General features: G+C 39.5%; 1 protein-coding gene across 1 annotated transcript; it reads right to left on the reverse strand.

Annotated features, from left to right (window-relative positions):
- Positions 1-29,060: 29,060 nt before the first annotated feature.
- Positions 29,061-36,403, reverse strand: LOC131246994 (pentatricopeptide repeat-containing protein At3g29230-like). The gene is made up of 3 exons (XM_058247443.1): positions 34,823-36,403; positions 30,434-30,580; positions 29,061-29,186 (listed from the first exon to the last, which is right to left on the reverse strand). Exons 1-3 carry the CDS (start codon positions 36,401-36,403, stop codon positions 29,061-29,063), a joined length of 1,854 nt encoding a protein of 617 aa, XP_058103426.1.
- Between the last annotated feature and the right edge of the window lie 35,686 nt (positions 36,404-72,089).

Genomic DNA, 72,089 nt, shown 5'->3' on the forward strand with positions numbered 1-72,089 from the left:
AGAAAACGCAACAAAGATTAAGGATGTTAGGATCCATCCCAGACCCTAAACCGGCAATCTCGGATGGACGGTGAGACTTCCTAGGAATTGGGATTTGGTAGCAAGAGGAGGTAGCAACGCTAGAGAATGGGTCCAGGAGTCGTACTAGATCTCAACCCATCAATAGAAACGAGCCAGAGACTGAATGATTGGATAGTCGGAGCTAACTTCCACGTACGAATGAGTTAGTTTCAGGTTGAATTTGATAGTTCCGGCCCGTTCGAGGATAGGGATTTAGGGTGAACGAGATTTTACCGAACATAGTGGAATAGGAGAAAAATAGGTTTTTGGCCCTTAACCGGGAAGAATCTCCTAAAAATGATAAGCCCATTGCGTAGATCAGGTCATTCTACCCCAAAATCATATATATTACTTTCCCGGGGGCCTTACCGGAGCCCGAGAAATCGAAAACCTAGGAGTCCCAAGCAGGACTCCGGCGTGCCCACGCCCAAAATACACAGTGGGCCGGCGTGCCCACACCCACCGAGCATCCCCACGCCCAAAATATATAGTGAGCCGGCGTGGCCATGCCCACCGGGCGTCCCCACGCCCAAATCTCCAGGGGCCCGGCGTGCCCACGCCGGAATTTCCTGCAAAATTCGATCGACTTCAAAAATGCATATTTCCTTCGTTACAACTCCAATTTAGGTGATTCAAAAGCCAGATTTAAGCTTGATGAGTCTAGTTTTGTATAAAAAATAAAAATAAAATAAAATTATAATATAGTTAAAATTAGAATGATTTACCAACTGTCCAAATATTATGAATTTCAGATGGCTGTTGCTCCTAGAATTTTAATAATTTATCTATAACTTCAAATGAGATGAAATTTTGTGGTATAACTTTAAACTTAATAATAAAATATTATAAAAATTTTAAAAATAATTCAGTTACCAAATGTATAAGAAACATTACAAGATAGGTCCTCTCCTCCCTTTCAATGTACACACGAGTGGGGTACCCTCTCCTTGCAAATAGGATTCAAACCACTTCATTTCCTTCCATTTCCTTCCTCTCCATTGCTCCCAAACACTTGGAAAACAAACCCTCTCCCCTCCCTCATCTCCAAAGTCCATTCCCAAAACCCATTTCTCCAAACCATTTTCTTCTCTTTCACAAAACTCATTCCTTCTTGTTCCACCCATTCAACATCAAACCCACCTTCATCTCTTGCACATTTCCCATCCTCTCTCACCACCCATATTTCTTTCAATACTCATTCACCAAAGCCCCAATCCTTTCACTCTCTTCTTCCCCATTTCAAAATTTCATTTCCCAAAACCCACCTCAAAACCCTTCTAAGCCATTTCTTCAAACCCACATCTCAACTCCCATTCTCCAACTCCATTTCTCATAAAACCCATCTCAAAACCCATCTCAAATCCCATACCTTCAACCCATCTTCAAGTTCATTTCTTCAAACCCACACTCAACCCATTTCCGCCAAACATCCTTCTCCCATTTTCACTTCCATCTCCCTAACCCATCTCCACTCTCTCATTTCCAAAAATCCCCTCTAACACCCAATATCCATTACCACCTAAATCCCTCATTCACAAACCCAACCTCAATCATCCACATTCAACCCATTACTCCCCATTCCAAGACCATCCTCAACTTCATTTTCCAACCCCCATTCCAATCTCTCTTTCAAAACCCATTCCTAAAACAAACTCCCAAAACCCATTACATTCTCATTTCTCAAAACCCCTTCAACAAAACCCATTCAAAACTATCCACTCATTCACTCCCATAAGCTCATTCACAAAACCCAATAATTTGTAAAAATTAATTTTATATACTTTAGCATACATTGATCATTAGATTGTTGCAATTGAAAATTTTTATATAAGGTTTGATAATAATTAAGAAGCAACAATTTACTGTCCATTTTCAACTTAATTTTAGCCCAATTATTAATCTTTTCTATTCCCTTTCTTTCATAGGTCAATTGGTGTTGTTGCCACCAAACGAGCACACCCTTTGAGTTTTGCGGCCACAGACCTTAATTTCTTTCCATTCTTCCAAGCTTTCCAGGTAAAGAAAGCTGCTAGGGATTCTACATAGTCCACATAATCAATGAGATTAAGTTGCCTCTAGGATCCAAAACATCGACCTGGATGGTGTGATCTGATCCTTTAATAGCTTGGGCTAGGTATTCCATCCGATAAGTTGCCTTTGTTGTCCTGTTGGAGCTGTAGCAGAAGTTGAGTCTTGATTGACTCCATTAGCTCTCTCCAAACCACCCTCATTTTCTACACCTTCTCTCCAAACCTCCTCACCTTCAACACTCCTTCATTCTCTTCATCTTTCCTCTCCCAAAACCCACTCCCAACATTTATTTCCATCCCATTCTCAACGTTCTTTTCTAAACTCATTCATGAAAACTGACCTCAAACCCATTTTCAAGAGACCCATCCAAGAGCATCCAGCCTCTACCCTTTCCTCTTCATCTTCTCCAAACCCATCATCAAAAACACATTACTTCAATCCTTTCTTCTTCTTTTCTTTCTTCCAAAGGCAACCATTGAACTAGAATATGATCATCTGAAACTCAAATGGGCCATCTCATGGAATAGTTGAGAAGGAACATCCACTGTTAGTTATATACGGGGCCTATCATGGTCTTTATCTGCCACCCAATCCATTAATCTAATGTGCTTCATCACAGATAAGTGAGGTTGCTCTAAATGAAAATAAATAAACTGTGATTCCATATACACATCCCCATCTGAATATTGTGTTGTCCACAATTAAAGATACTTTGTAGCCATGGATATTTAATACTAGATTTTGGTACCAATGTTGTGTGTGGAAGTGGATAGGTAACAGATCAGTCATAAAGACAGATGGTTGACTGGTGAAGACTCTGCTAAAATAGGAGCCGATAAGCAAGTTTCAGGACAGGCTATGGGTGTTGGAAACAGTTATAGAAGTAGAAACTAAACAACAAGCTAAATCTATTAATGGGTTTTGTTGCAAACGCAAAATAGGCTGTAATGGATTGAATTTAAACAAGTCTGCAGTAGAAACCAAATATGCAGTGAAAGATAAGAATGTTTATTTCTAATAATACTAGGAATCATCCTATGATTAAACTAATTTTTATATATGTTTTTCTATTTTAAGTAGTTTTTAACGCAATCGAATTAGGACCTTTGAGTAGGATTGAGTTTCATAGTTTAAGGCTCCGAAAGTTCGTATTAAAGGCGGATTATGGTAAAATATATCAAGTTTTCCTATTCTGTTAAAGAGTTAAGGTTCGTACCACGTTGAGAAGACAACATTCTTCATCTTTCCTTTTCTGCATCCGTCTTTAACAGAATACCTTATAAATTTTCGATTCTTTCTTCCCTCTCGAAGTTTAGGAAACTGAAGTGTAGTCTGCTCCTAACCCACTAGACATGAGATCGAAATGGTGATATACATATAAGTTTTTATACTATTAGGAACATTTTTAGGATAATCATTTGACCATAAGCACCGTGGGAGATTTAAATTACTAAGTTAGACAAGAATTAAAATGAGAACTCTCTCGAACTAAGACCTAAAGGACAACCTTATAAATAGGAGATTTAAACTTTCCAATAATGGTCGTTCCCTAAACATTTATATTGATCGGACTACGGAATTACGGAAGTATACACTTGCGAAGCATTCGCGGCTTGACTCAATTCTCAATCTTGGACGACTACCAATGGACTCACTACTTTGATCGAGCAGAAGACCAGGATCCACTGGGATGAAGAAGAGATACGATGAGTCTTCTACCATGGTCAGGTAGATGATCAACGTATCGGGTTAAAGCCCACTACAACCGTCTCTCCGTATTGGTCTACCATTGAAAATAAATATTTTTACTCTAGATAGAGAAAAACCGTCGCCATGAATCTAAATCTTTATAAATAAATTTTAGTAAACCATCAGGGTGAAAACGTTTTAAGGGGGGTAGATTAAAAAGAGCCAGCCTAGCATAGATAGTATATACCCTACCATGCATATAAACTTGAAATCAACAAATCTAGGCAAATGAAATAATGAAACTTTTACTTACTACCCTTAGACAATTTCAGGGACGAAATTATTTTTAAAGGGGGTAGATTGTAACATCCTGGATTTTCACTATTTTAGATTTTTAAAAATCCATCATTTTTTTAAAAATTTAATTAACTTAAATATTACTTAATAACCATTAGCACTCAATGTTAGTGTATACAGGGGTGGTACCAGTAAAGAACCGCACCAGTCCGATTAATCAGCCGTAGGAAGCCAATGAATTCACCCGATCACTTGAACATCAGGTGTAGTGTAACGTCCCGTCCAACCAGAACAGTGTACTGAGGCGTCCACGTATGATTTGCCACAGGATCGTTCGTTTAAACTACTCATGGTTTGGTGCCACAACTAAATTAAGTTAGGATTAGCCCATTAGAGTAGACCAGTCGAGTTGTGATTGAGCCAAGTGCAGGCCGTCAAGCCAAATGGCCATTTACACTTGGCAGCAGCTCGTGCGGGCTATACCGCGACATGGGAATGTCAGAAAATTATAAAAATTTAGGGAACCATAAATCTCACTGGGCTTGTGGTCCATCGCGGGCCACGAACCCAGTGCGATGGACCACAAGCCCAGTGGACACCCAGAACTGAATTATTCAAGCTGTTCTCGCGGCACTTGCCAAATGCAACTCACCCAAGGCCATTATGAAAATCTGGCACTTGTCAATGGAGCGGGGATTCCGGGTGTATCAGCCGTCGGATTCCTTCTAAATTTATGGTAGAGGTCTAATGTGATTGCCTGGGCCTGCCCACAAAGTCTGGGTCCCGATCGTGGCACGGTGACCGTTGATCGCAAATCAGAACCGTGCGACCAAACCCCATATCCGATCGTCCCCAAATTTTGCATGGCCCTTCAACGGGCCATGAAGCACCTATCCTATAAGTTTCATGGCCAGAGGGCCACAAAAAATGCCTCAATTTTTCAAACGAGATCTAAACTGCTCGTTGGTGGGCCACTAGTTCCAAAACTATATAATAATGCCCGTCTCACTGGGCTTGACGTCCATCGTGGAAATCGGACCTGGGTACTGTCCAGAACCTCTTAACTTGAGCCAAAGGATGAGTGCATGAGAAGAGCAAATACCCTAAGGAAAGAAGCTGAAACTTATGTGAATTGGAACATCCACTCTTATGCAAAGTTGAGGATTTCGAACCATCGGTTTGTGACCAAACTTTACCCGTGGAGTAAGAATATTTTTCTGCTCATATCCGTCTAGCCGCGACCCCAATCGACTATTAGTGACCATTGAATAGACTTCTAATCATATCTGTCGATTGGCACATCCAAATGGCGGGCCGATCATATCCATACGTAGATCATCATTAGGGCTAGCTATCCTATGGTGTATATTGACTTGTACACCCTATAGTGAGCCCTAGTGGCTAGAAAAATCCTCCTATAGGGTTAGTATAGTAAAAACCCAACACTTGAGGCTATTTGTACCAAATCTGGCATTATAAAAGGGGCTTCTTTGGGGCACCCCTCTCTCCATACGAATTTACCCTAGAGAGGAAAGAGAGAAGAGAGAAAAGGGAGAGGAAGAAAGGAAGAAGAGAGGAAGGGAGAGTGAAGAAGGGAGAGGAAGTGGGTCATAGTTAAAGTGGGGCCCAAGGGAGTTCAATCTTGCAACTCCCTACCTCTTCCTCAAGAAAACCTCCACCAAACCCACCCATGCCAAGAAGCAGAGGTAAGAATGGTATATTTTCCCTTCAATAGAGCAATATAGTGTAGATTTCTAGGCATTAATGTTGTCTTTCTTGATTTTAATTTAGGAAATGGTGGTTTTACCCAAATCCCCAAACCTTAAGATCTCAAAGAATGGAAATCTCCTCTTAAGGTGCAGACTATTATTCTTAGGTGGCCTAGCACCAATTTTAGTATGAGTTTAATGATTTTACTTGCTTGGATGATGCATTTGAAGAATCTAGACAAACCTAGGGAAGACCCTACCCTTGATCCTATCGATTCACATGAAATGGTTATGGAATGTTGTTGCCTTTCGTATGATTTGATTTGAATGGATGATTGCATGTACTTGTCTTGTTTAGTTCTCACATGAGGTTGCCTCATAGCATGTATGATCCATTAACTCTTATGTAATTTGGTTCTATTAAGTATAAGAAGTGCTTAGCTTCCTCACTAACCCACACAAAACACATGCACTCTTGATTCATGATATTAGTAGCTTGCTTGATAGGAAAATCTAAATTGTATGTTGAGAAAATATGAAATATGATATTATTTTATGCTAGATGATAACCCTGCTAGTTGGCATGCTATAGATTATCATCGAATCCTTGGGTTAGTCAGGAATATGAGGAGAGTGAAGGTGGTCTCGTTGGTAGGACTGCCCTGAGGGTAAACCCATGGATTTGGGCGGGTGCGTGTGGGCGACAGAAGTTAGGCTACACAGGTCGCTCATACCCGATGTCGTCTGTCCCATATTCGCCTAAACTCATGCAGTCTAGCCTACTTACTGACCAACCCTATTTGTTAACCATGTTTTCCCACACCTGTATAGAACCTGGAACACCCTGCAACCGTTGTAGCCTATCGATAACCAAATTGAAATTAATCCACAGTCTCGTGAGGCGGGCATGGTGGAATGGGACACTGTGTCCGAGCTGTTGGCCTACACTGGTGTGACGCGCCTCCCCGTAGTGACCGCGAGCGATCCCACATTTCAGCACCCCCCATGTGTTTAAGTCGGGGATGGGAAAAACCGGACGGGATCAAGGATCGCAGGGTCTCGGCCTCACACGTTGGGGGGCCTTGGCCTCGCAACCAGTTTAGGGCATTGATACGTGGGGTGTATTAGATTCCCCAATCTGCTGGATGGATGAAATTAACTAAGAACTTGGCTAACATAATCATTACATCGCACTAGCTAGGTTGGCGACTTGGCAGTCGAGGTCGCTCTGAGGGAGTGTTGGTCATACGCGATCGTTAGACGGAGTCGCTGAGGGGGTGTTGTGGCGAAGGCATGCATCATATCATCTATCATACATATGCATTAACAAGATTAGTTAGGTGTTTCTGAATGTTTGCCTTTCATTAAATTCATAATATAAATGATGTTTGTTACGACTTAAGACTAATAACACCCACTGAGTTGACCACTCACTCCCACTCTGGGACGGTGTTTTAAAACACCAACCAGACTTTTCAGTAGTTGCAGGTGATGCCGAGTACGAGGATCCTTGCACCGCGAGCTTGGATGAGGAGGACGAGTTGTCCTATTTCTAGTTGATGGGCGGTTCCCCGCAGAGTTCGCGAGTGGACTTAGATCGCTGAGTGTTGGACTCAGTTCATCATTCCTTTTGGATATATTTTTGTGATTTTGTTGGGCAACGCCTTGTGCGACCCGTTTATATTAATTTGGACTTATATATATTTAGACTCATTCATCTCAGTAGACTAGTTGTGAATTGTGATTCATGTTTCCAGTAATTCCCAGTTGCGCAACTAAATTTGATTAACCGTAAAACCATAAAGTTTATGATAATTGACACTCGGGAACTCGGGAGTCGAGTGTATGTGCGACCCCCGATTTCCAAGGCGTTACAAGGCACAACAACTATACTAAATGAATGTTATATGTGTATTACAATGGTTCCATAAACCTTTTGTTACACATGCTCCCTAACAAGATATACTAAAATGTAGTTCAAAAAAGAGGAGACATGATAGAAAAGTAGTTACATGAAAAGTTATAAAGGACCAAACTTCCTTAAAATGAAGGGCCACACTCAACACACATGAAAAAGTAAAAATTACATCCCTTAATATGATTAATTGCAAGAGTAAAATTAACCAAATGTTATTTGCCTTATATATAATAGAGATTTGTTGATTAGATTTAGACTATTGACTTCCTTTATTTCGACTGAATTGAACATTAAATGTTCGTCAACTAATTACTATAAATTTTCATTTCCACTGCCTAAGTTAAGGCCCACAATTGAAAAGTTTAAATTTTGTTACTTGATTTCTATGTCAATAGTTAATTTACTACATACTTAACAATCATCCTTGTTAGAATACTATCAAAACTTTTGTCATCATACAATAAGATTTAACTACCCAATTCCACACAAGTGTGGAGCCTTACCATCTGTTACATATTTTCAAAATATAAAAAAATTAAAAATTTATTTTAAAAATATGAAAAATTATATTTTCATTTTTCCATTAAAAGATTTTCTTCTATAATTTGAAAGTATTATATATATAAGGTTCAGAGAATTAGTTGTTAGAGAGTTGAATTTTGCTACATCAAGAGTTCAAAATACAACTAACACATGAACTATTTAGGCACCTTTTGACACATTTTTTGGTGTACTTAATGCATTCGCTTGAGATAGTAATTAAGCCATGTGATGTGAAAGGGTGTTAACCAATTTAGCTATAGTTGATCGTCATAATGAAATTACAATATTAATGTTGATTAAAATGAAAAATGTGTCTTCTGCCAACAAAAATAATTCTTTAATGAACATTCTCAGGGCCCTTTTAGGAAGAAACAACAAGATACAATGCTCTTGATTTAAGTGAAGTTTGGTTATAGTTGACTCACTAGTAAACACGAATTTAATTATTATTGATCACTGTAATTAAATTATGACAATGCCTTAATTTAAATAAAAATATAGAAATGTCTTTTACTAACAAACAAGTGCCTCTTTAAGGCACAATCGCACACTCTTGTTTAAAGTGAGCCTAATTGAAATATAATAAGTCATGTTTAAAGTGGTGCAAAACTGTTATAAAAATTCCAACCCAAAATAGCATATTTCGAGTGAAGATCGATCTCATTGACAGACCATCGATGTCTCTCGATCAAACTATCGATTGATCGAAGATCAAGGCTCTTTGATCGATCAAAGGTAGCAAAAAACATCCAGTAACCAAAATGCCTATATTTTGGATTTTCTCAATACCATCAAGGTACATTCAATCCCATTGAAGGGTCCTTTGATTGATCGAAAGCTCTTGGTCGATCGATCGAGGCTAGCCATTAGAGATCCGTTGGAGCATTTTCTTTATAAATAATGCATTTAAATTTTTGTGTTAGGTATGGATTTTTACATTTTAGAGACCCTAGTGTATCATAAGCTCTACCAAACCTCATAGGCTCTATTCCAATGAAATTTATGCTCTATTTTTAATGATTCTTCACTCTATTGCGTGTTCCAAGCTCCCTTACAATAAGAAACCTCGAGTCGTCTCTAAGTTTAGACATAAATCGCATAGGTAAATTCTAATGTCTATCAACTTCTAGAATATCCATATAGGTGAATCCTTACTAGGAACTTATTCACACCATTAGGTGTATGAGATTCAACCCAACTCTCATTAATTTGGAAGCCTCATTAGAGCATCAAGTACAAGGTAGTCAATACAAGAAAGTGAAAGAAGATCGCCTTTAAAGATCTGAGGAACATAAGAGAAGTCGATTGAAGCACATGAATGTATTGATCAAGCATCTCAAGAAGGCATTACAAAAAGAACTTAATCCGATAAATAAGTTGTCAATTGTAAGAGTCTATATACTCTCTCATTATTGTTCACACCCCAAGTATAGGGTTGTGATGTAGTAATAATCTCGGTAAGACCGAGGTCGAATCCATAGGGACTGAACCTTGTACGTAATCTGAAAGTAACTTGAACTAGAACTAGGAAAAGATGTAATCTAAATCAGGGAGAATTAAGAGAATAATGATAAAATACTTTAACTAAAATTTGTAAATTCAAAGGTGGGAAACTAGGGTGCCAAGGATCCACTTGTAGAGATCAGGGATATCTATGCTTGATATAAGAACACAACTGGATTTAGAGTCTTATCTTCATCTAGTTGGAAGATAATTCATTAAAAACACAAATATGAACTTCCTTTTGATCTAGTTTTCAAGAGATGAGAAGAATGTGAATTGGACTTGATTCCATCACAAAACAATGCCCATGAGACAAAGCAAACAATAGAAGTTTAGCCACTCCATAATTAATCCAAGGGAATTATGAATGTTAGGAAGGATTTCATTATCCAACCATGCCCAGGAGACGATAGTGAACAACAGGGACTCCTAAATTCACAATCCCTATAATGCTAAGAACATACTCAAAGCTATCGCAGACCCATTGTAATTTAAGTCATAACAAACCATTAAAAACTGAAAGCATTCCTTAATATCAAACTATAATAAAAAGAAAGTTCAACTAAAGTATGAATCAAAGCATACAAAACCATCCATCACACTACAAGCTTCACCTCTTAGCCCTAGCTAAGAGGTTTAGCTAATCATGACCATGATTAAACTAAGTCTCTTAAAAAAAAACATAAATCAATAAAAACAGGGGAGAAAGAAAAAACTTTGTTTAGAAAATCTGCTCCACGTGACTTCTCTCTCTCTCTCTGCTCCACATCCCCAAGAGGCCTCCATAGCTGATATGATTCCCCCCTCACGTCCTTCTCTCCCTCTCTTTCATAGGAGTTGCAAGGTTAGGTCAACTGGAGTGGAGAATCGACTCCACTTTCGCAGCTCTCTCTTGCGTAGTGAAACACAAAGAACAACTTGCGTTTGGATGAGATTTTGGGACGATACACGGCTAAGAAATCTATTTTGACTTCATGGTTAAGGTAAAGAACCCCCTCTGAAGGTTCTGAATGGTTTGAATCAATCATTCGATCACAGACAGTTGCCCACAACTCCCCGCAACGTCCGAAAAAATCGAACGTGCGTATGGTATAAAATTTCCTGCGCTGAGATGCTCAGTGGGCCCCATAGTGATGTTTTCGACAAAATCCACTCCGTTCATTGGATTCCTGGCGAAATTTCAGTTGGAAAGAAGTGATTTTGGTCGAGTTTTGGTGCGATCCACTGTATCAAATCAACTCACCATTTGTCATGCGTTTTCTGTCGATCTACATGTGTATGTGCACAAAGGACCAAAAGGCCACCATGGCGATGGTTATGCCCCCCTCTGAAGCATATGGACGATCTGGATCATCCATTTGGATGATGGGTGGGCCCCACTACTCAAAATAGGCCAAACAGCGTGCGGCCACTGGTTTCTCGCACAGAGAAGACGATTTGAGTCGGTTAGCATGCGTTGACCAACTTTGTAGAATTCGGTGCATGGCAAGTGCACAGCTTCTGTGCACTCCCTCTCTCATGAAGTGGGTCCCACCTTGATGTTTTTAGGAAATTCATTCCATCCATCCATTTTGTGCATTTAAGGGGTTGAGACCAAATTTGAAGCATATCCAAATATCAGGCGAGCCCCAAATCAGAGATTTAGTGGTTGATTTGTTCGTTGGGCGACTTCCACAGGATCCAATGGCTGAAATTCGACATGTACAATTAATTTATAGACCTCAGGGCAGATATAAAGTTTCGAGCCAAATGAATGGTGGGAACCCTGTGATCTTGCATTCTGGACGATTTTTAGGCCCATTTAGCGTGAATGGCTTGATTTTCTCGGATCTTTGACGTGTAAATTCTTCGATCTTGGTCCCCTGGCATTTTTCCCTTACCTTGGTGATTTCTAAGTATTAAATCCATGCTTTTAGTACCCTTTTTCAGTCAAGGCTTCTAAATTCACCTTACAACACAAACACGATTAAAATAGGCCGTTAAACAGTATTATGTTCGTAAAGTTAGGTAATAAATGAGGTCTAATATGTAATATTTAACCCTCAACATAATCCCTAATCAGCATTTTGCTAGTCTTGAGCAAAGTATGCGAAAATATTTTAAGAATTACGGGACAATTTCTATAAACTCGAGTGATTTTTGAAAAACAATCCAGATACTAGAATGCTACGATTCATGAATGTTGGCCATTACTTTCTCCTAATACGAGTGCACGGTAAACTTCATAGTCAAAATCAAAGTATTAGTCTATTCATTAGAATAATTTTAAACATTGAGTTCCATGGGTGTATAGTGCAACCTCGACTTATCACAATTAAGAGTCCAATTGTCAATTTTCATGATAACATTGATAATCAAACAGAGCATTCCTAGATATCCCAACCTAAACTGAAACACGCCTTATAGTTCAGCCTTTTTATTCTTCTAGCTTTCGATTTTTCCATCGATAACTTCATGCTGTGTCAACCTTTTTAAAGATCTTTAACAGGTAGTCGTTTTCGAACACAACTATTTTTTAGCTGGATATTCTCTCTCTCTCTCTCTCTCTTTCTTTTTTCAATGAACATGATGGACAAATTCCCCAGGCTGGTTCCTTCCATGCTTAGTGATTACCAAGTTAATAATTCAATATTGAATTGAAGCTTTAATGTGTAAGCTAGGTGTGACATGTGAAATCATGGCTCAATCAATGTTTAAAACCTCTAATAATGAATTAATAATTTGAACTTAATTGTGAAGTCTAACAGGTAGCTGAATTCAAGAGTCGTAAATCACAAACATTATGTATCTTAAACTTCTAAATTAAAAATATCTTTTAAAATCACTTCGAATTCACAAGAATTTCCAAAAAAAAATTTAAAAAAAATTTCACAAATTTTTCTCAAGACTAAGAAAATACTGATTAGTTAAAATTTTTTCATAATTTTTGCTCAAGACTAAGAAAATACTAATTAGGTTGCCTAACCTACACCCCCCAACTTAAAATCTACATTGTCCTCAATGTAAAAGATATAAACACGCAATGCACATGAGACAAGGAAATTAAAGGAGAAGTGATAGAAAGAAGGTACTTGATGAAGGAGGTGTACGGCTTTTTCCAAAGAGGTTTCAGCCTGAGACCGGGTCAGCACAAGAGTGAAACTAACCAAAGCAACCTATCTTAAAACAACTTAGAAAGCAAACTAACCTAACGGCATAAAGCCGACTATCCTAGAACGACATAAAACAAACTACCCTAGTCCTATGAAAGCAGAGGAAAAGCTATTCAGTCATGCCGCAAGGTTCCTCTTCTAGCTAATATATAGATAAATTTCTCAGTAGGTTTCTTAACAGGATCATCTAAAAGCCCTTTTTGCAATAGGCTTGGATGCCATGGAGCATGACTTTCTAAAGAAACTTATGTACCTTATCAAAAAATTGTCGTTGAATCGCTTGAGGTATCCAAAGGATATATGATTCACTTGTGACAGAAAAAGTGTCAATGTTAGTACTTCATGGTGAATCAGAGATTACAAGTAGATAAAATTCAGAAAAATTATCAGAAAGTCATGTAATCTCGACACATTCCAAAGTTTCAGACTTCGGTTCAATTTTCAGCTCCTTCTCCTTTAATGATAAATGTTCAGGATTTAGGGAAGGAGAGGCTTCAGAATAAGGGTTCTCTTGGTTAGTAACAACTATCGAGATATTCTCTTGCGAGGCATCCACTATTTCTTTAATCATTGGATTGTTCGAATATGAAAAGTATGTCAAGCAATCATCCAAAGAGTTGGAAAATTCAGCTGAGAGTGACTTATTTTCCACATTGAAATCTTTAATGAGATGCTCAAGGATTTCATAGTCTTTTAAAGGAGATGGAGGTATGCTCTCTTGCTCCAGCCCTGCACAGACAGATTGAGGGTCAGTAGACGAAGTATTGATGTGAGGACTCTGTTTATTGAAGCTACTCAGTAGAGGCATTGAATCGTCAAAAGTGTACAGCTCAGATGGTGGCCTCAACTGGATGGTTTTAAATTCTAGAGTCATATCAAGTGGCTTGTCCATCTCCTGAATCATATCATCATTCAATTCAGGGGAGTGGTCTAAACATGTTTCACAAGAGTGAAACGTGGGTCGTAAGGGGCTCATTTTCCACATTTAAATTAGCATATCAGATAGGTGGAGTAGATCACTTTGGTCGATAACTTCCTAAACCTCTTAATCCTTGACCTGGACCAAACTTGAAATTGAATCCCAATACGCATCATCTTCCAATTTAGTGCAGTACACACTTGGGATGGGATTGCTGTCCTCACATTCTATTCCTAAATTAGGTTGAGGTTCGAAGAAACTAACATCTTCCTCATCATTAAAATTAGGTGTGTTATGTGAGTGAAGTGTGTCAATATCATTATATTTGAAAACCAACAATGTCTTTTGATTATTCGTTTGGATTATCATCGAGATCCACTCAACGGGAAATTGAACCGTATGCTCATTAGTACAATCCAACTCTGCATTCAAAATTTCAAAGTTCGCCAATAGTGAGTTACGATTACTTTCCTCGCATTGTCTTTCTAAATTGAGTTGTGGCTGGGACGAACTAGCCTCTATTTTCTTATCATAAGTAGGGAATCCAAAGGAGTAATCAACAAAATCAATCAATGGTTCATCTCTCCAATGTGTCGAGTTGATTTCACTTGTCCTTATACTGTATTTGTAATTTGGGTTGTGGTTGGGATGAATTAGTCTCCATTATCCTATCGAGTCGTGATTCAGTATTTCTAATAATTTCCTCATATCAGTAACATAGTTGGTGTAACTCTGAGGTGACTCATCTTAGATCATTTCTGGTGGATATTTAAAAGTGGCTGATCCAAGAGGGTTTTTACCATGATGTTTTACTGACTCAACTTCGAAATATTTCTGTTTTCACTGATTATAATCATACAGGTCATAGGTTAGGAGTTGATATGTGTCATCATTCCAATAATCACGTATTATTTTCTTAACTCGTGGGATGCAATTATTTTCCTACAGATAATCACCGAAGGATTTCTTAATCGGTGGAGCATCATATTTCAATTGGTTGAAGAAATTTTCAGAAAATATTTGAGGCATAGGCTGTTTCCCATCATAATCATCATACATCAAAAAACTTTTCCAAGATTTCTTAGCTATCTCAGCATACACACGTTCCAACTCTTGCATGGTGAAATCCTAACTCTAAATCTAATCCTAAGAATAAAAGAAAAATCCTACAACAATAAGAGATCTAGAAATAGAAAGAGAAAGAATTAGAAAGAAGTTACCAAATTGGAAGTTCCTATGTTAGAATCCTACAAAAGGAACCAAAACAAGTTAGTTTCTAGAAACAGAAATTCTAAAATTAGAAAATTCTTAAACTAGAAAGTAAACTAGTTTCTAAAAAAAAAGGAAAAAAACTTCTAAAAACTGAAAATAGAAAGTTTCTAAACTAATTAGGAAAGTTCTAAACCTAAAATAGAAATTAAGAAAGTTTCTAAAAATAAAAGAAATCCTAGAATTAGAAAGTTTTGAAAAATAAAATAAAGGAAAGATGAGTTAGTTTCTAAAATTAGAAAGAGTTTCTAAAAAAGGAAAATAACTAACCTAGTTTCTAAAAGTTAATCAGGAAAGTTCTAACCTAGAATTAGAAAGTGAGTTTCTTAAAAATAAAAGAAGTCCTATAAAACAAATCAGGAAAAATTTTAAAAATATAAAACAAATCCTAATATAAAAATAGAAAGGAAGAAAAATCAGGAAGAGATTGCCAAATCAGAAAGCCTATATAAGGGTCCTATAAAACAGGAAAGTTAGGTTAGTTTTTTTTTTTAAAAAATCAAACAGAAAAACCTAAACCTAAAACTAAAAAAACCCTAATCTTAACCTAATTCTAAAACTAGTTAATCTCAGAAAAACGTAACCGTCAATCCCCGGCAATGGCGCCAAAAACTTGTTTACACCCCAAGTATAGGGTTGTGATGTAGTAATAATTTCGGTAAGACCGAGGTCGAATCCATAGGGACTGAACCTTGTATGTAATCTGAAAGTAACTTGAACTAGAACTAGGCAAAGATGTAATCTAAATCAGGGAGAATTAAGAGATTAATGATGAAACATTTTAACTAAAATTTGTAAATTCAAAGGTGGGAAACTAGGGTGCCAAGGATCCACTTGTAGAGATCAGGGATATCTATGCTTGATATAAGAACACAACTGGATTTAGAGTCCTATCTTCATCCAGTTGGAAGATAATTCATTAAAAACATAAATATGAACTTCCTTTTGATCTAGTTTTCAAGAGGTGAGAAGAATGTGAATTCGACTTGATTCCATCACAAAACCATGCCCGTGAGACAAAGCAAACAATAGAAGTTTAGCCAATTCACAATCAATCCAAGGGAATTATGAATGTTAGGAAGGATTCTATCATCTAACCATACCCAAGAGAAGATGGTGAACAATAAAGACTCCTAAATTCACAATCCCTACAATGTTAAGAACATGCTCAAAGCTATCGCAAACCCATTGTAATTTAAGTCATAACAAACCATTAAAAATTAAAAGCATTCCTTAATATCAAACTATAATCAAAAGAAAGTTTTAAGTTCTACTAAAGTATGAATCAAAGCGTAAAAAACCATCCATCACACTATAAGCTTCACCTCTTAGCCCTAGCTAAGAGGTTTAGCTAATCATGACCATGATTAAACTAAATCTCTTTAAAAAACATAAATCAACAAAAACAAGGGAGAGAGGTAAAACTCTTTTCAGAAAAGCTGCTCCATGTGACTTCTCTCTCTCTCTCTCTCTCTCTCTCTCTCTCTCTCTCTGATCCACATCCCCAAGAGGCCTCCACGGCTGATCTGATTCCCCCCTCACATCATTCTCTCCCTCTCTTTTATAGGTGTTGCAAGGTTAGGTTGGCTGGAGTGAAGAACTAACTCCACTTTCGCAACTCTCTCTTGCGCAGCGAAACACAAAGAACAACCTACGTTTGGATGAGATTTTGGGACGGTACACGACTAAGAAATCTATTTAGGCTCCATGGTTGGGGTAAAGAACCCCTTTGAAGGTTCTGAACGGTTTGGATTAATCATCTGACCACAAACGGTGGCCCACAACTCCTCGCAATGTCTGGAAAACTAGACGTGCATATGGTGCGAAATTTCCTGCGCTGAGATGCTCGGTGGGCCCCACAGTGATGTTTTCGGTGAAATCTACCTCGTTCATTAGATTCCTAGTGAAATTTCAATCGAAAAGGAGTGGTTTTGGTCGAGTTTTGGTGTGGTCTATTGTATCAAATCAACTCACCGTTCATCCTGCATTTTCTGTTGATCTACGAGTGTACGTGCGCAAAGGACCAAAAGGCAACCATGGTAATGGTTATGCTCCCCTCTGGAGTATATGGACGGTCAGGATCATCCATTTAGATGATGGGTCGGCCCCACTACTCAAAACAGGCCAAATAGCGTGCGGCCATTGGTTTCTCGCACAGAGAAGACGATTTGAGTTCGTCAGCGTGCGCTGACCGACTTTATGGAATTCAGTGCACGGCGAATGCACAGCTTCTGTGCACTCTCTCTCTCTCTCTCTCGTGAAGTGGGTCCCACCTTGATGTTTGTAGGAAATCGGTTTCGTCCATCTGTTTTGTGACCCCATTTAAGGGGTTGAGACCAAATTTAAAGCATATCCAGATATCAGGCGGGCCCCAACTCAGAGATTTAGTAGCCGATATGTCCGTTGGGCTACTTTCACAAGGTTTCAATGGTTGAAATTCGATGTGTATAGTTAATTTATGGACCTCAAGCTAGATATAAAGTTTCAAGCCAAACGGATGGTGGGAACCCTGTAATCTTGCATTCTGGACGATTTTCAGGCCCATTTAGTGTGAATAGCATGATTTTCTCAGATCTCTGGCGTATAAATTCTTCGATCTTGGTCCCATGTGGTCCGTCCCTTGCCTTGGTGATTTCTGAGCATTAAATCCATGCATTAGTACCATTTTTTAGTCCAGGCTCTTAAATTCACCTTGTAACACAAACACGATTAAAATAGGCCGTTAAACAGTATCATGTTCGTAAAATCAAGTAATAACTGAGGTTTAATATGCAATATTTGACCCTCAACACTTATGTAGGATTAAATATAGAGTTTGTGATCCAAACTCGCATAGGTTCTTGTGTAAGACCGTATCGCCACCAATATGAGTGAGTACATGTGCAAGTCCTTGTAAAGCCTCCGACGAGAGTATATATGTGTCAAGTCCTTATATAGTCCTCCGATGGAAGTATACATTTGTAAGACCTTGTGTAGGTCTCTAGCAGGAAGACCTTGTGTAGGTCTCTAGCAGGAGTGAACGCTTGTAAAGATTGAGGCTGTACCTATTGAAAACTCTTAAGATATTTAACATCGGTATACTCGAGGAGAGTGCATCCACCGAGAGTTGAGTATGAAAATTAAACCACTATCATACTTGTGTCTATGATTGTCATTTGAGTACAATTATATTCTTCCTTATGTGTTTGTTTAGTTAAAATATATGAATGCTTGAATTGGATTATATGTTAGGTACTTGCAAATAACACATAAGTACACTATCTATATAGACTAGTTGCTTAATTGACATATCTTCTATAGTCTATGTGATTGGATCCACTTTAGCTTAGAAGCCTTAGTGTTAATTTTCCTTGTTAGTTTAATTGAAAAATTATATATATTAGACAAAAAAATTAATTGGTCCTAATAACCCCCTTCTAAGACTTGGCCATAATTTTATAGGTCCAAACGACAATTTCTCCTTATTCGAAATGAATTTCTTCGAACCAAACATGCCTAGGGCCCAATTACATCATTCCATACATAGGAATGGGCCCAAATTTGATGGATTACTTCCTCTTTCGATTGTGCTTCTTTGGGTCTAGCCGTACAAAGAATTAGGGGTGTACATCGAGTCGAGCTGGCCTCAGCTCGACTCGGCTTGGCCACTAGCTGACCTTAGCTCGAACTCGGCTCAGCTCGATCCTCGAGCCTGACTGGCCAGCTCGGCTCGGTTCGATCAACAACTCGGGCCAGTTCAAGCCACGATCGAGCCGAGTTTGCCTGTGCAGCATTTTCACAAACACCTGGACTGCACCTTCAAAATCTCCTTGTATTTGAGACAACAGCAATGGTTTTATAGGTATTTTATCAAACACCTTCTAAGCAATATAAAAATCAAGAAAAAAAAAGGTATTGGTTTCATATACTTACCTTCCTTGCCACCGGCCACACTTCGTTGAGTCATTTCATCAAACACTTGGTGAATGACGTCAATATCAAAGTAACCGTGTTACTAAACTGGTTCGATTCGAGTTCGATTCGAGCTAGGTTTGATCCAAGTCGAGTCGAGCTGGGGCCAGCTTAAACTCGGCTCGAACTCATTTTCGAGCTCAAAATATCAGCTCGACTCAGCTTCGAACCGAGTCAAAACGAGCTTTTTCGAATTGAGTCAAGCGAGCTAACCGAGCTAGCTCGGTTCGTGTACACCTCTACAAAAAATGCATCTGTAACATGTCCTAAAGTAGTCCCCTTCACTTGGAAAGAACTTGCCCTTGAGTTATTCAATGGAGTTAGCTCATGATACTCATATAGGTCTTCCACATTAAAACTCCATGAGATTTTCATGTCCTCAGAAAGATCAACAACATAGGCATTATCATTGATTTTTTTGAGGATCGGAACATGGCCGATCTTCTTATTCCTCAACTTATTATAAGTCTCAGTTGGAAACCTCTCCTTGCATATGTGAACTAGCACGTTATCATCTACTTTAGATATCTTTTAGTGTTGATATTTATCAACCTTTTTCTTATTGGCATTAGATTCATGTAACTTCTTGGACGTCAACAGAGCTAGCACAACACAAGGACTCATGCTTTCCCTCACTAGACCTTTATAGATCAGATCAGTTCATCTACTTCTGTCACGCCCCGAACTCGGAAACCGGGCTCACAAAATTCCCGATCGCCGAATCCGGCGCTGACAGCCTCCGTAGAACCCCATTTTCGGATCCCGGCACCCATTCACCAGGTTCCGATCCTGGGATACTACAAGGAGGATTTCAAATCATCAGTCTGATTCATAATGAGCATAACAAAAGCATAACCCACAAACAATAACCACAAGAACACCACCACAAAATCTACTATGATCAAAAACTTTTGAGTACAATGCGGCAGAAAGGGAAAATACAATGCAACAAAAGAAATAAAACTCCAGAAGCTCGGCTGCACGCTCCAACTATGGCCAGACTATGGCTGCGACTGCGTCCTGGCGTCACCTGCACGCATCAATCTTGCATAAGCTTATAGAAAGCTTAGAGGGTGGTGTAAGTGTGTGCGTAATATAAACATACTCAAAATGCAAGGTCAGAGTGATGCGGAATCATGGTGATGAGCACATGAATGCAATCAGCCGTACCAAGGCTATGCGGTGCAAGATATGAATGCTATCGGCCATAACACAGCCATGCGATGCGAGATGCAACTCAAGCATGTCAATCCTCATCATATATCAATACAGTTCTCATTGTGGATAATCACCGAGATTTAGTACACTCCAAATGGCACTGCCGCTCTCCCAGCCGCACAGTCCAAGTGAGCGTAAGAAACCTCACTATCCGCTTGGCCAATAGTCTGCCAATACCTATCTGGTATGTCGATAGAGGACCCATTCACGAGCTGGTCAAATTCAGCCTAGTATTGCCCCCTACCCTCAGACGAGCAAGGCCACACCCCTTTTCAACCGACCACGACACAGTGGAGACGCGACCTCCTGGTATTCAGCCCTCATACGCTTATATATCCACTCAGTCTCGACGTTGAAGTCATCCCCTGGTACCATCAGGTTTAGGGATTTTCACTCACGGACATCTATGACGCCTCGATGCTAGAAACAATATTTTCGGTATCCACTCCATCCATCCACGATGTGTCTGTGGAGGCTATGGCCCTGATGTCGCTAGGGCATATAATAATCACAATCACACGAATGCAAGTGCATGAATCACTCTACCAGCCATGCAACAATCCTGCATATACCGAGCGCTCATGTGGGGCAACTCCACTTATCAGGGAGCCCATAAACAGTCTATCCAAAGGTTTATGCTATGATCGGTCATTCCTCACATCAGGCATACATATGGTGCGAATGATCATGAATCATGCATCTATACTAAACATGTAATAAGAGATGGGTCCTAGGTATAATGGAGATGGGCCTAGACGGCCTACTTACCACAAGTTTGGGCCTATCAGTGGGCCTTAGGGAGAGCTATAATGCGGACATTTAACCAACATTATCAATGTGGACGTCAAACCAACATCGCTCCCAAGGAATGGCCTTCCATGAAGTACACATTGTAATGGGCCTTTTATACATCTAATTGGGCCTTGACCCAAGGACCCAAATACATCAAATGGGCTACATAACATGAGCCCCATATCTATATCAAGGTGGGCCTCAATGGGCCTCATAATATGGGCCTAATACAAATCAAGGTGGGCCTCAACAAGGACCACTAATGCATGAAGATGGGCCTCCATAATGGGTCTAATACAAATCAAGGTGGGCCTCAACAAGGACCACTAATGCATGAAGATGGGCCTCCATAATGGGCCTTGAATTATCTCCAAAATAGTTGGGCTGTTGGATGAAACACATACATTATGATGGAGCCCACACTAATAGAGGGTACGGTTTACAATACTTACCTAAGTGGGGCCCACCAAAATGCTCATTTTCCACCCAACTAAGGTCCAACACAATGTTTATTTTCCACCCAACTAAGGTCCAACACAATGTTTATTTTCTACCCCAACTGTTCATAAAATTACGTGGACCAAGGTAGGGCCCATTGTAATATTTATTTGTCACCTAACCGTTCAAAGGGTCTTATGGTCCTAGAGTAGGGCCCACTGGACTGGGGAGCTGTGTACACAGCCAGGGAAGCCCACGGTAACGCATGTTTATAAATGTATATATATATATATTTATTATTATAATAACTATTATTATTATTTTTTTTAAAGTAAGCACCCATGCCATTAACACTTTTCTTGCCAACGTCCAGCGTCCAGGGACGCTGGACGGCATCCGAATATATATATTTTTAGGGTGGGTCCCACGTAGATGTGGCCCACCAACATTTATACATATAATATATATATTATATTATATATATATTATATAAAATATAACATATATTTATATATATAAAGCATTTGGCCCACCTAAACGGTGGATGGTGTGGATCATCACCTACAATAGGATGGGTCACACCGTCTAATGTAGATGGACGGTTAGATGTAGCACATATTGGTGGGATCCACACCATTACAAAGGAAGAGAGAGAGATAGAAAGAGGGATATACGGTGGGATAGAGGAACCCCGCCACTATGGGCCCTCTTGATTGAATCACATACATCCAAATGGGTCCCACCGACAAATGGGCCCTAAAGTTTAAAATAATGGCAAATCACCCACCTTATCTTCCTTCTCCTTGCTCCCTTGGACTCCTTAGCTCCTTACCTTCACTTTTAATGGAGGTTGATGGACTTTTGATGGTGGGGATGAGAGATGAGAGGGTGTAGATGGAAGATGGAAGGTGGACCACACTTGAGAGGGAGAGAAAGCTTGGACGTGAGGGGGGTTGAGTTGCTTGGGAGAGATATGAGAAATGAGAGAGAGAAAGAAGATATGGAGGGGTGAGGTGAGGTGATGAAGTGATGGGTTGGGTTGAAAAAATTGTAAAGGTGTATGGTTGTTGTTGAAATTTGGAAAAGAGGAGTGGTGAGGTGGAAAGAATGGTGGACTTTTGGAAAAAGAGGGAATGGGTGTAGTACTTTGAGGTATGGTTGCATTTATGGTTAATTGATGGGAATAATTGTGTAGAGATTCCCTCGAAATCCGCAATGCGCGGTGTTTCTTCGGAATAAATGCTGATCGGCATCTTCTTACCTGGGTATCGGTTCGGTGCGCAAGTCACGGCGTTGGAACCGCGGCGACGACGTGGTCGCTATGATACAACTTTCGGATCAAGCCGACGTCGGTGCGCGGGAGCTGGCCTAGGATCGTGCGCAAACACCAGATATGGTGCGAAGGTTGCCGGAATTTGACCGGAAGGACCGCAGAAGCTAACGGAACAGTACGGATTAGGACACGGGTCTTACAACTTGCCCCTATAAGATTTCGCACTCCTTCGAACTCATCTTATAATGAATGCAATTGGGCAGATTTACCCTTAAGACAAGGTCAATGTGGTACTAGATATTTTGTATAGGGATAACTCGTTAGGAAGTTCATTAGGCATAATCCTCCTAAACTTTTGCAACAATGGTTTCAACTTCTTCCCCCTTTATGACTAATGCATAGATTTCCCCCGTCTCCTCATATTCTTTGATGAAACCCCGTTCAGTTAGGAGAGATCTCCCATCCACTTTAAAAGCCTTGGGTTGGTTTCTATTTTAATAGGAGGAGGATAATCTTTTTATTATGTTTAGCAAATACAAATATATTAACCAGACATCTATTAATGACATCAATATGATATTACCATGGTTAACTAAATAACATGTGACAGGTCTCCATGTCAACCATGTGCACATTATTTCATCCTTATAATATTTACCAATGAAAAAGGGTATACAACATTATTTAGTTATCTTTGTTTTGCTAACCTTTTAATCCATCCAATTGTGTATGGAGAAGGTGCATTTCTGTCTTCAGTTGTAGCTTTTTTTTACCATAATCTTCAACACGAAGTTTTCATTACTGTCGCCATTTATGATCAAATCACATATCTTTTAATGCACAGTGTACTTCATTCAAAAGATGTTATGCCACTGTAGATATATCTCCTCCTTCGGCGTGTATAAGGGCTTCCTCACGATTAGAGTGATGGCCTGCGATTTACCATTATCAAGTGATGGTCTGCGATTCATCACTGGTGTTGCACCATGAACATAATGACCGCAAGCTCCATCGTCAATCTTATATTGCTTATCATTGCGAACAGAGGTATGTCTTAAAGCTTCAATCAAATAGTTGATCTACACTTACAATCCTTGCATGGCCTACGGATTCTTCCATTAGTAAGCTTCAAATGTCGTTACGATCATAAAATTGTCCCTTAAGCACTGTTCATGGGGCTATTGCTCAAGCCATTATTAGAAGTCATCAAATCAAGGAAAAGTCTCGCTCTGATACCACTTGATGTGGGGGAAGAGTGTGAAATAATAAGAGAGATTATTGTCTTCCTCAAGTGATTAAAATCTTAAATCCACAAGAAGAGCTCTTGAGTCCACTACAAAATAAGAGAAATTTTGAGTCTTTTATTGGATAATGTACGTATGATTTCTCAATTACTCTACTAATAAAGAAAACCCAAACCCTAATTCAAAATTATCCGAAATAGCAAAACTCTTGAGTTACCTAAAATAACAAAGCTCTTCTAAAGCCTAATTTACCAAAATAGAAACATCTAGGTAAATTTTATCGGAGCATTCCTAACAATATTACAAGCAATTTCTAAAAAAGACAAAATTTAAAACTTTAAAAATAAAGAGATACGACAAAACTAGAAATTAGAAAAAATAGTAAAATTTTCTAAAATCACAATTTCGAGCTAGAAGCATACATTTTCTTGTGAAATGGATGAGCGTGACCTGTTATGCAAGTGGGTTAACTTTAGAACCATCATTACTTAACAATCAATAGATTGTGCATTTCATGACAATGCCTAGATAAAAAAATTACAGCTAATTTATGGTCCACACTTCAAACAGTAATTTCTCCTCCTCCGAAATGAATTTCTTCGAACTGAACATCCCTAAGGCTAGATTACGTCAAACCCTATGTAAGATTGAGCCCAAATCTAACAAACTACTTTCTGTTTTATTTGAGCTTATTTAAGTACGGTCGTACAAAAAATGTATATGTGGCACATCTTACATTACACTTTGACACATGTATAGTGTGTAAACAGGCTTTATTACACATTTGTACTAGAAAAATCATTTTTTTGCTAAAGTAATCAATGTATGTTAAATATTATATAATTGTACTAGGCCCAACTAGTACAATTATATAAAAACCAACCAGACTCAATTAGACCCAACTTCAAGCGGGCCTACGTGATGGACCTTACCTGAACCCAACTAGACCCAAAATTAACTGCTGAGACCCGCGCCCCAACAAATTCTTAACAGGTCCAAAAGTTGGGACCCAGACCCATCAAAATCGAGTACCCATGCTAACTAATCACGTTTATATGCCATCCAACCCATTCATATGATGTATCTCGTCCCGATGAAAGAATTACCCAGAAATCATAGTATTTCAAAACTCATGCATGAAGGCCATACTGCATGAATTGAGAGTGTTTAGGTATAACTTTATGGAGTGGTCCACCTGACCATTAAACCTTCTGATATTTGGGATCAAGGTCAAACATGGGGTGGTTTACCTGATGGACGGAGAGGATTTCATGCGTGTTAAGTCGTTCTCCCCACATTAGAGAAAGCAACCATGATAGATGCCTAACAGGTGGAAAGGGAACCTCGTTTACTTGGTGGTTTGCATTCCCAAACAGGTGTAACCTTCCCATCAGGTAAAACCCTTCTCATTTCCTCAGTGAAAACCCTTTTCACCCTGTCCAAACAGGCCCCTGAGGGAAAGTATAATGAAGGACCACATCAAACGAAATTGTCCAGAATCAAAAAGGTCAGGATCTTCTAATCTGGGCCAGTTCAGCGGTCCGAAACGCTGGGCCCTAAAGGGACGAAGATGTATTATAGTATGCCGACGTGTGAATAGCACACGCTGGTTTTCTATTATTACAAGTGGGGCTCACGCTTTGATAATCCAAACCGTTGTTCTGTTGCATCCTACGCTGGATGGATGATATCCCAAAGAATTTCCAAGATTGGAAGATCCTACCCACAAATCTCTGGACTACTTTTCAGCTTCTCTTACCCACCCTCTATTTGTAGGCCACAAATGGGAAGGTTGTCACCGTCAGATGATCATGACAAGTTATCATTCAGGCACTATTTTGAATGTCCCATGGTCCAATAATCACGTAAAAAGGATGATTCTTGCGTATATGTGAAGCATTGGATATTTTCATTCAATGGTCCACAACTCTATATTCACGTTCTGCTATACATGTTGACGGTTGGAACCATTCATACAATATAGATTCTTGTCGTGGCCCATCTAGCATACAGTCCCCAATGAGTTGATACGTGTAGGTGATCGTGGATCACAGAACATAGGTACTTTTAGGCTATCAATGGGCCTGGACCTGGGCCATGGTTAGATGATCCCGATTTTTGATTGATGGATAGGATCCTTCAATCTGATAAGGCCTATCAGATCAATAGTTTGGATGGACTGAGGGTGTCAGGACACTATGCCGTGACGCATCAGATCCGCAACTCCCATTGAAAAGCCACCACAAGCCTTGATGGACGGTGAGGTGGAAAGGGTCCCCACAGCAAATGTGCCAACGTGAATGTGAGGCATGGACCATCATGGGCCACGACCAGAACACGTTGGCCCAAAAATCAGATGAGTCTTCTCGGCAGGAGTCAAAATAAAATGGAAGAAGAAAAGAAGACCAATGGTCCATACTCAATGAACACGTATGACTCTCTATAAGTGGGCCTGCTTTAAACAAAAAAAAAAAAAAAACCAGTGTATGTCCACCATCAGCTCCACCTGATGAACGGCTCGGATCTCATGCACATGCAATGTTGCCACGAACTATGAGGGCTTTTCAGAGAGGGACGGAGAGAGATTGCAGTAATTACTCTACTTTGACACTTGAATTGAAAGCAACGTAACTGCAATTTGAAGACTCCTCCCTCGCTATGAATGCTAGTAAACATAATTGCCTTTTACTCTTCATTGAACTCGACATCTCAATCCAATTCGTGTGCATCCAATTCGAGCGTAGCCGAGTACCGTCAATATCCGCCGTACACATCAACAACCCACTAATCCAGAGATCCTAGCCATCCGATTTCGCCCGATGAATTCTAGTCCATCTCTCATTTACAGTGTCAATCTATGACCCCATATATAAATATTTGGATTGTTCTTTTAGTTTCATTTTAACCATGCCCTCTTCGTAGCCGGGTACATGATTTAGATGGTCTAGATCAAGCTATCATAGTAGTCCTAGCTATTTGGTGTCAGCTTCACAAAAAACCCACTTTTGTGTTGGGGAACCGCCAAAGCACAAAGAGACGGATCAAGCAAGTACCATGAATCGCACAACCAAGTCGAAACACAAACGATCCGAATTTTACAAAAACCCTAGTGGGAAAAAACTAGGCACAAAACGACAAGTAATGCACTATGAAAGCAAAAATTACAAGAAATAGAGCGTTATCAATTCAAACAAGCCTCGAATCCACTTCACAAGCCCAAGCTATGCCCTTAAAACCCTTAGAAATGATTTAGAAAGCTCTAGAACTCTTGTACTCCTTGCCTATTCCCGATTACACCCGATATATATAGTATAATATAATATCACAATCGGAATAGGAAACAAATCCTGCACTTATGCAATATTGTGCATGTGCTCGATGGGACCTTCAATGAGACTTTGATCGCATCGATGATCTGTCAATGGCATCGAACACCTTTGATGACATTGAGTAGGAAAACCAAAACATTCCAATAACCAATAAGAAAATTTTGGATTTTCTCGATGGGACTTCGATGGCATAAACAAACCCTGTTATTTATAGATTTAAGACATCAACAACAATTCCCACCATGTCTTCAATCTTCATTCTTCATAGCTCATTATCCTTATCTTTAATTCTGTCATGTATCATAGCTCCACTATCGCTTTTCGTGTACACTCCGTCTTCCATTTACGCCTTCGTTAAGTTTAGAAAAGCTGCACATAACTTGAACTTCTCTGTGAGAATTACCTTAGTAAGCATATCAGCCGGATTCACGCTTGTGTGAATCTTCTTTAGAGTCACGCCTCATTCCTCACACATGTCAAATAAAATGGTGATGCACATCAATATGTTTAGTACGTGATTGATAAATAGAATTTTTAACTAAATTGATCATGATTTCGCTATCACAATTGACTGGCACGACCTCCTGCCGAAGCCCCAAATGATTTATTATTCCTCTCAACTAAATACATTCCTTCAATGCTTGTGTCATCGCCATATACTCAGCTTTGGTCATGTCACCGCAAACCGAAACTTCGACATTCAACTGATTGATCCACCCACTAGCACAAACAAATAACTGGAAATCGACATTTTATTATCTACAGTGCCTGCGTAATCAGAATTCACATAGCCTATTAACTTATCCCCTGATTTCTCAAATGATAAGACGTAGTCAGACATACCTCGAATATATCGAAGTAGTTATTTCACTGCCTCCTAGCATTGCTTGCCGGGGTTATACATGTATTGGCTAACAACACCCACTGCATGCGAAATATCCGGTTTTGTACATACCATGGAATACATCAAGCTGCCAACCACACTCAAGTAAGGTACATGAGAGATAACATGTTTTTCTTCATCTGTTTTAGCACACTATTCAGAAGAAAGCTTAAAATGAGTTGCGTGGGGAATGCTAACCGACTTTGCCTTGTCCATCCCATACTTCATTAATACATTCTCAAGGTATTTAATCTAAGATAATAATAGTCTACTAATTTTCCTATATATATATCAATGCTAAGAACCCTTCTTGAAGTCCCCAGATCTTTCATCTCGAATGGCCTTGATAACCGAGTCTTCAATATGTCAATCTTAGACATGCTATGACTGACGATAAGCATGTCATCAACATACAATACCAAGATAATGAACTTCCCATTACTCAGTGTCTTATAATAGAAATAATGATCATACTCATTCGTGGTAAAATTCTGACTCACCATGAAAAAAAAATCAAATTTCTTGTACCATTGCCTAGGCGACTGTTTCAGGTCGTATAACGATCTCTTTAACCTGTAAACATTGTTATCTGTCTCTTGTGTTTTTAAATATTCTTCTTGTTTTATGAAAATATGTTCTTCTAATTCCTCATGTAGTAAAGCAGTCTTCACAACCATCTATTCCAGCTCAAGATCATATTGGGCAATCAGAGCCAATACGAATAAGATAGATACTTGCTTAACCACAGGTGCGAATACCTTAATGAAGTCAACGCATTCTCTTTGAGTGTATCCCTTTACTACCAATCTTATCGTGTGCCTATCTTGTTTCTTCTTGAAAATTCACTTGCACACAATCACTTTACGGTCGATGGGAAGCTCCACCAACTCCCACATCTCATTCTTGTAGAATGAGTCCATTTTATCATCCATCGCTCGCTTTTCGGCATTAAGCTCATCAAGAGCCTCCTAAAGAGCAGATGGATCCCCTTCATCTGTAATGAAGGCAAATGTGACATTTGAGCCATCCTTATAACTCGCCGGTAACCTGCGATCCCTAGACGGATTCATTCTCACAAGTGGTTACTCCACTTGCTCCTATACATCTGTCTGCGTCTCTATATCAGCCTGTGCCTTATCTCTGTCTATTTGAACATTCATAACCAATTTTTTCTCTTCCTTGTATTCATCCTTACAGAACAAAGATCATTCATCGAATTTGACGTTATGACTAATGATGGTTTTTGTGTGACCTGGTCATACAACCTGTACCCATTCACACCACCATCATAGATAACAAAGATGTACTTTTTAGTCCTTTGGTCTAGCTTATCTCTCTCAAGTGAAGGTAGATAAGAGTAAGCATCACAACCAAATACACGTAGTCCCAAGTAGCCTACTTACTTACCACTCCACACTTCCTCTAAAATCTTACATTCAATAGCTATAAAAGAGGATCAATTTACTAAGTAACAAACTATGTTAATAGCCTTAGTACATAATTTCTTGCCTAGCCCAGCATTACTAATCATGCATCGGGCCCTCTCTAAGACAGTCCAATTTATTTGCTTAGCCACACCGTTCTCCTCTGGTGTGTGACACATTGTGTAGTGCCTCATTATCCCTTTATATTTATAATACCGATTGAACTTTCTGGAAGTGAATTTCATACCGTTAACTGTCCTCAATACTTTCATATTTGCCCTAAATATTTTTCCACCATCGCTTTCCACTTCTTAAAGTTGGTGAAAACATCAAATTTATTTTTCATAAAATAAACATACTTTTCTTAAATAGTCATCAATAAATGTGACAAATCATGACTACCTTTCACCAGAAACTACGAGCGCCGACCCCCATACATCAGAATGCACATAATCAAGAACACCCTTACAAATATGTTTTCCAAACTTAAAAAATAACCTTAATTGTTTACCATTTATACAATGCTCGCACATACTAAAATCAATACTTTTAAAAACTGGAATTAAACAATAGCCAGAAAATAACTTCATACCCCGCTTGCTCATGTGACCCAAGTGTGTATGCCACATACATGCAGACGTGAAATCTGGTACAAATGCTGCAGCTCCACTTGATGAAGTGCTCCCAATCAACCCGTAAATGTTTCCATTTCTCTATGCTTTCATGACTATGAGTGTTCCCTTTGAAACTTTTAAGACACGATCAAACCCGGTAAATTTGTACCCAAGTACCTCGAGTGCTCCCGGAGATATCAGAATCTTCCTCAAATCAGGAACGTGTTTCACTTTGATCAAGATACGCTCCACGCCATCAAACATCTTGATACGCACCGATCCAACACTTACTACTTTAAAAGTATTATCATTGCTCATAAGCACCTAGCAACCATCACACTCATTATAATTGGTGAACCAACTCCGATGAGAGGTCATGTGGTATGAGGCCTTTATATCTAAAATCCATTCTTCGTTAAAGTACTCGAATTTTGATGCGGTCAACACGTCACTACCGTTCATCTCCTCACTGGATTCCGTAGTGTTAGCTTCCCTATAGGAACTATATGAATTCTCCTTTCTCGACTTAGGATTATAACAATCCTTCTTCATGTGCCTAGTCATCGTACAATTCCAGCACTTCAACTTTCCTTTACCTTTGTCCTTAGATTTGGATTTCGATCGTGAAAATTCATTATCTCACACATAATTTCTCCCCCTCATAACTAGTGCATTTGTAGAAGTACCCACATCACCATTTTTCTCTCTAATCGCCTTCAACTAAAGGGCTAAGATAATGGTCTTAATGTTAATAGTAGTTCTACCGGTGCACAACGAATACTTGAACGACTCAGAATGCATGCTTGAGAGAATTCAGCAGAATGCATGCTTGATCTTTATCTTTCATCATTTTCTCCACATTCAATAATTTGTAAATCAATATATTGAAGTTACTAATGAGGGCCTCAACATCAGCTCCCTCTTTGAACAACTGAAGCTTTAAGTACAAATAATTCTTAAGAGATTTCTTCACATAGATATTCTCTAATTTCGACCATGTACTTGCTGTAGTTTTCTCTCTCATGACATCGTAGAAGACCTCATCTGTTAAGCACAATTAGATAGAGGTTCTCTTTTTCTTATCCATCTTGTTCCATTCATCTTTAATCATAAATTCCGGTCACTTCTCAAGGAGGACTTCATCTAATCCTTGTTGAAGTAGGATACCATCCATCTTAACTTTCCGTAGTTTAAAGTTTTTTTACCGGAATATTTTTCTACATCAAACTTCAGATTAGATGCCATTGATAGCTTGCTTTCATATTCGATTTGCTTCCCAATGTTAGCTCTAATATCACTTGTTGGAGAGCTGCAGAAGCACACAAAGATGAATCAAGCAAAGTACCACTAATTGCACAACCAAGTTCAAACACAAAAAATCTGAATTTTATATGGAAAAACTCTTGCGGTAAAACTACGGCACAAAGTGACAAGTATTGCCCTATGAAAGAAAAAGTTACAAGAGACAGAATGTTACCGATTCTCGAATCCACTTCACAAGACCAAGCTATGCCCTTGAAACCCTTAGGAACGAATTAGAAAGCCCTAGAACTCTTCTACTCCCTCCCAATTTCCGATTATACCCAATATATATAGTATAATATAGTATCATAATCGGAATAGGAAACAAATCCCACACTAATGCAATTTTGTGCGCTCTTGATGGGACCTTCGATGGCATTGACAATCTGTCGATGGCATCAAACACATTCGATGACATCAAGTAGCAACACCAAAACATTCCAAAAACCAACATGAAATTTATGGATTTTCTTGATGGGACTTTGATGGCACTGATACCTACTCGATGGCACTTCAATGGCATAAACAGACCTTGTTGTTTATAGATTTAAGACATCAACAACATTTTGCAATATTTGTTGAGCATGTTTTTAAGGCTTGGCAACTCAAGCTAACTTGTTCAATTCTGAGATGAGTCGTGACTCGGCTTGAATTGTTTTAATCTAATGACTTGCAGTGTCAAACTTGTAAGTGCTATGGTCTCATGCTCCTTTGGTTGTCAAATTTTGTTGTGCCAAAACTCTATTTGTGTCTTATGTTTGTATGTTGTTATATATGTTCCAGACACTGCTTCACAAGTGCTTCAAGTTAAGTACAATGATCGACTTCAAGCCAAGTCAAGCCATGTACTGTAAACATCAATGTTTAGAGCTACATCACTAAAGAGTACAAGACTCAAGTACATTTCAAGACTCAAGAGCAACTCAAGTTGAAGTTTGATGTCAAGCTTTCGAAGATCTCAAGATCAAGCTACATCAAGTAGAGATCTCAAGCTTTGTAAAGTTCAAAGGTCAACAATCATTTGATAGAATGAAGTTTCAATGTCCATACTTCATGTCCCAGGTATGATTGACTTTAGATTGACCTTAGGGTAGGTCATTTCGGATACATAATTCTAACTGTATGTTTATATATGAATTTGGTCTGTTCTATGACTAGTCCTGGACCTTGTTCGACTAGTCCTAGCACTGGTTCGACCAGTCCAAGAAATTCCATGACTAGTCCTAAGTTGTTGAAGATTTTTGAAATTTTTTGGTTAGCTCACAACCAATCCCGGAGGTCCTTCGACCGATCGTAGGTGTGTTCACGACTCGAACTTCGACCAGTCGTGGGTCCTCGACTCAAACTACAGTGACCTACTCATGCGGTCTACGACCAGTCCTGGGTCATCTACGACCGGTCGTAGGTGGTTCACGACCAATCGTAGACACCCTACGATCAGTCGTAGAACGGTTTTCAAAGATCGCGCTTAAAAATTCAAAATGTCGTTGAAGCTACGACCAGTCGAAGTTTCCCTAAGACCAGTCGTAGACGTGATTTCTGCTTCTATAAATTGAGCACGAATCTCAGAATTTCATAACTCAATTCAAAGAAATTCAAGGCTCCATTTTGAGATAAGTTAGTGTTCATTTTAAGCTACTTTGTGCATAATTAATATTTCCTTTTGTTAGCTTATTTTTATTTGATTTTAATCTACATTCCAATCTGATTTGAAAAGGAAAAATTCTGTAATTCCTTCTTCTTGGAATCAAAATCAAATAGAGTTAGCTCATTTGATTTAATTTAAAATCAATTAAAACTTAGAACCATTTTAAGTGAGTATTGGACATTGAACGTTGATTCGAACTTCTACTCCGATTGGTTCTTCCGGGTTGCTACGAAAGGAGAAATCCAGGTATTTTACGTTTATGTAAAATTTCTATTCTTTTGGTTTTTGTTTAAGATTCGCCAGAAAAATCTCATTGTGTGGTTATCTGAGGAGAGCCAGAAAACTCAAAAAGTGTGAGTTTTTGGATTGTGTAAGCCCAAGTTAAAAAGACACAATTGTGAAGGTTTTAGGTGAACCTGTGAAACCTATTTTGTTAGTGAACGCTAATATCCCCTGTTTGAGGATATTTGGAGTGGAGTAGCATTCTATGTGGTTGTTGTGAAACAGTTGGTGTACACACAGGTGAACCACTATAATTCTTTGTCTTGTGGTTTGAATGCTTGCTTAAGTTTTATATCTTTTATCATTCAAGTTTGTGGGATGTATGTGTAGATGTAAATGTTGTAAAATTTACATTTCAAGCAAGTGTATGGAATGTTGTAATAATTTAGATTTAAATTCCTGCAATTTATTTCAATTCCTTACTATTTATTTATTTCTCTTCAGATTGAGTTTTTGATACAAAGGACGTTCTAGAAATAAGGTTGTCCTGCCATAAACCCTTGGTTTTTATAGTATAAGGTTGTCCTTAGAACTGAATTCGTATCAACCTCTAAATACTTGTTTATTGAGGTTAATTTTATTTCAGCATTGTGAATTGATTTATTTTATTTGGCTCTCTTTATTTTATTCCGCTGTTATAATTATAATTTGGCATAGTACTATTCACCCTCTCCTCTAGGATGTATAGCTAGGCCGTTTTAAAACTGCATTGGGTCCCACCATGTCTGAGTCGACTCAGGGAATCATACACAACTTGTTTGAGTCTTAAAAACTTATTGTTATGCCCCAAGTGGGAGAATTTTGGAAATTAGCTCAAACAAGGGTAAAATTAGTTTTCAACGAATGGGGTATTTAGAAAAAAAAAAAAAAAACGATATAAAATAATGGAATTAGCTGTAGTCTTAAGGTCAATTTATATGAGTAAGATCACAAATTTAAGAGTTAATCACCCGAACCGACCTTTTAAGGCAATGCAAATCAAGTAATTTGACTAGACCAATTAAGAGCAAACATCAATCAGCAAATCAATTTAGTTTTCAAATTTGGACAACTGTCGATGGTTAGGGGTGCCACTGGATGACCGGGCTCGGGTTGGTTTGGGTCCGGAGTTGAACTGATGGGCCTAGGGCTATTTGAGATTTCGACACGGAATCGCTTATAGCTACATATTGAAAGGTAACTCATGTGCATTGTGCTAATTAGATTATTTTTCTCAGTGTTGGAAAGCACTGCATCTTAATTTGTCTATATATCTGATCCAACATTTCATATATTTCTATGGATTGAGGATGCAACCTACCTCCAGCTAAAAATTCATGGACCACTTGATCTACCTCAATCAAGCTACAACCAGGATTCTTTTTCACTCCCATTCCCACCATCATCCTCCTCATCCTTGCAACCTCGTCCCACTGTTCGATCGAAGCATACATATTTGACATGAGTACATAAGCCCCACTATCTGCCGTTTGTAGCTTTGTAATCTGCTTCCCTACATCTTCATTTCCCAAACAACGTCTCCTGTGTATATTAAACCCACTTAGCAGAGCCCCAAAGACAGAATCATCTGGCTCCATCGGCATGGCCTTGATAAGGTCCTGAGCCTCATCTAAGAGGTTTGCCCGACTCAGAAGATCGACCATGCAAGTGTAATGCTCAATTGTAGGCCTCATGTGATCCGATCTATTTATTCGGTTGAAGATCTCTCGCCCCTTGTCAACTAGCCCTGAATGAGAACAAGCACATAAGATAGCTACAAAGGTAATATTGTTAGGTCTAATCCCCACAGCCTCCATTTCGGCAAATAGATTGAGGGCTCTAAGGGAATGCCCATGTATGGCAAACCCATAAATCATCGAAGTCCATGCACAAACGTCTTTCTTGACAATCTTATCAAACACCATCCTAGAACCTTGTAGGAAACCGCACTTCGAGTACATATCAATGAGAGAAGAGCCTAATACATCATCCACCTCAATCCCATGTTTCTCAATATAAGCATGAATCCAAATGCCTTGCTCAAGAGCCCCAAGATGAGCACATGAAGAGAGTACACTAACCAATATGGCTTGGTTAGGCTTGGCACCCTCAAGCACCATTTCCTTGAAGATCTCGAGCCCGTCCTGGAATCGACTGCTCTGCGCAAACCCAGATATGATCGCACTCCATGTGGTCACATTTCTAACAGGCGCATCATTGAAAAGTTTCTGCGCAGTCCCCACGGATCCACACCTTGCATGGGCCCCAATCATTGTGTTCCATGACACTACATCTCGTTCGGGCATTTCTTCAAATAGCTTGTGAGCAATGGCTAGACACCCAAACCTCACATACCCCCCGAGAATTGCATTGAATGTGCCAACGTTCTTATCAGACATATTGTCAAACAATCCGCGCGCAGGGTCCAAGAGGCCGCATTTCAAATACCCACCAATCATCGAATTCCAGAGAACGAAATCCCTCTCAGGAGTTGCGTCGAACAGCTTCCGAGCAACATCAATTTCATTGAATTCAGAGTACATTCGGACTAAACCGCTACAAATAAAAGGGTCCGAAGAAAAACCCAATTGTATAATCTTCCCATGAACAGATCTACCGACCTCTACGGCTAGCAGAACAGCGCAAGCTTTGAGAACGAAAGGGAAAGTGAATTTATCGGCGATGGATTTTTCACGATTCATCTGAAGGTAGAAGAAAAGGGCTCGATCGGGGTTTCGAGAGCTCGCAAATCCTCTTATCATGGAATTGCAGACGAAGGAGTTGGGTTTTTCGATGTGGGCGAAGATCAAAGACGCAAGATGGAGGTCGCCTTGGGGTGAGGTTGCGGAGAAGGAGAGGATTGCAGAGAGAGAAGAAGAGTGATTGGAAATGCCCGTTTGGATAATTTGGGAGAGGATCTGTTTGGCTTCTGCCATGGTTTTGCAATCTTTGGAGAGTTGATAGAGATTCCTAGCCGTAGAAGATAACATGCCCTCTTGTTTTTTTAATTGAATTGGCGATGTGGAACATGGGAAAAACGAGTTTTTGGGGGGAGCGAGGGAAACGGATTGGCTACTCCCCCTGCCACGAGCGTGGTGGCTGATGGTAGGTGCTCTGTGGGCCCCACCATGATGTATGTGTTTCATCTATTCCGTTCATCCATTTTTTCAGATCATTTTAGATTTTTAATTGGAAAATGAGATGGATATAAATCTCAGTTGGACCACACCACAGGAAAACAATAGTGATTGGATATCCATCATTAACATCCTCCTATGGCCCACTGTACAGTTTATTTGGCATCCGATCTGTTGATTAGGTCATACAGATATAGATGAAGGGAAAAAACAAATATCAGCTTGATCCAAAATTTTTATGGCCCCCAAAATTTTTTTAATGGTCGACGTTCAGTAAACACTGTTTTCTGTAGTGTGGTCCACTTGAAATTGGGATATAACTCATTTTTGGTCTCATAGCATAAAATGATCTATAAAATATATGGACGGTATGGATGAAACACATACATCATGGTGGGGCCCACAGAGCACCGACCATCAGCCATTGGCTGGTAGGACGGGGAGTAGCCAATCCGTTTCCGGGAGGGAGATATGAGATTAAGATCCAAGCCGTTCACCTGGTAGGGCCCACGAATCTCGGTCCGCCCAATAATCTGGATGAACACGTGCTTATCTGGTGGGACATTTCACCGGTGCGTAGGAGGGACGCGGATTGCCTGGGCACAGGAAGTTCCAGTATTCGGAAGCTGTGTGGGGCCCACAGAGATGCCCGTGACAAATCCACTCTGTCCATCAATTTTTCAAGACCACTTTAGGACTGGATTATACAAATCAGGCAGAAGAAAAAAACTCTTGTGGGCCACACCATACCAAAGAGTAGGAATGGAAGCATCCACCGTTGAAATCTTCCTGGAGCCGACCATGATGCTTATATGTTATTCAAACCGTTCATAGGGTTATTACCACTCAGATAAACAATAGGACAAAAAAATTCATCCTGATACAAAACATCTGTGACCACCACCAAATTTCCAATGGGTGTGGTTCAATCCATGAATTTTCGTATGGTGTGGTCCACATGAGTTTGTGATCTACCTAAATTTTTAGATTCTTATCCTACTGTGGTCTTGCAAAACTGATAGATGGAGTGGATTTGTAACGGGCGTCACTGTGGGTCCCACGTAGCTTCCGACTACAGGAACTTTATGTGCCGGGGGCACAGGCAATCTACGTCCGCGTAGAGGAGGCGACTGCTCTGAACATGTGCCGGGGGCACAGGCGAATGGATCGGGTTTGGTCGGGTCGCCGAACCCGATTACTAAATGGGCCGGTCAGATAAATCCTCGTGGTCCACGAAAGGGGCCAGAAATTCAAACAGGAGCTCGACCCACGGTTCATGAATTAAAATTCGATTCCAACCTATTTGCTATACTAGCGGTGGTCCACCGTGATGTGTGAGTGCCGTCCAATCTTTCCATTAGATGCCCCCACAGGTGGACCACACCAAGGGGAACAATGGAGCACAATGGGGAGGAAGACTCTCACCAAAAATATGGAATTTGGGGTCCACCGTGCTATATATGTGAATGGTATCCAGTCTAATCATCAAAGTGCTCTCCACCAGGATCAAGGGACACAAATTCCGGGCCATTCCATAGGTTTTAGGCATGATTATATATTGTTCCGTGATGCGAGGCCCCACTAGTGTTTGGAATGGGATGGTCCTTCATATGGAGGGTGTGTTGGGGAACCGCGGATCAAGCAAAGTACTCCAATCCTATCAATCAAATCCAATCATAAACAAACTGAATTTAACGTGGAAAAATTCGTGGGAAAAAAAAAAAATAAAATCACAGTACAAAGCGATAGTAATGCACCATGAAAGTAGAAAATTATAAGAGATAGAGATTATCTGATTAAAAAAGCCTCAAATTTCACTTACAAGCCGTTGAAACCCTTTTAGAATGATTTAGAAAGCTTCGATATACACCATATTCTCAATTGCACCCATTATATATAGCCTCTATGAGAATCACAATCGAAATAGGAAACAAATCACGCACTTATGCAATTTTGTATAACTCTGCATGCACGTTCGATGGTATCGACAGACTGTCGATGGCATCAAACACCCTTGATGTCATCGAGCATAATACTAAAATGTTCCAACAACCAACATGAGATTTTTGGATTTTTCTCGATGGCATTGAGTAGCTATTGATGGCATCTAATAGCTCTCGATGACATCGAATGGCCTATTGATGGCATCGACAAACCCTGTTGCTAAAAGTTTTGAGACATCAACAACATGGTGAGCATGAGGAGGTTGACTAGATTTATGGTTTGGATTTAACAAACATTTCAGGTTAGGGCCTATGATTGAACTTATGCAAAAATATTGCTAAGCTAACGCCATCTGTTACTTGCCTATATACTTTTACAGCTTAAGCTTTTAAGGTTGCTTGTCACCCCCTTGAAGACAAATGGGCAATCAAAAAGATCTAGTCATCCATTAAACATTAGATACTTAAACCATTAATCGGCCTGATTCGACTAAGGGACTTACGAGGTGGGATTCACCCAATGGATGAACATGGGCTGTTGTGGAACACCCCTTCTCACATTAAATCACCCAACATGCATCTGGCCAAGCACACGTAAGTCATTATAAGTCAATTTAAATAATTCCTAATGTTATCTTAAGTCTAATGCAAACCATTTGAACTCCAAAATAAGGTCAAATGTGCTACTTAGTAAAAGCAGAAATCTAAAATCCAGTCCCACGTTTAAAAAAAAATAATTCTAATGGCTACAAAGTGTCTCCATAATCAATGGGCAATGAGTTAGATGTCAGGATTAAGTCAAAGATCATAAGCGAAAATCGAATTTCTATTTCTTGATAATAACCTGGTCATAACATCATTTCTTTAGATTTATGAATTTTCTATCATTTTCTCCTTGCCATAAGTCAATTCCAAATCATTTTATAAAAATCTTGAAAAGAAAACCCCTTTATACATTTACTCTTCCTAAATTATATGTCTTGCCACTTTAACCACCAAATGGGGAGATGTCATATGTTCAACAGCTTTGAAGTGCTACTCGTAACATGTCATGTGTTATTTTTCTCCTCACCTACTCTAAAATAACCAAAATATTAAGATCTTTTGACTATAAATATCTTTTTCCATTTCCATCACTCAAAAAAGTTTTGAAGACCAGGTGAAAAAGTTTCAAAGAAAAGAGTGAAATGTTCTCATCTTTTTAGGATCTTGTCCTCCTATAAGCTTCATGTGAGAAGGTCGTAAGAGCAGAGCGTGGATCGAATAGCTTCAATCATCTTTTATAATTTGATATAGAGCGGGCCACAAACACATTCTAGGCAAGATTGGACCAAAAGAACTGTCAAACCTGAGCCTAATCCTATGTAGAGCATGACGTAACTAGACCCCAGGCTTGTCTAGATCGAAGAAATTCATTTCAGGTAGGGAGAAATTATTGTTCGAAGTATTGACCATAAATTAGATGTAACTTTTAATCTGGACACTGCCACGAAACTCACGAACTATTGATCTTTATGTAACAATGCTGTAACGCCCTGAAAATCGGGAGTCGAGTAAAAGTCCAATTCCCGAGTTCCAATGCATCACTTATGCAACATATTTAATGATGATTAAATGTTATCTGTATTAGTGTATAAAACATGAATAAGATTAAGCCAAATCAGCAAAATATAATCTAGGGATAGTTATAATACGCAAGCGGAAGACTAAAACAAATATGTATAACTTGATAGACTAGTTTAGGTCCCCAAAGTATATATGCATTGTCAGGTCAATAATTACGTGTATGGTTTCAAAATACAAAATATCAAAAATGTAACAATCCACTACAAGTATTACCTTGAAGCCCTGTCGATTCAGAACGGTATACGAGAACCTGCCTGAATACTGCATGTATGAGAATACCTCTTCATCATCCTCAAAGTCCGGCTCCACCTTGCAACCTACGCCATCATCTGAACCTACAACAGGGTCTGGTTGGTGTTTAAAATACCGTCCCGTAACGTGGGAGTGAGTGATCAACTCAGTAGAACAATAAAGCAAAGGTTAACATGTTATCAATTTAGTCAAGCAGTAATGATAAAGCAATACAATCGAACATCCCTAGATACTCTGATTAATGCAGGAATGGTATGAATAAATGATGCATGCCCTCGCCTGTACTCCCTCAGCGATCTTCATCTAACGGTCGCGCATGTCAGTCACTTCCTCGTGCTCTCTACACATCGCCAAACGGCACATGCAATGTGGTGCATGAATATGATTACCAAGTTCTTATTAGTCTTTTTCATACAGCAGGATTGGGAAGCTAAGGTACCTCCCTTATATCAATTCCCAAACAATGATCCATTCTAGGGTCGTCAGTCCTAGTAATTCTCATACGATGATACGGTTCTAGGTCACTGCAAAGGGCTCGTCACCTTATCAGTGTAGGCCTAGTGTACTCTTGTTGCTACGTAAGGGCTCGTTGCCTCTACGCAGTCTTAGTGTACGCTCGAGGTCACTACAAAGGGCTCATCACCTTATCAGTGTAGGCCGATAGCTCGAATACAGTGTCCCATACCACCATATTTAGCTCACGAGACTATGTTGCTCACTGGACACTACGGGGAGGCTCATCACCCCAGTGTAGGCCAACAGCTCGACCACGGTGTCCCATACCACCATGCCTGGCTCATGAGTCTTAGCGGATCGAGGTACCAAGGTTAAAGGGGTTTTGTTAACGCCCTGAAAATCGGAGGTCATGCATACGCTCGACTCCCGAGTTCCCGGGGTCACTTATAACTAGTTTTCATTAATATGCGATTAATCCAGTCTAAATGTGCATTCTGGAATTTCCTAGAACATGAAGCACAACCACACAAGTTTACTGAAAATTAATTATACCTATATATATACATGTCCAAAAGAATACAAACGGGCGCACAAGGTGACGCCCAACAAAATCACAAAAAGAATGGCATGTCCCAAGGAATAAAGCTGAGCCGCTGCTTGGCGATCCAACGACCCATCTACTGATCCGACGGGGCCCCGTTCATCAACTGGAAGTAAGGGAACTCGTCCTCCTCCTCGAGGTTCGCATCGCCAGGCTCCACGAAATCTGTATCACCTGCATCTATGAACGGGTCTGGTTGGTGTTTTAAAACACCGTCCCAGAGTGGGAGTGAGTGATCAACTCAGTGGGTGCTATTAGTCTTAAGTTGCAACAAGCATCAGTTATAATAGGAATTTAATGAAAAGCAATCATTCACAAATACCTAACTAATCTTATTAATGCATATGCATGGTGGATGATATGATGTATGCCCTCACCACAACTCTCCCTTGATCGACTCCGTCTAACGATCGCATATGTCAACACTCCCTCAGAGTGACCTCGACTACCGAGTCTCCAACCTAGCTAATGCCATGTAATGATGATGTTAACCGGGTTCTTAGTTAAGTCCATTCATCCAGCAGATTTGGAAATCTGATACACCCCACATATCAAATGCCCTGAACTAGTTGTGAGGCCAAGGCCCCCAATGTGTGAGGTGAGACCCCGCGATCCTTGACCCCGTCGGGTTTCCCCCATCCCCGACTTTAAGCACATGGGGGGTGCTGAATGTGGGATCGCTCGCGGTCACTACTGGGAGGCGCGTCACCCCAGCGTACGCCGACAGCTCTGACACAGTGTCCCATTCCACCATGCCCAACTCACGAGACTATGGATCAATATTCCATTCGGTATCGATGGGCTACAACGGTGGTACGGTGTTCCAATTTCTATACATATTGTGAGCAAACAAGTTAACAAACCAGGTGGGTCAGCCAGTGGACTAAACCGCACGAGCCCAGGCAAGTATGTGGCGGAATGACATCGGGTACAAGCGACCCATGTATCCTAACTACTGCCACCCACACGTACTCACCCAAACCCATGGGTTTAGTCTCAAGGTGGTCCTACCAACGAAACCACCTTTGCTCTCCTCATGTTCCTGACCAACCCAAGGGTATAAATAGTGACTCATAGCATGCCAACTACCAATGTAACATCAAACATATTCAACACCATATTCTCATATTGCCCAACATACAATTCAAATTTCTCTAGCAAGCAAACTATTAATATCATGAACAAGGTGTATGTGTGTGGTGTGGGTTGGTGAGGAAGTTAAGCACTTCCTACACTTCAAGGGATCAAATACATAAGAGTAAAAGAATCATACACAAGGTGAAGCAACACATATGAGAAGAAGAAATCAACCAAACATGAGCATGTAATCATCCATACACTAGATCATGAGAGAGGCAAGATTAACATCAAAGAGAAATAAATATGCAATTCATACAATTCCAATAATATGTCATCCCTAGGTTCCTCTAGATTCTTCCATACAACATACCAAGCAAACAAAATTATTAAACTCCAACTATAATTGGTGCTAGGCCACCTAAGGATGATAGTCCGCACCTATGGATCGTTGGAGGCTTGGAAAACGACGTAGGAATGAGGGCTTTTGGGGTCGGACGGCCGGAATCCCTAAAGCAACCATTCACATGTTAGAGTTTTAAGCAAATCCTTCCTCAACTCAAGGTTTTCAAGAAAAGGGATGAAGGCTTTTACCTAGACGATCAACAGAGCGAATGTGTGGTTGTGGTGGAGGGTTCTTCCTTGAAGAAGAGGTAGGGAGGTGGAAGATTGAACTCCCTTGGGTCCCACCTTGCCTACAGTCCACCTTCACTCTCACCTTCACTCTCTTCTTCCTCTCTTCCTTCTCCTTTTTCTCTCCTCTCTCCCTTTGTTCCTTAGGGCAAATTCGTATGGGGGAGGGGGTGCCCCAAATAAGGCCTTTATATAGTGCCAGGTTTGGTGTAAATGGCCCTAAGGGATGAGTTTTCACTATACTAGCCCTAGGGGAGTGTGTTTCTACCATTTGGGGGCCATTACAGGGCGTAGGAGTCGGCACCCACCGTTGGATAGTTGGCCCTAATGATGATCTAAGCATGGATATGATCGGCCCGCCATTTGGATGCACCGATTGGCGGATATGATTAGAAGTCTGTTCAACGGTCACCGGTGGTCGATCGGGGCCGCGGTTATACGGATATGAGCAGGAAAATATTCTTACTCCACATGTGAAGTTTGGTAAAAAACCGACGGTCCGAAACTCTCAACTTGCATAAGAGTGAATGACCCAATTCACTTAAGTTTCAGCTTCTTCCTTTAGGGTATTTGCACTTCTCATGCACTCATCCTTTAGCTCAAGTTGAGCGGTTCTAGGCAGTACTTAGGTCCGACTCTCGCGATGGATGTCAAGCCTAGTGAGACGGACATTATTCTATAGTTTTGGAACTAGTGGCCCACCAACGAGCGGTGTAGAGCTTGTTTGGAGAATCGGGGTAGTTCTGGTGGCCCTCTGGCCATGAAACTAATAGGATAGGTGCTCCATGGCCCAATGAAGGGCCATGAAAAATTTATGGACGATCAGATATGGGGTTTGGTCGCACGGGTCCAATTCGCGATCAACGGTCACCGTGCCACGATCGGGACCCAGATTTTATGGGCGGGCGTAGAAAAATACATTAGACCCTCATCATAAATTATGAAGAAATCCGACGGCTGAAATGTCTTAAATCTTAATTTTATTTACCCATGTCAGATTTCAATTCTGGCATTAGTGGGGCACATCTGGCAAGTGTCAGATTCCACTTCTGGGTATCTACTGGGTCCGTGGTCCGCGGTGGTCCCCAAGCCCAGTGAGATCTATGCTCCCCTAAATTTTTATAATTTTCTGACCTTCCCGTGTCGCGGTATAGCCTGCACGGGCTGTCGCTAGGTGTTAACGGCCATCTGGCTTGGAGGCCCGTACCAGGTTCTATCAGGACCCGTCTGACCTATTCAATTAGGCTAATCTTGGTCTAATTTATTTATGATACCTCACTACGAGTGGCTTAAATGAACGGTCCTGTGGCAAATCCTACGTGGACGCCCCAGGAAACTGTTCTGGTTGGGCGGGACGTTACACTACACCTGATGTTCAAGTGATCGGGCGGATTCATTGGCTTCCTACGGCTAATTAATCGGACTGGCGTGGCTCTTTACTGGTACCACCCCTGTATACACTGACATTGAGTGCTAATGGTTATTAAGTAATATTTAGGTTAATTAAATAAAATTAAAAAAATAAAAATTGATGGATTTTTGAAAATCTAAAATAGTGAAAATCCAGGATGTTACAGTTTTCACTGGTGAGTTTGGTACCTTAGATTCAAGCAGTAGCGTCCATACATGGTGAACATATATTGGGTCAATCGGGTTACTTGATAAGCTCGACTGGTAGGAGCACACATCGAATTAATCGACATGAAGTGCACAAGCACTCCGTGTGGCCTAACCACTGTCAATAACTGAAGTACGGCTCGGACTCATCGAATACGTCCTGTGTGGCGAGACAACCTCAGCCATCAATTCAGTGCCTGTTATCAATTGCCTGGACTATTCCGTAGTCCCAAACACATTCAGTACTAATAAGAGTTCATGTGAGATAATCAAGCAGTAAGTAATTCAAATCCTACAACCATTTAAGCATTTTATGGAATACAATATAAACATGAATTCATACATATGTATTTCATAAGTAATCAGACAATATGATATAAGGTACATAGAGGGATTTATACATATAGTTAAGGTAGTTGAGAACCTTATCTCAACGCTCGTATACCATACAATTCACCAATTACTTACTTATACAGACAATTTATCAAACACTTATACTACACCTATCGACCTACATGACATATGTTGATTTTTAACATGTACTTGGACAAATCCTTCCGACAAGGAGTTGTCACATACACCATCATCATGCACTTACATCCCATAGCCACGGTAGGCATAAATCATGATATTATATTCATTCAGTCATTTCAACAAACACTTAATCTACACCCTTCAATATACATGACATACATCGGTCATAACATGTATTTGAGCGGATCCTTTCGCCAAGGAGTTGTTATGAATGCAACTATCCCCTATCCATGACAGATAATCATAGCAAACACGAATCCCAATTCTACACGCATTTAATCATTTTAACAAATACCTAGAATACACTATAATCAATATAGTTCATATATATCTAAAACGCGAAACAAACGACGCATTTAGCATGTGAAATAGCACCCACGTCAATAATAAACCATTAACCGACATTGAAAGACTTGAAAACCATAACCTATACGTTTATAGTCCGCACCTTTCGCCAGTAGACTCGTAACGAACTCAGTTTTAAAAGTTAAGTCTTGTCTACGGCACCACAATAACCTATAACAGGGAATAGGTCAGCTATTTCATCTATTACAATAGTTGAAAACCCTAAAACAGGTTAGGTTTAGGTTTTCTTACCCAAGTACGAAGTTGGAATCGCCTGTATAGCGATATAGGAATGGCGGTTGAGTGCGTAGAGTAGCGGAATCAAATCCCAGGAAGAATCTCCAACTCTCACTCTCACTTTCCCTTTTTTTTCCTTCTCTTTTCTCTTCTCTCTCTCCTAAGGTTTCTCAAATTCGTATGAGATGAGAGAGAGAGGGTTTAAGGTCCTTATATAGGCCCAAGTTTGATGGGAATGGCCCCAGAGCCAAGGTATACTTAAGTTATATCCAAATACGGACTATTCCGGTCCAACGGAGCACTTTTGGTGGCCCCTTTTTCACGTGTGATCGGACTTAAGCTCCCTGACCATGGATCTAGGTCAAGCTGAGTTTTCGTTCCAATCGGATTTACAGATCAACCGTGGCGAACCAGTTTCAGTTCAACAGTCACGGTCACTCGATCAGGGCCACAAGTACATCGACATGTGTGGGACATTTCTCCTGATTAGAGGGTGTATTTGGGTCAGATTCTAACGGTCTGAATCCTTATATTTAGCCCGCAAGCGACACGACTCAGATTACTTAAATTTGGATTTTTATTTCTAAATATTTTCACGTTTCTCACACACTTTGCTCCGGGCTCAAGTTGTGCATTTTTAGACACAATTAGGACTTGATTTTCGAAGGAGTTGTCAAGTCCAGTGATGCGGTCATAATTGTATAGTTTTGGGGTAATCGGACTTTTGACGTGCGGTCCAGGTCCGATACAGAGTTTCGGTGTGCTCCCTAGAGCAACTGGGTTTAGAGATGGATTCTAGATTTCAGGGTAATGTAGCGTCAATGATACTGCACGTTTTGGGTATTGTAGATCATATTTAGAGTGATTAGTGCTAATTTCACAAGCACTTTAGTTTAACACTTGCTAACATTAACCTAATTTCTAAAGGTTTTGGTCCTGGGTAATTTCTGCCTGAGGTGGTACTCGGGTCCTTGTATGGATTTTTTTGGGACGTTACAAATGCTTACGGAGTCAACCGGCCACTATGCTAACCGAATTCATCCATTTTGTAAAAAAAATGTACCCATCCGATTCAACACTGCAGTTTTAGGAAAAAATTACATATAAAAAAAATTATTTTTATTGTATTTTGTATTTCCTTATAGTTTTAGAATTTCTATCTTTTAGAAGTTGTTCATAATTAGGCCAAGAATATTTTTAATAAGGTTTGTTTAGACATTTTTATTTTTAGTAAATTAGGCTTTGGGAGAGAATTTTACTATTTTAAGTAACTTTTGAATTATGGTTAGAATTTTATTATTTTGGATAACTTTCAAATTAAGGTTTTGGGTCATATATACCAATGATGTAATTGAAAAGTTTAGATTATTATTCAATAAAAAAAAATCACATGAATCCTCTCTTATTTCTTATGAACTCAAGATGGTGTTCTTCTTCTAACACTCACATCTCTAGGTAGAGCTTATTGTTTTAGTATTGAGGATTTTGTATAGCGTTGAAGACCTAAGACCTCCGACTATCTTCTCTCTCAAAGGGGTGTTAAAGTAAATTCACTCCACATATATCTTTAGGCTCTTGGCTAATCTAGGCTCATTTGTTGTCATCCTTTACATTATTTTTTATTTATTATGTTGCTACATTTTCCTTCTCATACATAACATTTATATGGGTGGAGAAAGGTGCATCATATCTTCCCTCTGTATAAGTGAGGCCTCTACTTAGATTTGCGGACATAGATCATATAGAGGTTGTTGATGCAGTTTTCCTATAGACCCTCCTTAATTGACCCTCAAGAACCGCACATAGAAAAGAAAGAGACAAAAGAGACCTTGGCTAGTATAGGGGACCCTCCGATGCCTAAGTTAGGAATTTGGGTCTTTGTAGGAGATGATCTCTTCGGAAAAGAGTCACCAGTCGTATCTGAGATTGAATATGCGTACATTTCACTGGTTAAGGGCTTTCCTATTTATACAAGCGGGAAGATCACATTATATGAAGAGTGTTCGGTTTAGGAGACCGGATACGTCGGAGATCTTTTCGTATGGATCTCTGACTATGCCGGAGATCACTACGAGATTACGGGCGTTCGAGATCTTCAAGATCCGTTCTGATCCGCCGAAGATTTTGGGAGAGATCCTCGGGCCGTTAGGGAGATCTTCGGGTCAGTTGCTCAGGTTGTGGTTTGTCGGCAAAGGTGAATGATACCTTAGAGGTAGGTAATACCGAGTTGTTTGACAGATCAATATTCATCTGAGGTTAGCTAACCTATAGCCGACCTATAGTTGAACCATCCTCCTCAATAAATCAGTCAATAGTCATGTGGACCTATGACTATACCGACCTAATCCGTGGTCAGCCTTTCTTTACCAGTAGGTATCTTGTGAGCACCCATTGGGTCTATGCTGGTTGTAGAGTCGGCTCTTTTTATAGGTCGTTCCATTTTTCTCCCAACAGATTTATTCATCCAAATTATTCATCTTAACCCTCATAATCGAGACCGTACATTTGTATGGGTGGGGAAAGGCGCATCATATCTTCCTTCTGTATAATTAAGCCCTTAGTTTTGCAGACATCAATCACATAAAGTTATTCAAATCCAAATAACCCTTCGGTCATAATATTATGTGGTTTTTAACTTGCTGGCTATAGATTTTGAGATTTTGGCTAGTAATAACTCCACGAGACTTTTCCATCTCTGATGCCTATCCCTTCTGGTGTATTTTGCCAATTTAACCCATAGCTGCCTTAAACGTAAGCATGGGATTAACGCCCTTTCATTTTATAACGAGACAAATATCAAAGTTTTAATGCTTGGATAACACTTGAGACATAAATTACCTGTAACTAGTTTCAGGAATTTCCTGTAACTGACATGGCTCAATGTTAAAAATAGATCCGGCAATGAAAAGCACAAAAACATCCTTTCAAAAACCTCTAACACAATGATGTGACGCTTTTTCATTTGGTCATGTTAAGAGTTAGAGGAGATAATTAGAACCCTTGTTATAGGCAATTTGTGTTCAAAACAATTGGATTGACCAGTCCCAAATAATTTCATGTCTAATCGGACTTTATTAATTTTGTGTTGCATCTACAGGCCCACTAGCACTAGGCTGGTATCACGCCCCAAACTTGGAAATCGGATTCACAGGAATCCCGATCGTCGAATCTGGTGCCGACAGCCTCCATAGTACCCCATTCTCGACTCCTAGCGTTCATACGCCAGATTTTCGATCTTGGGATCCTACGAGGAGGATTTTTTTTTTAATGTATATTGAACTCGTAATAAGCATAATCACAAGTATACCCAAATCATAAAGGCAACATCATCATCACATATCCACTAATATAATCATTTGAATACAACGCTGAAAGGGAAATACATATATCAAAAATCAGAGCTCCAGAAGTCCGTTATATGCTCCAAGCTCAATGCTGCTGCTGCAACCTAACACTACCTGCACGCATCTATTGTGCATAAGCTTATAGAAAGCTTAAAGGGTGGTGAAAGTGTGTGCACAAGGTAAGTGTCAAGTATGCAATACAATACCATAAATCATACAATGGAATAAACGAAAATACTGATAAGATACGATATCAGAGTAAGCGGAATTATACTGGCAAGTCCACGAGTCATACAATATCAGAGTACGCAATACAAATCAGCTATACAAATGAGTCAAAGAGAGCTAAATATCAGATGCCGAGGGTAAAATGCAATATATAAATCCTGTTAAGTCCGTCTAGGCCATATAAGTGCAGAAACATAGTAACCCAAAACGCTAAGTATTGCAAATGCAATGTAATATGCGTTGCAAATGAAATGACCATGCTGGAGTGTGAAGTCGGGATGATAGTACGTAGTATCGCAGGCTACAGGGTCCACCACAAGAGAATGCAACTATCCCCTATCCATGACAGATAATCATGACAAACACGAATCCCAATTCTACACGCATTCAATCATTTCAACAAATACCTAGAATACACTATAATCAATATAGTTCATATCTATCTGAAACGCGAAACAAACGACGCATTTGGCATGTGAAAAAGCACCCACGTCAGTAATAAACCATTAACCGACATTGAAAGCCTTGAAAACCATAACCTATATGTTTATAGTCCGCACCTTTCGCCGGTAGACTCATAGCGAACTCAGTTTTAAAAGTTAAGTCTTGTCTACGGCACCACAATAACCTATAACAGGGAATAGGTCAGCTATTTCATCTATTACAATAGTTGGAAACCCTAAAACAGGTTAGGATTAGGTTTTCTTACCCAAGTACGGAGTCGAAATCGCCTGTATAGCGATATAGGAATGGCGGTTGAGTGCGTAGAGTAGCGGGATTGAATCCCAGGAAGAATCTCCAACTCTCACTCTCACTTTCCCTCTTTTCTCTTCTCTCTCTCCTAGGGTTTCTCAAATTCGTATGAGATGAGAGAGAGAGGGTTTAAGGTCCTTATATAGGCCCAGGTTTGATGGGAATGGCCCTAGGGCCAAGGTATACTTAAGTTATATCCAAATACGGACTGTTCCGGTCCAACGGAGCACTTCTGGTGGCCCCTTTTCCACGTGCGGTCGGACTTAAGCTCCCTGACTATGGATCTAGGTCAGGCACGATCGAATTTACAGATCAGCCGTGGAGGACCAGTTTCAGTTCAACGGTCACGGTCACTCGATTAGGGCCACAAGTACGAGGGTGTATTTGGGTCAGATTCTGACGGTCTGAATCCTTATATTCAGCCCGCAAGTGACACGACTCAGATTACTTAAATTCGAATTTTTATTTTTAAATATTTTCACATTTCTCACACACTTTGTTCTGGGCTCAAGTTGTGCATTTCTAGACACAATTAGGACTTGATTTCTGAAGGGGTTGTCAAGTCCAGTAATGTGGTCATAATTGTATAGTTTCGGGGTAATTGAACTTTTAACGTGCGGTCCAGGTCCGATACGGAGTTTCGGTGTGCTCTCGAGAGCAACCGGGTTTAGAGATGGATTCTAGATTTCAGGGTAATTTACCGTCAATGATACTACAAGTTTTGGGTCTTGCAGATCATATTTAGAGTGATTAGTGCTAATTTCACAAGCACTCTAGTTTAGCACTTGCTAACATTAACCTAATTTCTAAAGGTTTTGGTCCTGAGTAATTTCTGCCTGAGGTGGTACTTGGGTCCTTGTATGGATTTTTTCGGGATGTTACAAATACTTACGGGGTCAACCGGCCACTATGCTAGCCGAATTCATCCATTTTGTAAAAAAAATGTACCCATCCGATTCAACACTGCAATTTTAGGAAAAAATTACATTTTAAAAAAAATATTTTTATTGTATTTTATATTTCCTTGTAGTTTTAGAATTTCTATCTTTTAGAAGTTGTTCATAATTAGGCCAAGAATATTTTTGATAAGGTTTGTTTAGACGTTTTTATTTTTAGTAAATGAGGCTTTGGGAGAGAATTTTACTATTTTAAGTAACTTCTGAATTATGGTTAGAATTTTATTATTTTGGATAACTTTCAAATTAAGGTTTTGGGTCATATATACCAGTGATGTAATTGAAAAGTTTAGATTATTATTCAATAAAAAAATCACATGAATCCTCTCTTATTTCTTATGAACTCAAGATGGTGTTCTTCTTCTAACACTCACATCTCTAGGTAGAGCTTATTGTTTTAGTATTGAAGATTTTGTATAGCGTTGGAGACCTAAGACCTCCGACCATCTTCTCTATCAAAGGGGTGTTAAAGTTAAATTCACTCCACATATATCTTTAGGCTCTTTTGTCTCTTTACATTATTTTTTATTTACTATGTTGCTACATTTTCCTTCTCATACATAACATTTATATGGGTGGAGAAAGGTGCATCATATCTTCCCTCTGTATAAGTGAGGCCTCTACTTAGATTTACGGACATAGATCATATAGAGGTTGTTGATGCAGTTTTCCTATAGACCCTCCTTAGTTGACCCTCAAGAACCTGCACACAGAAAAGAAAGAGACAAAAGAGACCTTAGCTAGTACAAGGGACCCTCCAATGCCTAAGTTAGGAATTTGGGTCTTTGTAGGAGATGATCTCTTCGAAAAGAGTCACCAGTCGTATTTGAGATTGAATATGCGTACATTTCACTGGTTAAGGGCTTTCCTATTTATACAAGCGGGAAGATCACATTGTAGGAAGAGTGTTTTGTTTAGGAGACCAGATACGTCGGAGATCTTTTCGTATGGATCTCTAACTATGCTGGAGATCACTACGAGATTACGGGCGTTCGAGATCCTCGAGATCCATTCTTATCCGCCGAAGATCTTAGGAGAGATCCTCGGGCCATTAGGGAGATCTTCGGGTCAGTTGCTTGGGTCGTGGTTTGTCGGCAAAGGTGAATGATACCTTAGAGGTAGGTAATACCGAGTTGTTTGACAGATCAACATTCACCTGAGGTTAGCTAACCTATAGCCGACCTATAGTTGAACCGTCCTCCTCAATAAATCAGCTAGTAGTCATTTGGACCTATGACTATACCGACCTAATCCGTGGTCAGCCTCTCTTTGCCAGTAGGTATCTTGTGAGCAGTTTGACCCATTGGGTCTATGCCGGTTGTAGAGTTGGCTCTTTTTATAGGTCGTTCCATTTTGCCCCCAACAGATTTATTCATCCAAATTATTCATCTTAACCCTCATAATCGAGACCGTACATTTGTATGGTTGGGGAAAGGCGCATCATATCTTCCTTCTATATAATTAAGCCCTTAGTTTTGCAGACATCAATCACATAGAGTTATTCAAATCCAAATAACCCTTCGGTCATAATATTATGTGGTTTTTAACTTGCTAGCTATAGATTTTGAGATTTTGGCTAGTAACAACTCCACGAGACTTTTCCATCTCTGATGCCTATCCCTTCTGGTGTATTTTACCAATTTAACCCATAACTGCCTTAAACGCAAGCATGGGATTAATGCCCCTTCATTTTATAACGAGAAAAATATCAAAGTTTTAATGCTTGGATAACACTTGAGACATAAATTGCCTGTAATTAGTTTCAAGAATTTCCTGTAACTAACATGGCTCAATGTTAAAAATAGGTCCGACAATGAAAAGCACAAAAACATCCTTTCAAAAACCTCTAACACAATGATGTGACGCTTTTTCATTTGGTCATGTTAAGAGTTAGAGGAGATAATTAGAACCCTTGTTATAGGCAATTTGTGTTCAAAACAATTGGATTGACCAGTCCCAAATAATTTCATGTCTAGTGGGACTTTATTAATTTTGTGTTGCATCTACAGGCCCACTAGCACTAGGCTGGCTAGAGTCTAAAAATTTGAGTATGAAAAATTAATATGTAGGGTCAATTCTATGAGTGTCTAGAGGCTTGATGATGTTCAGATTTAAAATACTACGAATTGTTTGATCGTGTGTACATGGGTCGCCACATGATGAGTTAACTTGTCTAAACTTTTGGCGATGATGAGTTTCATGTAGGGGCTCATCTGTTGGGTAGCTTGGAATTTATACATGTGGGTCCTTATGTCTAGAGCTGTACACGAGCAGTCTAAGGCTCGAGTACTCGCTCGACTCGACTCGGAATACTCGACTCGTACTCGACTCGTCTAAGTTAGAGCCGAGTACGAGCGGGTTTCCACGACTCGTTTAGATTACGAGTAGAGTACGAGTCAAGAAGTACTCGACTCGGTACTCGACTCGGTACCTGTATATATAAGTCCGCCCGAAAAAAAAACCCTACCCCACCCGTCATTTTCCAGCAGCGCCCAAACCCTACCCCCACAGCCCCACCCGTCCTTTTTAAACAGTGCCCAAACCCTTCCCTCCCAGCCAGCGTTCGAAAAAAAACTCTCTCTCTCTCCTCTCCCTCTCCCAGTGCCCGTCCGGCCGTCCCTCTTCTTCCCTCTCTCTCTCTCTCTCACTCGCCCCTATTCCCTGTCCGGCGGTGCCGCTCGTCCCTGCGACCTGTCCGGTGCCCCTGTCCGGTGACAGAGCTCGTCCCTGCCACTCGTCCGGTGCCGTAGCTCGTCCCTGCCAGGCTGTCACTCGTCCCGTCGTCCGTCATCGCCCTGCCCTGCACACAGCTGCCGGTCGTCCCTCTTCTGCTCGCCTGGTAAGGTGTGGGGTTGATTTTTTTAATTTTTTATTGCTAATATATTTTAGAAATTGTTAATATAGTTTGGGATTAACCTGATATTTGTGTTTTCTCTTAATATCATGGTGAATTGCTAAGTTCAGTTTCCATTTACACATGAAAGGTAAATATTCTATAGCTAGGATTTTTCAACCAAGTTATATTAGTTGGATTACTAAACCTGCAGTGTACAAAGTGAAAATCAATTAAACAAGCTATACAACCTTTGGGCTGAATCATCTTATTGTATACTGCCAACAGCCTAGGCACATCTTCTGAATGTAAAAATCGTGATATCCGTCCATAACCATCAATGAAGAACTACTTAAGGTTTATTTGGAAGCATGGAATCCAATGTATTTTTTGCGTCGAATATACTATTTTTTGGTCATTTAGAAATAAAGAATTGGAGGGATTTGTGATCCAAATCCTTCAAAAGGTCATGATTTCAAATGGGCTCAATTCGACACAAACCATAAGATCCACCCCCATTCTGCATGATTTCAAATCCACACTGACAAAAGAGCCATTAAACAAAGAAAATGACCAAACACTTTTGGGAATTTTTGTGCATGGACCATCCATTGTAAGTCCCACCATATTAACATTTTGGATCACCAAACCATGACTCCTAATGGTAGATTAGGCCCTTGAAATGCTTGTAAGTGATTGAAGATCATCCTACATGGGTGAGTTAGAAATTGCATTCATGGAACACTGATCCTAAGAAACATTATATGAACATGTCTAATAAATGAGATTTTTATTTATGTACCAACTTTATTTAGTTGTTCTAAATGGGCGGTTTGGGTCATCACATGTTGTTGGAAGAAAAGTAAGCATTTGGGTGAGCCTGACAGACCTAATGTCTACATCATTTGTTAGGTGGAGTGAGAGATTTCACATAGCTGTAGTAAATAAGTCTCATGTGACACTTACAAAGTAGCCAACTAACATGAACCCAATCAAAGGTGATGGGAGTTGAAGATCTAGATGGATCTTGATGGCTTCAGGCTAGCTAGCCATCAAAATTCCTAGCCTGCCCTCGGTCTCAAATTGGCCATGTGGGCCCAAGTCAAAATATTCAATTTGATCCTTTATGGTCAAAATATAGTTTTGGGATTAACCTGATATGTTAATATAGAAATTGTTTAATATATGTTAGAAATTGTTAATAAAGAAATTATTTAATCAAAGGTGAACATCTCACTCCCAATTGTTTACTTTAGTGTGGCCCACCTGAATTACAAGTCATCATTTTGTTTGTTTGTTTGTTTCTAAGCTAATTAATATCATGGTGGGCCTATCAAAGACAGAGTAGCTTTTGTTTATAAAGATCTTTAAATGTGATCCACTTATTAAGTGGATAGGGCTGAGTTTTTCACAAAGTGTTTGCCATCATGGGTTATTGAACTAATTATGTATTAAATATTTATATCTCTAATGCGTGATTACTATTAAATAAAATAAGATGGATTCATTTTTAGCCATCTATTAAGTTGGGTCTTAGGTTTTTTTAAGGAATAAGAGGGCAATCACTATTTGTGTTTTCCCTTGATACCATACCCTAAAATAGTCATGTTTTCCATGTTTCTTAATTTACTTTATAAATGATAGTTTACTTGTTATTTTGTTAGTGTTAAATGCTACTACTTTAAGATGCCTTTGATTTTTCATTTGATAATTTGTTATTAGTTAGCTAGATGATAAATGTCAATTTAAGCATGTTCCTTTGTTTGCATAGATATGAATTATTTGTATTGTTTTAGTTGTAAACTTGTAATATAAGATAATCAGTTGCCCATTCGAGGATTTCTATGTTGCCAGACATAGATTCAGTGTGTTCTTGGATGCATAGAAATTCTCAAATTGTCCCTTTTTGGACAATTCAGGGTTAGATAGATTGTAATGTCTTCATTTATTCTAATTTAAATGCATATGCCTGTTCTGGTTTCGTCTCTTCTTTTTCTCTCTGGATATATTTCATGTATTTATTTTCGTCGTCAAATGTCCACACTTTGTGTTGATGATTGATATGGGAATCAAATACAAGATTAATATATTCTAGAGAGATAAGGGGAGATGCTGCCAGAATTTCGGCGTAGCATTTAAATTGAAAAATGAAGCATTACAATCTATCTAACTTTGAATGGGTGATTGATTTAGACAGTTAAGTAATTATGCCCGTCTAGCGGTCTAACCATCTAGGACCTTAGCTATAGCCATATAACATATCGAGAACTTTATTTTATAGATGATTAGTCAAGACGAAAGCCCAAATATCCCTGGAATGGGTGCATTGGCCACATCTCCTCTAATAGTAGAGGGAGACATAGACACGTCAACCGCATGCAAATGGAAGAAGAAGAGATCAGCAGTGTGGGATGATTTCGAAGATGTGACAATTAACGGTGTATAGAAGATAAAGTGTAATTACAGCAAAGGGTTATTCAGCAAGATTTCAGGAGGATCTACGACACATCTAATTAAACATTTGAAGACGTGTTCTAAGAAAGCAAGACTCCCTCCTCCTAGCCAACAGACGTTGTCATTTACGAAGTCAGAAAGGGACGACTCCCAAGGCGTAGTATCCACTCATAAGTTTGAAAAGGAGAAGTTGAATGAGTGGTTTGCTAGATTAGTGATTTTTGAAGAAAAACCTTTCAGAATGATTGAAAGTAAAGGATTTAAGACTTTCTGCCAATTCCTTAACCCTCGGGCCGAGAATGTCTCCCGCGTCACAGTGCAGAGAGAAAGCATGAAGATGTACGCAAAGGAGAAGATGAAACTGAAAGAAGTTTTGGCTTCAGTGACAAGAATAGCTTTGACTTCTGATTTATGGACGGCGTCCAATCAAAGAAAAGGATACATTTCATTAACCGCTCACTATGTTGATAAAGATTGGAAACTATGCAAGAGAATTTTGAACTTCAAACACCTTCCTCCTCCACATACTGGTTTACATATTTTAGATTACATCTACAGTTGTCTAGAAGGCTGGAGCATTGAGAAGCAAATTTCAGCAATAACTTTAGACAATGCTTCAGCAAATGACAGTGTCATTTCATGCTTACGTAACCAGTTCAGGGCTACAGGAAATTTATTTTTTGAAGAAAAAATATTCCAGGTCAAATGTTGTGCCCATATTGTAAATTTAATTGTAAAAGAAGGGCTGAAAGCAATTGACAACACTATAGAGAACATAAGAGAAAGTGTGAAATATATAAGGGGGTCACCATCGAGACTGAGTGTATGGAATGACATCATCCAACGTTTAAATGTGCCATTAAAAAAATGTTGAAGTTGGATATCTGTACACATTGGAACTCGACCTATGAAATGTTAGATGCGGCAATGGAATTACAGCTTACATTTCTTGAATACGCAGCACGTGACAGAACGTATTCTTGGTTACCGAGCACAGATGATTGGGCCAAAGCACAACAAGTTCACACATTTCTCAAAGTTTTCTATGATTGCATGAAGATTTTTTCTGGGAATCAGTATCCAACCGCGAATCTGTTTCTTCCGTCTCTTTGGAAGATTAAGGATGCTCTACAGAAAAATGTCAGTGCGGGTCCAGATTTCATATGCCAGATGACAGTTGGTATGAAGACAAAGTTCGATAAATACTGGGACGAATGTCATTTGTTGATGTCCTTGGCAGTTGTTCTTGATCCTCGTTGTAATATGGGGTTGGTTAGTTTTATTTTCATGAAGCTTTATCCTACTGAAAGAGCGGCAGTAGAGACATCTAAGGTTCGTCAAGCCCTTGAAGATTTGTACAAATCGCATGTTAATATTTTACCTGCAGCGGGTGTTGAAGAAATTAGAGATGCAGATATTTTTGTACCTGGTAATCTGGATGTGCTAAATGAATACATATCATACTTGGCACAAGTACGAATGGGAGTTGATACTAAAGAATCAGAGTTAGAAATGTACCTCAAGGAGCCAATCGTAATGCGATTCGAATTTGATGTATTGGAATGGTGGAAGATGAGGGTTAGTGAATCAAAATACCCTACATTATCTGTGATGGCACGAGACATATTATCTATACCAATTTCAACAGTGGCATCAGAATCCGCATTCAGCACAGGGAGCAGGGTTGTGAGCAAGTATCGAAGCTCACTTTCACAAAATACAGTTGAAGCGTTGATTTGTACGTAAGATTGGTTGCGCCCAATATGGGGAGGAGATATGAATGATGATGATGATGAAGACGAGGAGATTGAGATTCGTGACAAGTCTCTACCTATAGATCAGTAATTATTTTCGATTTTGTAATTTTTTTTGGTTGAATGTTGAATGATCTGTAATATTATTTCACTGCAATTGCAAACACGAAAGTGTTGGTCCTTTTGGAATGTGGTTCGGAAAACTTTTAATCTTTGATATTTATTTACATATGCCTGTTCATTTACTTTTATTTTTGACTGTTGATACATTTATATTGCTTTCTTTTGTTCCTATATCAAGTTCAATTTATTTATCAATATTCTAATTTTTTAATTAAAAATTGAATGTAGATATGTCGTCATCTGAGCCATCGACAAACATTTGGGACTATGCTTCTCTAGTTGAATCACCACCAAGGTCTGAAAAAATAAAGATTAAGTGTGGTTTGTGTGGTGCAAAGTTTGTAAACAAGACTAATCGCTTTCGCTTACACTTGTCATGTCGATGTGGTGATACAAAACCATGCCCCAATGCCCCTAAGGATGTCCAAATTCTTTTTCAAGCTCTGTTAGATTCGAATAGAAAACCTTTCACTCCATCCAAATTTTCTGCTTGTGGATCTAGTACACGAATGACATCCATAGAAGATGCAGAGGAGGAAACCAGATTAAAAGGTTTGGAGGAAGAACAATTCCAACTCGCCTTAAAACGCAGTATGGAAGATGTTTTTAGACTTCAGCGATATTCGAGTCAAAGACAACGCGATATTGAAGCAGGGTCGAGTTACTCGAGTACGACAAACAAGAAGAAGAAAAAGAGTAACAAATTCAAATTCCTGACTTGTCTCGGTGAATTTTATAGGGCATTGGGTACTACATACAATTCTTCACATAAAGCAAGTTTGAAAAATCTAGTTCAAAGTGTAAAAGAGCACGAAGGAAAAATCTCTTCGCCTTCTGACTCAGAGGAAGTGAACCAATTTGTATATGAAAAAATAGATAGTAGTTCTGATGGATTAGATGACAATACAGGAAGACACTCCTCTTATGGAGGTTATTAGTTATAAATTGTCATTTTGAAGTGAACAATGTAATGTAAATATGTTAATGTAATTATCGAAGTTTTTTAATCATAAATTATATGCATTTTATATCTTTTATTGTTTAGTTTAACTTAGAATTCCAATTGACTCGAACTCGCCTCGAAAACTCGCACTCTACTCGACTCGATTTTTGCTCATACTCGAACTCGCCTCGAAAACTCGGACTCGACTCGACTCGTTTACTACTCGTACTCGGCTCGTACTCGGGCGAGTAAAGTACGAGCAGGGAGTCCATACTTGTCGACCGAGTAAAGCCGAGTACGAGTAGCACTCGGGCGTTAAGAGCCGAGTACGAGTAGGGCGATACTCGACTCGACTCAACTCGTGTACAGCTCTACTTATGTCCTCCCTCGACTACAGCCAAAGGCCAAATGAGAGAGAGAGAGAGAGAGAGAGAGAGAGAGAGAGAGAGAGAGAGAGAGAGACATTGAACCCTAGCTAGATCACTCCTACACACTACAGTCTATTTCAACTCATCTAATGAGTGGGAGATAATGTGAGTTATATATGTGTGTGTGCGTGTGTGTGTGTGTGGGAAATGGTACTATGAGGTCGATCGACCTCATGGGAACTTCCCATGAGGTCGAATTGTGTGGGCCCCACCGTGATGTGTATCGAACATCTACCCCATCAGTCAAACACACCATTTCATGGTGGGCCACGGGCTTAAAAATCAACTCAATCCATGACTTGTGTGGGCCACACCACATACAACAGTTGAAAAGGGTTACCCTCCCATTAAAACATTCATAATAATTTTCTTAACCCATCGAGATGTGGTTCACAAATCCAGCTCATCCGTTGTGTGTGTCCCACTTGGATGAGGGGTCATACGAAGTTTCAGCCACATCCAAAACTCAAGTAGGCCCTGCTAAGTTCTTTTATATATTTTAGGCATGTCTTTACATGATTTTAGATGGTTTGGCCCACCTAAGTTCTATATATGGCTGATTTTTGGGATATCCCATAAACTAAAGGGGACCCATCAAATGCACGGTGTTGATGTTTGACACGCATCATGGTGGGGCCCACACAGCTCGACCTCATGGGAAGTTCCCATGAGGTCAACCTCTACCTTATAGTTCCATTTCCCTATATGTATAGAGTAATGCTCACGGAATCGGATTGTGTACTGAGTAACTCAGTACCGTAAGGGGTACTGAGTTGACGTGGTGGTATTCTATTAGCCCTGAGATGTGGGCCGACTTCACTCCTCCAAATGGTAGAGCAAACGGCGTTAGCTTGTTTCTCTCTCCCGTTGTGTGGAGAGATTCTCTCCCGCATCTCTCCCGCCGTGCGGAAAAAAAATAAAATCTCTCCAGCCGTGTAGGGCAAAAAGAAGAAGAAGAAGAAGAAGAAGAAGAAGAAGAAGCAGAAGAAGCAGAGAGAGAGCTTCGCCGGTCTCTCCTGTCGAGCTCTCCGTCTCCCTCTCGAGTTCAATGTCCCTCTCTTTCTCGGATCGGCATCAACTCATTTCTCTACATGGTGATGTTGATTTAGGATTAAGAATTTTGCTCTTCTTTCTCTTCTCTCTATACATGGTGATGTTGATTTAGGATTATAGATTTTGCTCCCTTCGGTTGATAGTTTGATGAGAGATTAGAGATTAGGGTTTGAAATTAAAAATCCGCAGTAGGAAAATTTTCAAATCCCTAATCCACAACTTGAGATTTTTCAAATTTATAATTCCTAATTAGCATTTTCATATTAGAAATTGAAAATTCATATTAGGGGATTTTTCAAATCCCTAATCCATAACTCCAGATTCTTCAAATTTCTAAATAGCATTTTTCAATCCCTAATCCATAGTAGGGGATTCCCTATTTGTTTTTCTTTTAGAGATAACATTCCTAATCAAATGTGCAGTTTTTTTTTTTTTTTGTATTATTATTTTCAATCCCTAATTAGGATTTTGCATTTGTAAATTTAATTGGGGACTTTTTTTTAATCCAGTTACGGTTTTCAATTTTTAATCCCAAATGAGGAACATTTTGTCATCCTCGGAGGTAAATGTAGACAAAAGGTTTTATTCCGGGGTGCCAGTTTCAACCAGAATATATATTTCTTTGTTCATTGATAGGATAGATGAATCTCAGCATTGATCTTGACTTCCTAAAACTTGGGGATGCGGGCTGCCCTGTTTTAAATGGTAGCTGTCACGCCCCAGACTCGGTAACCGGACTCACAAGGAATCCAATGACCGGTTTTGGGCGCAACAACCTCCGTAGTACCCCATTATCGGCTCCTGAGGCAGGTTCCGATCCTGGGATCCTACAAGGAGGATTTCCATAACAGTATAATCATTCCAATACGAGCATACCCTAGATCACAACAAGTATATTTGAGAATAACAAAGGGCACACATCACAAAATCCACTAAGAATTTAAACTTTTACAAGTTTACATCAGGCCCAAAAGGACATACATTAGATAATAAGAAAAGAGAGAAAAGTCAGCAACACTGGGTCTTCAAGCTCAGCTCTAATCCACGCTCTGCCGCTTTATGACACCTGCCTAGGATCACCTGCATGCATCAATCGTGCATAAGCTTATAGAAGCTTAGAGGGTGGTGAAAGTGTGTGTCAATGGTGCATAGAAGAATAGTAGGAGGTACAAGGAAAGAACATGCTCAATGAGAATATCACTACCCTTACCAAGGCTTATCATGAATACCATGTAATAAGTATTGGACGTCATACCAAGCCCGTGCATGAAGGGGGCTTACACAGCCAATGCTAATGCGATGCAAGTAATGTCAGTGCTCATATCCAATCCACATATCAAATACATTTTCAGTCATAAGAAAATCACCGGGGTCCATTACACTGCTGAATGACTGCCGCTCTACAGACCCGCACAGTCAAACGAGCGTAAGAGACCTCACTACCTGCCTGTGGACAGCCAATCACCAACAAGGCCTGATGGTAGCGGACCCATTTCACGAGCTGGTCAGACTCAGCCTAATAATGCCCTCCCTCACAGGCGGATAAGGCCACATCCCTATCTAACCAATTACACGACAATGGGAGTCACGACTTACAAATGTAAGGCCCTTGTGCGCTCATGTTTCCACCCGGTTACGGCATTGGAGCAGATCCTTGGTACCATAGAAGTTTTAAAAATTTCACCCATGGGCATCCTATGCACCCGATATGCTTAAACATCATTTTCGGTGTCCACACGTCTAACCATCCACAAATATCCCTGTGGAGACAAGGCCCTGATGAAGCGAGGGTGAATGTCGATCATACTATGTAATGTCAGATGCGTGAATCACACAAACAGCCATGCATCATACCTAAACATCCAATGTGCTTAAGAGGGGAAAACTTCATCCCTCACAATATCCTGCCCAATGGCATAACCATGACCAATCACATCTCAGTCAAGCATGCATATGATGCATATGGGAGTGGGCCATGAAGATGAATAAGAAATGCCAATGCAATGAAAATATTCTCCCCTCTTCACTAGTAAGGTCTAGGTACTTAGACAGTTTCTCAAAAGGAATGCAAACTCAATGGGGGCCCAATAGGGGTAGCCCACGAGACTAGATGGATAATGGCATGGGCCTAAATAATAAGAATGGGCTTAGGAATGGTCTATGGTGGACCTTTAACCACCCATAAAAGCAAGAATGGTCCTAACAAGGGCCTAGAGGGGCATATTAAGGTGAGCATTCAACCACCATTGTCCCCTGAAGGCGGCCTAATAATAATCTACCAAGGATCAAGGCCCGTGGCCCAAGCATCACCACAAGAAAGAGATGGGCAGCTATATACATATAGATACATCATATGTTGGGCCTCGATAAAGTGGCCCAAAGCTACACATAATTCATAGGCCCAATAGGGGCAATATACAGCCAAATCCACATGCAATAATATGTGCCCATGAGGAAGGTTAGGGCCTAAACATAAGGGCCACCAAGTCCATACATTGTGGTGGGCATAGTGGGCAGCCCATTACTCCAACATATGGGCGAGAATTGTATTCAAGATAAGCAAGTTGGGCCTTACAACCTAGCCCAAGAATTTGGTTATTTTGGTGGGAAACCAAGGGCCCAACCACTCATACATTCCAGCCCACTAGCCCAACAGAATACCATGGAGAATACAACCCAAGAATCTATTGGGCCTATCTAAAGGGTTCCAGCCCATTTGAGCTTACAAGGAGTCCAAAAATCTAGTTACATATAAATACCTATATAGGTCGAACATGGTGGGCCTCAATGATGCATTAATTAAACCCAAAATTTAAGGTGTAAAGGCATAAATTATCCTACAAAATTCTCACAATATGGTGGGATATATAACACATCTAGGTGGGCCCACAAGGTAGGCTGGACACCCCAGCCTGGGCATCCCTGCCTGATGAGCCACTCTAGGCCGTACCACTAGCAATACAAGGGCCCGATGGCTTTGAAATTTTATAGGGTAATACTTTCATGGGTGGGACACGCCCTCACAAAATTTTAGGATTTTTAGACACCTAAAAATATTTTAATTAATTTAAATAAAATAGTTTGTCCAGAAAATCGGACTGACCTGGAAGTCCCAATGTAGTGGGCCACAGTCCGGACCTTGCCACGGTGTGCACAGGGGTCTAATGGCCCCAAAAACTTTTAGGTGGGTCACACCATAGGTATGCCACCTATCTGTAAATTTTTATAATTTTTAGGAACAAAAAAGTATTTTAATAAATTTTGAAACTCCAACCTGTCCAGGGTGGAATGCTGCTGGAAAAATAGCTGTCCACTGTCCTGAATTTGGGTCATCCAAATGGGTAGGTTCTGAGCCTCCAAAATTCCTGAAATTTGGGCCCAAAGGGCCTCATCAAGCTTACAATAAGGTAGGACCCAGAAATATGGTCCACCTTCTGAGGAAATATTTTTAAAATTTTATTTTTATATAACTATGCTGCTGGACTGCACAGCAAGAATTTCTGGCAGCCCACTATGTTGGCCCACCCTTTTGGATGCCCAAATGGGGTCCATTGACCCTAAAATTTTTCAGGTAGGTCCTAAAATGGATGGGGCACCTCTCTGCAAAAGTTTAAAAATTTTAAGGTAGTATAACTATTTTATTTAAATTCGGAACTACAATCTATCCAGAATTTCTGCTAAGTGTAGAATTCTAAATAAATCATAGTTGAGTACCCAATGGGGTGGGCCCTGGATGTTCAAAAATTGAGGAAATTAAATTTAAAAATTCTCTCATATATGTAGTACAAGGTGGGGTCCACCAAAGTGGTCCACCTGATCAGAAACTATTTTAAAATTTTACATTTCCAAATTACATCCTTGCTGGAATTACAGCAGAAAACCCAGCAAGTACCCATATTGGCCCACCCTTTTGGGGACCCAAATGAGGTCAATTGGGGCTGGAATTTGGCATGCTTATAGGTGGGATACCCGTATTCAAAAATCATATTTCACTTGGTATATAATTCCCCACCAAAAGCCCCAAATCCCAGCCTCAAGTCGGCCCAAAAATCTGTCCTGACAGATTTGGACAGCAACATGTAATAGAAAGAATTAAAATATAAACATTGTTTTCCATAAGATTTAACCCCAAGAATTTGTGTGGTGGACCACCCCAGTGGGCCCCACAAATGTCCAGACCTTTCGCATCATCAAATACCCCTTACACGTGTCCCATTTAGGTGAATTTTGGGGCCACATGTCTAAGGATGGACCGCTATGGGCATCTAAGCTCCATGGTTGGTCTGGATTTTTGTTGGCCTACAAGGTGGGCCACACATGAAAGATCAGAATTCTATCATTAAAAAAATAAAGAATCGGTTACAAGAAGAGAGGCTCTGCTACATTGAGGCCCTCACTTTCATCAATCACACCATACATTCCTTCTATTCATATGTTACAACAAAGATCCACCACATGCATGTCCTAGATTCAAGATCAATGGTTGAGATGCCATCCCAACCATGATTCTAAGGTCTAGATGACTTATCATACCATGGAATTCAAGTAATCCTCTATAATGGAGGCCCATAGAGGGAAAACCCCATGCATGGGCATGCATGCATCAAATAGGCCATTTGGCCATAACTAAGGGATGATGTAGGATCTCCACCATTGATTGGTGGGTCCTACACTTCTCATTAAAAAAAAGATCTAAGAACATGAAAATAGAAATCCCAAATCTTAGGAGTACACTCACCTTAGATTGCTCCAAACTTGGACCTCCTCGCTCCTAGTTCACCAATTAAGAGATCCATATCAATGGGTGAGATTGGATTTAGATGGTTAGATTTAGAGGAATGGAGAGAAATGGGCTGAAATAATGGAGGGAAGTTGCTAGGGAAGAAGAGAAGAGAGAGAGAAATGAGAGGGAAAGAGAGAGAAACCTCTTTTAAGCTAAGTAATCATTACTTTCTTACCTTGGTTAGAGAAGGGAGATGATTGCAAGTAGGGAGTTACAACCAAAGTTGTAGGTTTAATAGGTTAGTAGGCATGTGGGTGGTGTTTGGGTGGTGGGTAGTATAGGTTATGGAATTTTGGGTGGTGTTGGGTAGTGTGTTGAAACTTGTACATTAGTGGTGGGACCATCAAGGAAAACATGCACACCACTCCTAGGTGGGCCATGTGATCATGATCAAGGACTATAATATGAGATACACACAACTTATGATCTATACATCGGATGGATACATAAGATGCGTCGTTGGAACCACAACGACGATGCGATCGCAATGGCATAGTTTTCGGGTCGATCCGAGTCGGGTCTACATGACCGAACTCAAGAATGACCGCAAGCACTACCCGAAGGTTACGGGTCGCCGAAATTTGACCGATAGGACCACGGGACCCAAATAAATGAAATGCATATTTATACACATACATGCACACATGCGAACTCGGGTCGGGTCTCACAGTAGCTAACCCTGAAATTTATTTTCTGGAAATTTGGATATAATGGCTATTGGAATGAAACTACTCTATCTGATGGGTTTTGTGCGGTAAGCTAGATGGTGGTTAATGATTGTTTAATGTCACACACACAGATAATATCATAATACATTAAGAAAACCTTTTAAGGTTTCTTGCAGGAGTATGATCACAAGTCCTACAGTCCTATGGAGCGGGATACATGTACCTGTTCTTCAGTTGGGTTCCATGGACCGCATGTGTGCATTGAATGTGGCCTGCTAGGCTACTTCTCAATTTGCTCCTTTGATTGGTCTATTTGATGAATGGACTACTTTAAGTTTTAGGACTTGACACAGAAATGGGTTGGCCTCCTTGATCATGACCTTTATCTCTTCACCACCTGCATTTTGCACATTTCAAAGGAATGCCATCACATGTGTCAACAAATATCATGGGTTTTGTGCATGCTATGCTTTATCATGTGCCTTGTGGAGTTCTCATATTCTTGCACACAGTTCAAGTGCTTCCTCAGAGAGAGGACAACATATCACTGGTTGGCTACATATAGTTTATCCCTTTAATTGATGGCATGTTTCACTATTATTATAGTGTCACTACTACATCCCTGTAATTGGATGTGACAATTGCAAAAGCTTAAACTCTTACTTTGGATGACATTCATAACATCATATAGAGTTCTTCCTGTTTCCTATGTCCACAAGTTGGAAAACTCATTTCTTATTCTTGGGGCCATTTTAATATCCTATTACATCTTTACTGCTTATAAGGTTGTCAAAGGACTGGATCTTGGTTGGTTTGGGCTTGTGCTTCAAACTTGTTGGGCCGGGTCTTTTTTATAGCCCTGATCTCACCCTGCCCATTGAAAACCCGAACTACTATATCAACCACACTTGTAGACCTCACGAGATCAGTTTGTTTCTTTTCACGTTTTCGACCTTCTTTAGAATAACAAAATTGTCTGAAAACCATGACATCTTCATCTGATTTTTGTATCTACCCCCTTCGAACACTGAACCCAATCTTTTTAGCATAGCTATTATAAAAATTGTATGCACTTTCTTCAAAAGAAAACTCCATTCCTAGTTTTGGTATTTCATCTAACATGTCACCTGTGTTGAATAGTACATCTTGCCTTACATCTTCATTGCATTGGCTTGCATTTTAAACATTTATTTCAGTATCAAATTCTAACCTTTGATATGGTTGAGAACATGCTTGACTCTCCAATGTATTATCATCCATTTCAACAATTGACCTTCAAAAATAAAAGGCGTACAAACCCTGCAAACAATTTATTTCATAATGTAAAATATGCATATGAAATATAACAATAACGGTTATAGTTATGCATAGAAAAATAAGCAACACAATTAAATAAATAAAACTCAAATGTGCCTCTAGAGTTAACTCATAGCGAAATTCCTTAAAGTCTTGGAATTGTACTGCATGGCTAAAAAAGAGGTCTTTCCAATTGAATAAAAAAGAAATATATTTTCAGATATTTTCAAAATTCTACCAAAGCTTTATTTAGAATAATGGATAGAGATTAACTTACATCAAGCTAATAATTCCATAATATGTTTGAATAGTTATGGCTATAACATACATAATCCAAAACAAAACCATCTCAATACTAACACTCTCCAAATTTTTAGAATGCAAATATTAAAATTAAATCCAGTAAAATTTCTAAATCACTTGGAGTCATTCACGTAAAAAATCATCTATTTTCCATCTACTGTACATGAACAAAATAAAAAATAAAAAAATCAATCAATCTTTTTTTTTTTTAAGGCTAATAAAAAATATATTTAAAAATTTGATAACCATAATCATCCAATGGTCCTATTCCAAATTAAATTGCCAATTGCTTTTAAGGTCTAAGAACTGAAAATTTTCTATACATAGAATTCATATTTAAAGCCTCAAAATTCATTTCTAAATACCTATAAAGATTAATAGTTTCATGCATCTGTACATATATGCATCTAAACTTTTAATCTATTAAGAAAATTATAGATTAGGGTTTTATGAAAATTAGGACAGACATTCAAAATATGAAAATTAATTTCTCATATATAAATGCTAATTAGGAATTTGAAGAATCTCAAGTTATAGATTAGGGATTTGAAAATTCTCCTAGTATGAATTTTCAATTTCTAATATAAAAATGATAATTAGGAATTAAAAATTTGAAGAATCTCAAATCATGGATTAGGGATTTGAAAAATCCCCTACCGATTTTCAATTTCAAACATTCATCGCTAATCTCTCATAAAACCATTAACGGAAGGGAGCAAAATCCGTAATCCCTGATTATCATGTAAAGAGAAGAGAGAAAGAAGAGCATACCCTTTAGTTGCTACAAGTCACTACCGCTACCTTCTCACCTTCTCGTGCCACTATTGTTAAGGGAGCTAGAAAGAGAGATGAGAAATAGGTCAATGCAGATATGAGAGAGGGAGGCCGATCTCGAGAGGAGACGGAGAACTCAATGCGAGAGAGCTAGAGGTCGTTGTTTTGTTTTTTTTTTTTTTTGTTTTTTTTTTTTTTTTTTTGCAGGAGAGGAAGCAGACGGATTGCATATCGGGTAACTCAGTACGCTTAGCGTGCTGAGTAAATTTAGTGATGTTCACTATCCTATCCACTCCGTTCATCTATTTTACCATATAATTTAAACACTTGAGACTAAAAATTAATCATGTATAAAGTTCAAATGGACCACACCACAGGAAACAGTGTGTATTGAATGTCCACTATTGAAAAATTCTTTGGGCCACTGAAGTTTTGGATCAAGCTTATATATGTGTTTTCCCTTCTTTCATGTCTTTATGATATTATGAACAGGTTGAATGACAATTAAAAATCACTATAGGGCCTAGCAAGGGGCCTAGTAAGGTTTTAACGGTGGAAATCATTACTCGTACTGTTTCCTGCCGTATAATCCACTTGATCTTTGGATATACTTAAATTTTGAGCTCAACACCTTAAATTTGCAGTAAAAACGAATGAACGGTGTGGATAGACTACATACATTTAAGGTGGGCCCAATTATGTTTACTCAGTATGATACTGTTTCCTATAGTATGATCCACCTGATCTTTGGATATACTTAAATTTTGAGCTCAACACCTTAAATTTGCAGTAAAAACGAATGAACAGCGTGGATAGACTACATACATTTAAGGTGGGCCCAACTATGTTTACTAAGTATGATAATAGGCACTCCGTAATACGATTTCCGCTGGGGATACGAAGAGAGAAACGGGCTAACGCCATTTGGAGGAGTGATGTCGGCCCACTGCCTCGTCAAGTCAGTACCCCTTACCGTACTAAGTTACTCAGTACACAGTCCGATTCTGATGCCCGCACACAGACTAGCGGGACAATTCAAATCTGTTGAATTGACTGCGTATTAAATAACACAAATTTGTCTTTTAATTCAGTGTAATGTGCAATGTAAGGATGTGAGACATTGAGTCTTATATAATTATGATGAAAATTATTTGTCAAAGATCCAGTCCGTTCATCAAATAGAGTTCACTAATTAAATTTTATCTACTAAAAATTAGTAAATCATTTTCATTGATGTAGCGACACTGGTAAGTTGAATATGGACCATTGGAATAAATTTCTAACTACCAAGAAATATTTTTTTTAAAGAATATCATATTATTGATCAAATAAATAAATAAATTATCTTCACCTACTTATAAGGGACATTACCTAATTAACTGATCAGATTTCTTACATATGCGGTGCTTCGTCCAAATAATTGACATATGTACAATTTTCTTTTGGTTATCCCACCATCTTTGAAAAGATTCATCTTCCGCTTTTCTCTCACTCTTCATTGAATGCATTTCTTTTCTCTCGATGATACAAAAATGGAAACAAACATACTCATCTTGGAAACGGATTGGCTACTCCCCCTGACACCAGCCAATGGCTGGTGGTCGGTGCTCTGTGGGGCCCTCTATGATTTATGTGCTTCAGCCATTCCGTCCATCTATTTTTAGAGATAATTTTATGTTATGAGACCTAAAATGAGCTATATCCCAATCTCGATTGGACCACATAACAGGAAACAGTGTTGAATGAGTGCTGACCATTAAAAACATTTTGAGGCCATAAAAGTTTTGGATCAAGCTGATTTTTGTTTTTTCTCTTATCTGGGCCTGTATAATCTAATCAACAGATTGGATGTCAAATAAACAGTACAGTAGGCCTTAGGAGGATTTTAATGGTGGATATCCAATCTCTATTGTTTTCATGTGGTGTGGTCCACCTGAGATGTATATACCTCTCATTTTTGACATTAAGCCCTAAAATGATCTTTAAAATTGAATTAACAGAATGGATGAAACACATATATCATGGTGGGATCCACAGCACACCGACCACTAGCCACAGGGCTGGTGTCAGGGGGAGTAGCCAATCCGCTCCCACTCATCTTCTACCCAGAGAAGGCTCTGTGAGGCCCACCATGATGTATGAGTTTTATCCACGCTCACCATCTATTTTTCTGATCATTTTAGTTCATGAACCTAAAAACGAGACAGATCCAAGGCTTAATTGGACCACACAATGGTGACTTAATGGCCACCATTAAAAATTTCTTGAGAGCTAGAAGTCTTAGATCAAGTTAATATTTGTGTTTTCCCTTCATCCATCTCCGTGTGAACTTATGAACAGGTAAGATGGCAAATAAACATCATGGTCGGCCCTAGGAAGATTTCAATGTCATTGTCGCAACTGCCTTTTGTGGTGTGGTCCAATTGAGTTTTGGATTTGACTTGTTTTTGGGATTATGTACTAAAATAATTTGAGAAAATGGATGAACAGTGTGGATATAACACATGCATCATAGTTAGCCCAAAGAATGTGGCAGGTCAACACAGCACCAGCTTGGGTTGCTGTGTCGCTACCCTTGCAAGTCGGGTGATGGTTTGTAACATGGGTCACACGGTATCGGGTGTTTCACTCACCGTGGGGCTTCGTTCATATATGTGTTGTATATCCAAGACGTCCATTAGTTTTTCCAGATCAATTTAGTGCATGATCTCAAAAATGAAGTATATCCAAATCTCAAGTAGACCACACCAAAGTAAACAGTGGTGATTAACCATTAAAACTTAATGGGGGCTACAAAAGTTTTGGATCAAGCTAAAGTTTGTGTTTTCCCTTTATTCAGGTCTCTCTGACCTTATCGACAAGTTGGATGTCAAAAAATCATTACAATAGGCCTTGGGAAGTTTTTAATGGCAGGCGCTCAATGTCTATTTTTTCTAGTGGTGTGGTCCACTTGAGATTACATCTGCTTCATTTTTGTGAACATATATTATGATTATGTGTAAAAACTGATAAATGGCGTGGATATACAATTCATACATGAAGGTGGGCCCCATGGTCTGGGAAGCACCCCACTGCTCATCACTCGGGTAACACGGATCTGGTCCCTAACAACCAGGAGCGATCGAAAACAGTGCCCACCCTATATTTTATATTGGGCCCACCGTGATGTGTACCGTGAGATCCACTCGGATCATTGGATGAGTAGTTCGATGTAGGGCTCAGAGCAAAAAAATTAAGCAGCTATGTGATTCAAGTGGGCCATACCAATGGAAACAATTAGGAGAGACGTCCACCCTTGATTGTTACTGATCTCAATGTGATGAGCATGTGAAATCTATTCCAACCATTAGACACCACACCAACTGATAGGCCTACTACCTAAAATTCAGGCCCATACATGATTCAAGTGGGCCATACCAAGGAAAACAGTTTCAATGGTTAGCTTTCCCTGTACATTATTTTCAATAGAGA

The sequence above is a fragment of the Magnolia sinica genome, chromosome 5 (genome assembly GCF_029962835.1).
Source record: "Magnolia sinica isolate HGM2019 chromosome 5, MsV1, whole genome shotgun sequence".
In the NCBI taxonomy this organism is placed as follows: Eukaryota; Viridiplantae; Streptophyta; class Magnoliopsida; order Magnoliales; family Magnoliaceae; genus Magnolia; species Magnolia sinica.

Excerpts from the sequence above, each read along its gene's own strand:
- LOC131246994 (XM_058247443.1), bottom strand. The coding sequence starts at position 36,403 with ATGGCAGAAGCCAAACAGATCCTCTCCCAAATTATCCAAACGGGCATT. Across the intron at positions 30,581-34,822 it reads CTGGTTGTAGCTTGATTGAG|GTGCTTATGAGCAATGATAA; the intron begins GTAGATCAAGTG and ends GATGGTTGCTAG. Across the intron at positions 29,187-30,433 it reads TATCTCCGGGAGCACTCGAG|GAGGCTCTTGATGAGCTTAA; the intron begins GTACTTGGGTAC and ends TCTGCTCTTTAG.